The following is a 72,089-nucleotide window of genomic DNA, read 5'->3' on the forward strand; positions in this document are numbered from 1 at the left end:
CAAAAATTGGTTGGGGAAAAAACTTGAAAATCAACTTTTCATGGACCCACTGGAGAACTGGAGTCATTTGCATTTAGAAACATAAAATACTCAAGAATTGTTTACCTGTCACAGAAGCTGCACAATGACACACAACTAGTAGAAATACATAAACAGTTATTTTGATTAAATGTTAGAGGCTGAATGCAGACTAGTATAACAGTCATAGGGAGGCCCCCAAACATTCACCAATACTCCTTTTAGTAACCCAGTTAAGGGTTTTTTTTACTTTTTAAATTTTTATTATTTTTATTATTTTCTTTTTTAAGTGAGAAGAGGGGAGACAGAGAGACGCCAGCATATGCCCCAATCAGGATCCACCTGGCAACCTCTATCTGGGGCGGATGCTTGAATCAACCTAGCTATCCCCAGTGCCCAGGGCCGCCAACACTTGGACCAATTGAGGCACTGACTGTGAAAAAAGAAGAGAGAGAGTAGAGAAGAAAAGGAAGAGATGGTTGATACTCATGTGCACCCTAACCAGGGATAGAACCTGGCATGACGGCGAATGCTTTATGCACTGAACCAACCCGCCAGGGCAAGGTTTTCTGATACAAGGAAACTCCCCAATGCCCCTGGCTAGGAAGGGAAAAATAACCTTTGTAAAACTCTTCTCCCTAAAAAAGGTTTAGTCCTATGAGAGAAAGACTTCTTCAGAAGACAATTCTGTATGTAGAGGAACTTTGCCCCACTCCATCTTGATTCTATATCTGGGAAGGAGCTGTGCATCGTGGGGTGAGGTGGGGGGTATGATACCTGTAATGCTAGATGGAGTAGAAATAGAAATAATTCTGAAAACCACCCACCCACAGCACTGGTATGCTAAGAAACTGCTACTATTTAAACTACTAAAGAATATCTCCCTCCCCTATACACCAACAGTCTCCTGTAATAACAGTAAAATACAGCTGCAATGGTTGTGAGATTAAGACTTTCTCTTAGAAGTATTATAAAAGCAAGATACAAAGCCAAAAAAGAAGGACAAAATAAACCTATTGGATGAATTTGAATATTCTGGTATTGATAACTACAACAAACATTAAATATACTTATTTTATAGCTGAATTAACACAAACCTTAACACTAAAAGCTTATTACCTCAGTACCTATTACCTAATACATGTCCATCTTTCAAGAAAAAATTAGAGAAAACATGTCAAAAAATTACCCACATACTCTGAAGAGACAAAGCAATCATCACATCAAACTCAGATATAATGAAGATGTTGGAATTACTAAGCAAGTAATTTAAAATAACTATTTTTATTACTTTAAAATTTTAATGAAGAATGTAGAAAAAATGAATGGCCATATGAGTAACTTCAGCATATACAAAAACTAAATGAAAGATTTAAAAAAAAGGCATACTGATATAAGCAACAATTGTAGAAGAATCTCCTTCTTCCATTAAAGAAAATATAGCACTGTTAATTTTTAAGAACTTGCAGCAATTCATAAGAAGCGAAACAAATAGCAGAATGGAGACACATATGATACCTTTTGGTAATTACATTAAATGTAAATGGTTTAACATACTCTAAAACTCCTAAACTGATTAAATGCTAAAGATTATTTCCTTATGAAAGACCACACGCCAAATTCCAAATATGATTTACCACTTCTCATTGAAATCTACATTTGAGCAGAATAAAATTTAATTTTGTTTTGTTTAAATACTGTGGTCTAATTTCAAATTTTTTTAAAAAAAGACTAATGAATTGATCATGAAATATAAGAAGAAAGATTGTTTATAATATTCTGAAAATAAAGGGAATGATTTTCCAGATGTCAAATCTTTTATAATAAAGTGTGTTTATTCTACTTTTGGTGAGAGTGTCTGATAAGATTATTAAAGAGCCCCATGTCTCCAAAAGATTAAGACTCATTGATCTAAAGAATACTTGTAGATTTCCACACATTTTAAGCAAAAACATCTGCCATAGCTTCTTACCTCATAGCCTTTTATTATTTTTAACTATACATTTGAATGTTTATATGTTGCTCTATTTTCATTTATAAATACAGTTAACTTGTTTTAAATAAAGAATAGCTTCACAAGTCAAAAGAAAAGTTACTACCTAAATTAGACATTCAAAAGACAAATGAAAAAGTGACATTCAAAAGTTCAGATTGATCAAAAAAATCTTTTTTATGTCTTTTACTTAGTACAAGTTTGGGCATTTCTCATATGTCAGTTACATCGAATTTTTTCTAGATAATAGTCATTATGCATGTGATCACAACAAAATACTTTAGAACATTCAAGAATTTAATACAGATTTTATTATGTTAACCACAATTCTTATATACATAAATGAAAAGTTGGAGCTAAAATAAAATTTGGCTTGGCCTCCAGTTAACCAAAGTCCCAGGCAACAGTGATGCTGCAGCTGAATGCTTTGGAATGATATTCATGTGAACACATCTTCAATGACTGCTGCAGGGTCCATTCAACACCATTGCTAATGAGTACAATAAATTTAGAAAAGTGCTGGGCTTCAAAAGATAATGGGTTTGTATTTATGCTGAGTAAAGGTTGGGTAGATTTTTTGGTAATGGACTTTCTGCAGAATGTTTGCTAATCTTTAACCATTCTCAGCGGTATCCTCATTCAGAAATCTTATGAGGGTTATCTCTTCTTGGGTGATTCATTAAAGAAACATAGAAAAGCAGAACCTCCCACCCCCACCCACCACCACCCAGGCTGGGACACCCTTGAAATTCACCACCTTTGAATGCCTCTTTATTCTCAATCCATTGATATTCTTAGTCTATATCTTTCCATCATTCAGATACTGGAGAGTACTGTAACTGGAAGCACAGTGGAACTTTCTGACAAGACTTTGAATAAGCATTATATTTACTGTTCCACGGTACTGCTTACCGCACCAAAACAGAGAACGGTTTTATAGCTTCAAAAGTTCTATTCTCTTACATATGCACACTCATATCTTAGTGTATGATATGCAGTCTTGGATGTAGTAGAATAATAAACTGTGTTTTCTGTCAATTTTGATATAAAGAAACAAGAGGCCTCATGTAATTTGTAGTTTTTCAGGTGTCTAATTTCAATCTAATGTACTGTTGTGAAACTAAGCCAGTAAATCTATATGGCTGGTCCATTTGGGGGACTTGGTCTGCTATCTTTAGTCTGTGACAATTTCTGGTTTCCATTCCTTGTTCGGGGATGATAACAGTGTGATTTACAGGTATAACTAACAAATGAGATCAATTAAAATGTCTAAAAGTAGCACCTGTCTGAGTATAAGGTTGCACTCAATGATTCCCACAGCTCCGCTTCCTGTCACCCCTGCTATTTGTAAGCCCTCTCCACATGCAGAATAACAATGAAGGGTTGTTTGCTAATGGACATGAACCAAGAAAGCAGGCCTTATCCTATGGCCTGGCTATATGATTATTATCACTGACTGGAAACAGCAGGTGTAGTTTTCGACTCCATTTACACAAACGATCCCTGTGTTTCATAGCATTCATTAATATACCTTCTTGAATTGCCCAATTTGTTACAAATTTGTACTGTCAGCTGCCTTTGTAATTGAATTGAATTTGTAATGAAATAGAAGCCACCTTTCATGAGTATGCATTATTGAATACTTTGATTATTAGAAGACACACTTGATACTTTAAAAAAAAACATAGGTCATAGAGAAAGGACAAAAAGGTTACTTTTAAGGATAAGAGGAGCAATTGGCTAAAACACTCAGAATGTTTTCATTTCTTAATCATAGCTAGTTAGCCAAACTTTATGGTCATAAAGCTTTATATTTAGTGGCATGTAGAAATCACAAAGGCTCAAATATAGTTTTATTATGAGGTTTGATTATAATTGAAATGTTGAATTGAACTCTGTAACTATGCCTTTCACTAATGTCCCCTTTTGGGGACAACATGAGCTAGATTGTATAATGAAAGGTTAAAATTTCTGTTCCATGATACACCTCTGAAGTTAGAAATTGTATTTATGAAATAAATTGATGTTATTAGTATATTTGAAACTACAGTTTATGGAATTCCAAAAGCTACTCAGAGCCTCCAAACAAGAATATACTGAAGAGTGTGTAGTGAAAGAGATTTTGCCTACTAAAGCATTTCCAATTCTCTGTATCAAATATCCAATCTGTATCCTATATGCCAGTCTCTCTGGGATGGTCCATGGCTAATGTCTGATATCCATGAATATTTTTACAATTTATTTATTTTTTTACATTTTATTTATTCATCTTTTTAGAGAGAGGAGACACAGAGAAAGAGAGACAGAGAGAGGAAAGAGATAGAAAGAACAGAGGGAGGAGCAGGAAGCATCAACTCCCATATGTGCCTTGACCAGGCAAGCCTGGGGTTTCGAACCGGCGACCTCAGCATTCCAGGTCAACGCTTTTACCCACTGCACCACCACAGGTCAGTATCCATGAATATTTTTAAATAGAACCCATTCATCCTTATAAACAGGTCTGAATAACTAATCGTATGGACATCCACCTTATAAGTCAACAAAGTAACACTATAAAAATTAGCTACATGTTATTTAAGCAAACTATAGCAGTTATAAAAACGTAATTAAAGGAATTCATCGAAATACACTGCAGTTAGAGACAAGTTATTTCATTTTTCTATAAGATAACCAGAGTACCCTGAACTGTATATAGAGTGGCTTCAGACATACAAGGTATGATATAATTCTTATGTGTAAATGTTCAACTGGTTTAGTCCTTTAAAAATAGTTGCACAAATTACCATTTAATTATCACCAATCACCACATACAGACTACACTATATCATATTCTGCAACAAAGAATAAAATACATTGGGAAGAAACCTAACCATATCTTACCTCATACAACTTCTGTCTTACAGGTTACAGACAGCAGGATTCAAACTACAAAATCAAAACTACTCTAATCGTTTCTAGCATGAAGATTGGAATCAACAAAGTTTATATCACAAAGAAAGAAAATGCTTGCACATTTAAATTTTTTAAAACATAGGCCAGTGGCCCTGGCCGGCTGGTTCAGCGGTAGAGCGTCAGCCTAGCGTGCGGAGGACCAGGGTCCGATTCCCGGCCAGGGCACACAGGAGAGGCGCCCCTTTGCTTCTCCACCCCTCCGCCGCGCCTTCCTCTCTGTCTTTCTCTTCCCCTCCCGCAGCCAAGGCTCTATTGGAGCAAAGATGGCCCAGGCGCTGGGGATGGCTCTGTGGCCTCTGCCTCAGGCGCTAGAGTGGCTCTGATCGCAGCATGGCGATGCCCAGGATGGGCAGAGCATCGCCCCCTGGTGGGCAGAGCATCCCCCCATGGTGGGCGTGCTGGGTGGATCCCGGTCGGGCGCATGCGGGAGTCTGTCTGACTGTCTCTCCCTGTTTCCAGCTTCAGAAAAATAAAAAATAAATAAGTAAATAAAAATAAAAAAATAAAATAAAACATAGGCCAGTGCCTAACCAGGTGGTGGTGCAGTGGATAGAGTCATGACCTGGGATGCTGAGGACCCAGATTCGAGACCCGAAGATCACTGGCTTAAATGAGGGTTCATCTGGCTTGAGCACAGGCTCACCAGCTTGGGTGCAGTATTGCTGGCTTGAGCATGGGATCAGACATGATCCCCCGGTCACTGGCTTAAGCCCAAAGGTCATTGATTTGAAACCCAAGATTGCTGGCTTGAACAAAGGGTCACTGGCTCAGCTGCCTTCCGCAGCCAAGGAACATAGGAGAAGCAATCAATGAACAACTACAAGTTGATGTTTCTCAAACCTCTCCCTTCCTGTCTATCTGTCTCTCTGTCTCTCTTTCACTTGCTAAAAAAAAAAAAAAAAAAAAAGACATAGGCCACTGATGTTAGTCAGTAAGAAGAGAGTCATATACAGGTAAGAAAATAAACTCATTTGGGGGTTTTATTATCTATTTAAAATCATATTTTATAGATTAATTGATTGAGTGATAGAGTTATATAAGATATAGATATATATATCTACATATAAGACAGATATATTTTTAATTCTTCTTATAAGAACAGTATTGCTTAAATTACTGGAAGCTTTCAGAAACTTCCTAGCTAATAGTGTATTAGAATAGATAGAATATGAAAAATGATATAGCTCAATCTCTTTTAATCAATTCTTTCCTCCCTCCCTCCCTTCCTTCCTTCCTAATTTTTTTATTTAGTAATTTTGGTAGGCATGTTAAAACCACCACCCTGCTGCTGCTTTCAGAGAGTTGAAGGTGCACCGAACAGATCTGCTATTCACCCATGTGACCTGATCTAGTTTACATCAAAGTTGTTTATTCTACATTTGGTGAATTTAGAAACTTTTGAGGTACATTTATAGCTGGTAAGAGTTTGCTATAGGCGAAGGTCTGGATAGCACACATCGATTCATCCACATTCCTAACTTAAGGGGTCATGAACCCCTCAGAAAGAATTAAAATGGTGGTGTGAGGATAATTCTTTAATAAAGAGAGCAATGACCTAATTAAGTAACTGCAAGAAATACTGAATATGAGGCTAAGATAACTTCATATGTTAGCATTGTTCTGAACACAAAGTTTTACCACTGCACTTGTTAAAATGAGCTGATTGTGTTTCTTCTCTGCCCTGTCCTCTTCCACTACATCATGAGCACTTTGAGAATTGGATCAATACTTTATTCATGTCAATTTTCACCTACTACACCAGGCATGTACAGTTTAGTAAGTGATTGTCTAATGGATGGATAGATGCACAGAACATTCAATAGTACTAAAATAGGCAATTTCATAAAAAGCATTTTAAGAATAAGGATTTTAAAACTCAGGAAAATCTTAAAGAATAACAAGAAACTAGTATAATTTGGTGTGAGACTTTCACAACCAAGTAGAAAATAATTCTATGAAAGAAAATGATGAAGTCATATCACTGAGGACTTTGGATGCTGAACTAAGAAACTGTAATTTTGTTACTGTAACAGAGCAACCTGCTTAAAGTTCTTAATAAGGAGAGATTTGATCAACATGTTTTTGATGTAGTTGAACCAGAAAGTGGGGATAGAATAATTACCTCAATCTCAGAATCTAGTTAAATATGAGAGAAGTAAACTATAAATTACATTAATTATATTCTCTAGAGGTGTAAAATTATATGAGCAATTAGACATGTGCACGTGCACACACACGCATGCACAAAATTAATACAAGTCACCCAACCAGACGGTTCTTGTTTTGTCTCAATAAGTTATGTGCATGCCCATCAGGCCTAAAATCTAGCTTGCAGTGAGCTCAGATCTGGCATTCTGTTTAGGATTTTATACGATAGTTCTTCTCACTCATTCAGCCGAGCACAACAGCCCAACAATTGGAAAGTTTCCATCCCAGAAATGGACCTATGAGCTCATGTATGTTCTTTTCACCTTCTGCTTAGTAAAAGAGAAATCCAGACAGTTCCTTAATGCCTTTCTCCTCTTGAACTCCTAAAAACCCCAAACTTCACTTACAATAATAATAATAATAATAATAACAACAACAGAGTAGTCCTTTTAGCCTGTGATTTTGCTTTCTGTGGTTTCAGTTATCTGTGGTCGACCGTGGTCCAGAATCATTAAATAGATAGTTCCAGAAATAAACAACTTATAAGTTTTAGATTGTGGCCATCTGAGTAGCATGATATAATCGCATGTTGTCCTGCACCATCCCACCTGGGATGTAAATCATCCCCTTGTTCAGCATCCCCATATACTAAATGCTCCCCACCCATCAGCACTTGACTGTCATGGTATTGTTGTGCTTGTGCTCAAGTAACTTTTATTTTATTTGATAATGGCCCCAATGTGCATTGTGGGTGCCGACAATGAAAGAGAAATTATAAAGAGCTTCCTTGAAGTGAAAAGGTAAAAGTTCTCGATTTAAAAAACAATAAAATTATATGCTCACTTTGCTAAGATCTATATTAAGAAAGAGTCTTCTATCCATGAGGTTGTGAAGAAGGACATGTTTGCTGTCACACTTCAAACAGCAAAATTATGGCCACAGTGCATGACAAGAACTTAGTTAAGATGAAAAAATATTAAATTTGTGGGTGGAAAACATAAACAGAAAATATATTCTGATTGACTGTAATATAGTGTTCCAGAAAGTGTTAAGCCCATACAAAGACTTCAGAAAGGGATCCCCTGCAGTGAGTCACACAAGATTTTTTACTGCAAATAAGGGATAGTTATACAAATTAAGGAATAGGTTTGGTCTGGAAATATAAAAATTATTGAGAGGAGAGAGAGAGAGGAAAAAAAAGATTAGACTCATATAATAGACTGCATAGTATATTATTATAATTGTTCTATTTTATTCATTTTAACATTATTTTCTTACTGTACTTAATTTGTAAATTAAACTTGATCATAAATATGTATAGGAGTAAACATATATACAAGATTTGGTACTATCTGTGGTTTAAGTCATTCACAGTAGCTTTTGGAATGTATCTCCCACAGATATGGGGTCAGCTAGTATAATAATAACTCATCATTATCATGAACAAAACAAAATTTATCATTCTTTTCTCTTTCCTAGTGAAATAGCCATTAAGATTTGACATAAATTGCTGATGATGATTAAAGAATAAGAATAGTGTTCTAACAGGGATCCTTGTATGGGCCCTCCCTACAGGGGTTAATGAGACCAGCAGCACATAGGGAAATTACTCTTTCCTCCTGTGAGTCTTTCTGAATTCGGGTGATTAATGTTATGTGTTCTTCTATGCAGGCACTGCTTTTAAAAGCATTGTTTACCATCAGCTTGTAATCAGCTTGCCTCAGCAACCCCTTATTACCCTTGATAACAGTGTGGCTGAAATTTAGACCTGAAAGAAATAGGTCTTGAATGAATCTTCTGAAGCTTAAAGCTACTCTGTAACACTGTTATCTCCGTTTGTAATTCATTTTCAAGAACAGTGTTTTACTTTTCAGTTGAACTATACTGTTTAAAGTATCAATGAGGTAAAGTGGCCACAGCACAAACTCATACCTGTAGCTCACTTCACAGGCATCTAAGCCACTGCAGAGAAGGCTACAGTTACAATTAAAACTCAAAGTGATACAATTATTTCCATGATATGGCACTAACCAGTTGTGGGTAATAGGAAAGACACTTGTGCTGTCTACACTGCTGTTTTATTTTATTTATGTTTTTAAGACTTTATTTATTCATTTTTGGGGGGGAGAGAGAGAGAGAAGGGGGTTGAAGCAGGAAGCATCAACTCCCATATGTGACTGGGCAAGTCCAGGGTTTCTAACCAGTGACTTCAGCATTCCAGGTCAATGCTTTATCTACTGCACCAGCACAGGTCAAGATACACTGCTGTTTTAAAATGGTATGAAACAGCACTGTACCATAAGAGTTTCATTGACCCTAGCCATTAATGCATGTGTAAAAATGAGAGCTCCTGGCAATATTATCTCAAGGAGTTCAATAACGACAAGGTTTCCTATGGAGCTGCTAAGAAAGTACACCTTTATTGGTAAATGTACTCTACTAAAATACCAAATTAAGCCAAAGTAAAATTTCTGAGTAAAACTAATTCAAAATTATGACAAATTATTTTTTACAAGTATTTATTTTAAAGATCATTAATTGCATCCATTTTATTTCATTCTATTACTGAGATCAGTTCTTTGTTTTTATCTTTATTAAGATATAAATTACACATGATAAAATTCATCTACATTCTGTGTATAATTTCATAGATTTTAGAACTCCTTGAAGTCACACAAGTGCCATTATAATCAAGATATAAAACGGTTCAATTACCACTGAAACATTTCCTCGTGGCTTTCTAATCCAGGCCACCACTGATCTGCTTGTTGTCACTCTACCTTTGCTTTTTCTAGACTTTTGTATAAATGGAATTATATAGTATTATAATGGTCTGACCAACCCTACTCCCCAAAGATGAACTATGTTAGAAGTTGGGCTTTTCAGGTGTATATAAATCATGAAGTGGTGCATTCACAAATAGGATCAGTGTTCTTATACACTGAGCTTCCTAACCCTACTACCAGGTTAGGACACAGCAAGAAGTTGGCACTTTGCCACACTGAAGGAAGCCTTCACCATATCCCAAGCATGCTGGCACCCTAATCTTGAATTGCCAAACTCTAGAACAGTAAGAAATAAAGAACAGAAATAAAGAACAGTAAGAAATAAATTTCTGTTGTTTATAAGCTAGCAGACTGTTGTATTTTTGTTATAGCAGCCCTAACAGACTAAAACAAGAATGATGGCTTAGCCTGACCAGGTGGTGGTGCAGTAGATGCTCTCATCAGACTGGAACTCAAGAGGACCCAGGTTCAAAACCCTGAGGTAGCCAGCCTGCACATGGGCTCACCAGCTTGAGTCCAAGGTCATTGGCTTGAGCCCAAAGGTAGCTGGCTTGAGCTCAAGGTTGCTGGCTTGAGCAAGGGGTCACTCGCTCTGCTCTAGCCCCCAAGTCAAGGCAGATATGAGAAGGCAATCAATGAACAGTGTCACAACAAAGAACTGATGCTTCTCATCGCTCTCCTTTCCTGTCTTTCTGTCCCTATCTGTCCCTCTCTGTGTCTCTGTCACACACACACACATACATACACAACACACAAGAATGAAGGCCTAGCCCTGGCCAGTTGGCTCAGCGGTAGAGCGTCGGCCTGGCGTGTGGGGGACCCGGGTTTGATTCCCGGCCAGGGCACATAGGAGAGGCGCCCATTTGCTTCTCCACCCCCCACCCCCTCCTTCCTCTCTGTCTCTCTTTTCCCCTCCTGCAGCCAAGGCTCCATTGGAGCAAAGATGGCCCGGGCGCTGGGGATGGCTCCTTGGCCTCTGCCCAGGCGCTAGAGTGGCTCTGGTCGTGGCAGAGCGATGCCCTGGAGGGGCAGAGCATCGCCCCCTGGTGGGCAGAGCATCACCCCTGGTGGGCGTGCCAGGTGGATCCCAGTCGGGCGCATGCGGGAGTCTGTCTGACTGTCTCTCCCTGTTTCCAGCTTCAGAAAAATACAAAAAAAAAAAAAAAAAAAAAAAGAATGATGGCCTAGTTTGATAGATTTTACTTTGCACATTATTTGTTATATCCACCTATGTTTTTCCATTATTAACACTATTTTTTTAAAATTGTTGAGTAGTAAAGCACACATTGATGAACATTTTGAGTTATGAGGGACTAATAAGAATATTGCTACTACAGACATTTGTGTAAACATACCTGTGTTGATGTGTATTGGTTTAATTTGTTTTGGATAAATGCCTTGAAGTAGGGTTGCTGGATCATAGAGCAGATCTCTTAACTTTCTACCATAATGTTCAGCTCACTTCTAATATAATAGTACCATGTAGCATTTTTACTCACAATATATGTAGGTTTCTGTTGTTTCACATCTTTATTGATACATGGTCTTGTCAGTCTTTTAAACTATTCCTTCTTGTAGGTGTATAGTGGGGCCATATTCTGGTTTAATTTGTATTTCCCTGAAGACCAGAGATGGTGAATCCTTTCATGTGTTTACTGGCCTCCTTTTCATCTTCTTATATAAACTGTTCAAATCTTTGGCCCATTCATTAGGTTGTTTTACTTCTTATTATTGATGTACAAGCCACTTAGGTATTTTCAATATAAACCCTTTTATACAGATATGTTTTGCAATTATTTTTCAAAGACTAGGGTTTTTTTTGGCTTGATTTGGTTTGGATTGGGGTCAGAAAAAGAATTTACAATAATGTTTTTTGTTGTTTTTATTTTTAAAAAGTTATCCACTAATAGTTTAGGAAACTAAGATTTTGTATTAAATAATCCCTCCAAGTTCTGTCAACAGTGGAGGCCTTTATCTTGATAGCGTCCCAAATACTTTGGGACACAAAATTTATTTTAAAAAAAATTGTAAAATAAATGAAAAATCAATTAGTCATGTACACTTGAGTGTCCCTTGGGGATTTAAAAATAGTAGACCCAAAACTATACTCATTATTTTCCTTTGACTAACATAAGGCTTCTATGGCCCTGATTGTTAGCCATATAAGCTACAAATTTGGGAGTCATTTTATTCCCTCATTTTTATCTCCCATATCCAATTGGTCTTCAATTCATATGGATTAAACCTCTTAAATTAAGTGTAAAATCCACACCTTCTTTCTACCTCATATTATTTCCTTAGCTAAAATGTATCTTTTCTTGTGTTTAATGGTCTCTTGATTCTTTTATCTGTCTCTAGCCTGACAGTGTCCACGGTGTTCTCTTCTACATCTAGAGTTAGACAAAATAATTTTTTGGCAAAAAAATTGAGTCAAGTCATTAAACTTTGTGTGTATATGTACGTGTGTGTGTGTGTGTGTGTGTGTGTGTGTGTAAGAGACAGAGAGAGAAAGAGAGAGAGACAGGAAAGGAGAGAGATAAGAAGCATCAATTCTTCGTTGCAGCACCTTAGTTGTTTATTGATTGCTTTTTCATACGTGCCTTGACCAGGGGGCTACAGCAGACCAAGTGACCTCTTGCTCAAGCCAGCAACCTTGGGCTCAAGCTGTTGAGCCTTGCTCAAACCCAATGAGCGCATGCTTAAGCCAGCAACCTCGGGGTTTCAAACCCGGGTCATCCCTGCCTCAGTCCGATGCTTCATCCACTGTGCCACTGCCTGGTCAGACAAGTCATTAAACTTTTTCATATCTCTTCATAGTTATCCACTATTTTTAGAATAATATCTCTTAAGAACATACCAGCTCAGCAATCTATGGCTCTAAATCAATGTCATACTCTGCTTCACAAGTTCAACAGCTGGACCAAACGATGTGTCACACTCATTATTTCACATTTTTACAAATCTGCCCTATTTCCTCTGCCTAGAACTCTCTAAGCCCATTTTCCACTGCTTGTCCTGCAAGAATCAGTAATTGTTATATGTGCTTCAAAAGTCGTAATTGGCATATCATTACCTAACCAAATTGAGGCTTCTATAGCAACTGGCATGCCTCTGTCACAACACATTTATCACACTTTTACACCACAGAACAGTTTTATCTCCTTGAGAATAAAAAACTTGTGTGGTATCTGCAATATTGGTCCTATAGAGTAATATAAGAAAGAATACACTTAGGAGTGATGTCTTGGCCAATAATGGATTAAAGATCTCAAGACTCAGTCCATCTACTGAAACAATGTTTAAACTGACAGAATCAACTATTATTAGAACTCTTTAATCTATTAAAAACATTTACAGCAACCCAGGGAGTACTTCATGAAGAAAGAAACTGCTCAATTTCATTTTAGCATATCTTTCCAATGGCCTACCACACTCTAGTCCACAGCCTCGCAGTATCCATAGGGACATTAACTTGCATTCTTAATACAGTCTCCTGGGATAAAGGTGGAGATATTATGGACTTTTTTTTTAATTGTGATTGCATATTTTGACCTGTCTGTTGGTTTCTTGAAGGAACAATTCAGAGGTTTGCCTCTTCTCCCCACTCTGGTTTCTTAAGGTGTTTTCTGTTGAAAGCATTTAAGGACATAAACTACCCATAACATTTGGAGCAAGAGATGATGGAAAGGACAAGAAACAAATAGATCAAAAGCCTAGGAAAGAAGAATGTGAGAAGGAAGATACTCAGGGGAATAAGGGCTTTGAAGGACTACCACAAACACCTGGAAAACTGAAGTCCAACGCATGAACCTAGGTCTGGATATATGCCCACAAAAGACCAACAAGGAGCCTAAAGTTTGCACCGCTGGTTAATTTTTGGGATTTTTACCAAAAGGAAGTAAAAGCTAAGGCAGAGTTTTAATTGGCATGGATAAATAATCAAAAAGCATCCCAGCTCAGAAGCAATCTATAATAACTAGGATTGCATTTATAAATTTTTTTTGGCTATAGTCACTGAAGAAAATCTTTTAGGTCACTGGCTGATCACTGAGATGATCCCCAGTCAGGGCACATACAGAAACAGATCAATGTTTCTGTCTCTCTCTCACTCTTCTTCTCTTTAAAATCAATAAATAATTTTTAAAAAAGAGAGATTCACAAAACAAGGAATTCTGCCATTGAAAAATATAATTTAGAAAATTATTAATGATACTGTAGCCCTCAAAAAAGAATACCATGAAAACCTCATAAAGTGGGAAGAATCTGATTTCTTGATTACACTGTAATTTACACTGTAATTTATAAAATGTCCAATTGCCAACCAAAAAAATTACAAGATATACAAAGAATCATAAAACTATGGCCCATTTACACAGGAAGAAAACTGATGTAAACTGTGAAGAATCCCAGACACTGGATTTACTAGAAAACTACTTTTCATATCAACTCTCTTAGATGTAACAAAAGAGTTAGAAAACAATAAGAATAAAATCTAAAGATAACAAGGATAATGACATATAAACAAATAGAGAGTATCAGGAAAGAGAAAGAATTTAGAAAAAGAAAAACAAAAGAAAAGGCTGGAAAACAGTAGAGCAGAAAAGAAAATAGCTGAAACAAAAAACAACTGTATTGTGCTAGGTAAGTACTGGCAATATTGGGGAGAATAGCTTGTAAAGTATATGATTGTCCAACCACTATACTGTATACCTGAAACTAATACTAAATAACATTGAATGTAAAAGGCAACTGGATAATAAAATAAAAATAACTAGAGATCTTCAACAGAATATTTGAAAAGGCAGAGGAAGAATCAATAAACTTAACAATAGGAAATTACAGAACCTGAGAAACAGAACATGACCATGAATGAACAAAAATGAACAGAATCTAAAGGACCTATAAGACATCATCAAGTATACTGATATAACATTATGAGGTTTCCAGAAGTAGAAGAGAAAGAGAAAGGGTTAGAAGGAATATTGAAGAAATATGGTTGAAAATTTTAAAATTTTGATGAAAGATATAAATCTACACATTCAAATAACTGAAAGAACTCCAAATATGATAAACTCAAAAAAGGTTTAGACTGGTGGTTGGCAAACTAATTAGTCAACAGAGCCAAATATCAACAGTACAATGATTGAAATTTCTTTTGAGAGCCAAATTTTTAAAACTTAAACTATATAGGTAAGTACATAGTTATTAACTTAATTAGGGGACTCCTAAACTGGCCTTTGAGCCACACTCAAGGGACCAAAGAGCCACATGTGGCTCACGAGCTGCGGTTTGCCAACCACTGGTTTAGACTAACTATATTATAATCAAACTATTGAAAGACAAAGGAAAAGAGAGAATTTTGAAAGCAGCATATGAAAAGCAACTAGTCGATTACATGGGATTCTCAAGAAACTCACTTTATAATTAAAGATACAAATCTTTGAAAAGTAAAATAATGGAAAAAGATTTTTCATGAAAAAAGTAATGAAAAAAGAGCTAGGGTAACTATACTAATATCAGAAAAAAATGAACATTAAGTTAAATACCATTAAAAGTGATCTAGAAAACATAACATATTGATAAAAGACTTTATCCATGAAGAACATATAAAAACTAATACAAAGATGCACCAAACAACAGAGTCACAAAATATGCGAAGCAAACATTGACACAACTGAATGGAAAAATATTTCTACAATAATAATAAGGACCTCAATACCCTACTTTCAATATTGGGTTAAAGATCATCCAAGCAGAATATCATCAAGGAAATAGATAACTTTCTCAACCCATGAATATTACTAGACCTGACAGACAATCCATGCAACAGTAATGAAATATACATTCTTCTTGAGTGCACGTGGAACTCTCTTCAATACAGATCCTGAAAGGTTAAAACTGGGGGGCCAGTCCACTGGGGAGAAGGAAAAGCCTATTTTCAGTCTCCCTTGGCAACTGGCAAGTCAGTATAAACCCCCGAATAGGTCAGACTGGAGGGACTCCAGCTGGACTGCCTTATCCTATAAGAGAGAGCTGACAGGCTAAAATCCCCTTCTCAGGTCTATGGGTGGCCACTGGGGAGAGCCAAACTGAGAACACAAGGCTGGTGTGTTCCAAAAAGAAAGTTTATTTAAAAGCCTGGGTGCAGGCTGGCAAAGACAGATTAAGCCATGTTGCCCACCAGGAGGGAAGGAGCAGGGTTTATATAGGTTAATCAGGGGTCTTGGAAAAAGAGGCTGATGTCGCTGCCTCTGTAGGTTCAAGGTAATATTTCTTCATATGTAAATTAGAGTGGTGCCACAGCCCTTCAAATTGTTTATCTCCCAGCTCAACTGTTTATTATCTGCATCAGTTGTCAAGAAAAGATTGGACTGGTTCAAAAATCCTGGATCAGGGCTCTAATCAAGCCAGTCTCCTCTACTTCCTTGGATTTGCAATGACCTTGGGATAGTGGCTGACCTATCAGAAGACAGCGTTTCTAGGCCTGCGGTTAGGCTTTTACAAACTACTATTGTTATTTAAACTCCCCTAATTGCCAGGTCCCTCCCTAGTGTAAGCTTTCCCTGACAGTTCTGCAAAGGCAAACTTTTTGGTACATTTCAAAGTGAATGCCAGGAAGCCATTAAGAGAGAGAATAGCAAGTAAATTAACAACCTCACAGTGGGGAATGAGAATGTTTTGTTTCCAGTCCTAGTGGGAACTCTGGTGAGGGGGAATTTGAGTTTTTAAGGGTTCTGGATTTAAAGGAACCCAAACAAGTCTTAATAAATTTAAGAAATTTTAGTTATATAAAAAAATGTGTTAGAAATCAATAATAAGGAAAATTAAAAGATTCATAAATGTTAAATTTAGCAGCACTTTTTTTGTGACAGAGACTGAAAGAGACAGAGAGGGACAGATAGGGACAGACAGGAAGGGAGAAAGATGAGAAGCATCAATTCTGCAGTGTGGCACCTTAGTTGTTCATTGATTGCTTTCTCATGGTGCCTTTACTGGGGGCTACAGCAGACCAAGTGTTGGACAGATAAAATGTATTATGCTCACTTTGTTAAAGAGGCCGTTGCCCAGGTGATATTAATGTGTGTTGAGAATCCCTGTAGCCTGGGGCTTGGTTTTGGGATTAAGCCTTTCCCACCCTTTTTGATGTGGGGTGGTACAATCCAATCATGCCTCAGAGAAGTGACTTTGTATTGGGGACTTCCCTACTTTGTATATTGGATTAGAGGTTGTGAAGCTACAGTATAAAGTGGGGGCAAAACGGGATTTTGTGCTCTTGGTTCCTGAGATCATCATTAAAGGAGAGAGCAGAAAGGAGAGCAGAAAGAGGCCATGTGGCCAGGAGAAGCAGCCAAGATGGCGGAGTGCTGAGTGAGATGCCAGTTTGTGTAGAGTTTGTATCTGGGATAAGGAAGGAGATGGGGAACTGAGGAGAATAAGGCTGGTGAGCTAGAAACCTTTGATTCTAGGAAACTCGGATAAGTCAGTAGCTTTGTGAGCACTGAATGTGAGTGGGTTTTGGAGCCCAGTGTGTATTTTTACTTGCCCGCCGGGTGCAAGCTAGGATTAAAGACTATGGCTCACCAGTTTGTGGCTCCGTTGTTTCTTTACCGACTGTCCGAATCCAATGCGAACCTGCATGGGCCGGGCTGCTGTGATGGTAGCCCTGGCTGTGGTTCCTGGCTTTACACCAAGTGACCCCTTGTTCAAGCCAGCGACCTTGGGCTCAAGCTGGTGAGCCTTGCTCAAACCAGATTAGCCCACACTCAAGCTGGCGACCTTGGGGTCTCAAACCTGGGTCCTCTGCATCCCAGTTCAATGTTCTATCCACTGTGCCACCACCTGGTCAGGCTGTAAGGTCAGTGGATAATGGGGGATGGTCACTTGAAAAACTCAGACCCACAAACTTTGGCTAGGATTGCCCACAACCAAGCACGCCAAAAGAAACTTCGCAGGAACCCTTTGGAAAAAAGCAACCGTCTACCAGCCAGTAGGATTTCACCATGTCATGTTAGCTCCACTCCCCTAGAGGGACCCCTTTAAATATTTCCCATGCGGTTTAATCCTTGCAACTTCCCTGGCCTCCATCTTACCTCGGGGCCAGGGAACCTTGCTGGGCAGGATGTGCTGTACTCAATAAAACCTTTTGTTACTCCATACTTGGTGGCTCCGAGCCCCGTTCCTTCCTTCTTGGTGGGGAAAAATACCTTATACAGGCTAGCAACACATTCTTAATCAACTAATAGGTCAAAAAAATAACTACAAAGACAACTAGGAAATATGTTGAGATGAATAAAAATTTATGGTATGTGGTAATATTAAAGTTCAGGAGAAAATTTAATAGTTTTAAATGCCTACATTTAAAAAGAAGAAAAATCTCAAATCAGTTACCTAACAATACATGCTAAGGATCTAGAAAAACAAGAGCAAACTGAACTTAAAATCAAAAGAAAAAATAATAAAGTTTGCAGTAGAAAATGTAAATTAGACTATAGTAAAACAATACAGTGGACAAGTTAAATGAAAAAATCAGAAAGCTTTTATCTAGGCTGAGAAGGAGAGAAGATACAAATAATTAAATCAGAAAATAATAAACATCATTAAAATGTCTATATTACCCAAAGCAATTTATAAATTCAATGCAATACCGATTCAAATACCAATGACTTACTTCAAAGATATAGAATACATATTCCAAAAATTTATATGAAACCAAAAGAGAACAGGAATAGTCTCAGCAATATTGAAAAGGAAGAATCAAGTGTGAGGTATCACACTTCCGGATATCAAGTTATACTGTAAGGCCATTGTACTCAAAACAACCTGGTACTGGCATAAGAACAGGCACATAGATCAATGGAACAGAACTGATAACCCAGGAATAAACCCACACTTTTATGGACAACTGATATTTGACAAAGGAGGTAAGAGCATACATTGGAGTAAAGATAGCCTCTTCAACAAATGGTGCTGGGAAAATTGGACAGCTACCTGCAAATAAATGAAACTAAACCACCAACTTACACCATTCACAAAAATAAACTGAAAATGGATAAAAGACTTAAATGTAAGCCATAAAACCATAAAAATCTTACAAGAAAACATAGACAGTAAGCTCTCTGAAATCTCTCGCAGCAATATATTTGCCAATTTATCTCCACGGGCAAGTGAAATAAAAGACAGGATAAATAAATGGGAGTATATCAAACTAAAAAGCTTCTGCACAGCTAAAGACAATAAGAACAGAATAGCCTGACCTGTGGTGGTGCAGTGGATAAAGTGTCGACCTGAAAATGCTGAGGTCACCAATTCAAAACCCTGGGCTTGCCTGGTCAAGGCACATATGGGAGTTGATGTTTCCAGCTTTTCCACCCCTTCTCTCTCTCTCTCTCTCTCTCTCTCTACTCTCTAAAATGAATAAATTAAAAAAAAAATAAGAACAGACTAAAAAGACAAACTACACAATGGGAGAATATATTTGACAATACATCTGATAAGGGGTTAATAACCAAAATTTATAATGAACTTGTAAAACTCAATACCAGGAAGACAAACAATCCAATCAAAAAATGGGCAAAAGAAATGAATAGATACTTCTCCAAAGAGGACATACAGATGGCCAATAGGCATATGAAAAAATGCTCAACATCACTAATCATAGAGATATGCAAATTAAAACCACAATGAGATATCACCTCACACCAGTCAGAATGGCGCTCATCAACAAAACAACACAGAATAAGTGCTGGTGAGGATGTGTAGATAAGGGAACCCTCCTGCACTGCTGGTGGGAATGCAGACTGGTGCAGCCTCTGTGGAAAACAGTATGGAGATTCCTCAGGAAATCAAAAATCGAACTGCCTTTTGACCCAGCTATACCACTGTTAGGAATATACCCCAAGAACACCATAGCACTATTTGAAAAGAAGAAATGCACCCCCATGTTTATGGCAGCATTGTTCACAATAGTGAAGATCTGGAAACAGCCCAAATGTCCGTCAGTGGACGAGTGGATTCAAAACCTTTGGTACATATATACTATGGAATACTACTCAGCCATAAGAAATGATGACATCGGATCATTTACAATAACATGGATGAACCTTGATAACATTATACTGAGCGAAATAAGTAAATCAGAAAAAACTAAGAACTATAGAATTCCATATATAGGTGGGACATAAAAATGAGACTCAGAGACATGGACAAGAGAGTGGGGGTTACGGGGTGGGGGGCAGGAAAGAGAGGGGGTTGGGGGAGGGGAGGGGCACAAAGAAAACCAGTTAAAAGGTGATGGAAGACAATTTGACTTTGGGTGGTGAGAATGCAGCATAATCAAATGTCAAAATAACCTAGAGATATTTTCTCTGAACATATGTACCCTGATTTATCAATGTCACCCCATTAAAATTAATTAATAAAAGAAATGAAAGTGATTACATTTATATTAATCTTACAAAAGTAAGTAGAATTATAAAAGAATCCTAAGAACAATGGTACACCAAAAACAGATAACCTAGAAAAAATGAAATTATTTCTAGAAATTACTAAACCTGACTCAAGAAGAAGTATCAATAAAAAATCTAAACAGACATAATAAGTAAAGAGATTGAATCAGTAATCAAAAACTCCAGGATCAGGTAGTTTCACTGATGATTTCTACCAAACATTAAACAAAGAATTATTATTGATCCTTCTCAAAATCTTAAAAAATAAATAAGAGGAAGGAAATATTTTCTAATTTATTCTTTAAAGCCAGCATTACCTTGGTACCAAAGTATTGGGCAGATAAAATATATTATACTCACTTTGTTAAAGATGGCGCTGCCCACCTGGAAACCCATTGCCCAGGTGATATTAATGTGTGTTGGGGGTGGGCTGTGGGCAGGCAGGATCCTTGGAGCCTGGGGCTTGGTTTTAGGACTAAGCCTTTCCCACCCTTTTTGATGTGGGGTGGTACAATCCCATCATGCCTCATTTAAGTGACTTTGTATCAGAGACTTCCTTGTTTGTATATTGGATTAAAGGTTTTGATTTCTGTACTCTAGAATGAGGCAGACCAAGAGCTTGCTCTCTCTAGGTTCCTGTGATTAACATGAGGGAGGAGAGCAGAGAAAGGCCACATAGAGGAGGCCAGGAGAAGCAGCCAAGATGGCGGAGTGTTGAATGAGAAGCCAGTTTGTGCAGAGTTTGTGCAGGGAGAAGGAAGGAAATGGGGAACAGAGGTGAATAAGTCTGGTGAGCTAGAAACTGATTCTAGGAAACTCGGATAAATTAGTAGCTTTGTGAGCACTGAATGAGTGGGTTTTAGGGCCCAGTGTGTGTTTTTACTTGCCCGCTGGGTGCAAGCTAGGATTAAAGATGATGGCCCACCAGTTTTTGGCTTCGTTGTTTCATTACCATCTGTCCAAATCCAATGTGAATCTGCATGGGCCGGGCGGCTGTGATGGTGGCCGCGTATACTGGCTTCACACAAAGCTAGACAAACACACCTCAGGAAAAAGAAAGAAATCAATATTTCCTATTAATAGAGATGTAAGTTTCCTCAACAAAATACTAATAAAACAACAAGTAAAAAGGATTACATACTCTGACCAAATGTATTTTATCCCAGTAATTCAAGGACTGTTTGACATAAAAATATTAAAAATTGAGGTAACACACCATAATAATATAACAACAAAAAGCTAGATGATCATCTAAGTTTGACAAAATTTAACATATTTTCATAATAAACCACTCTAAAAACTAGGAATAAGGAAAACTTATTTAAAATGATAAAGAATATGTATAAAAAGGCTCAGACTAACATTATACTTAATAATGAAAGATTGAAAATGTTCCCTTAATATCAGGAACAAGGTATGCATGTCTACTTTTACCACAGCTACTGAACATTGTATCAAAATTATTAATAACAAAAGAAAAATAGACATTTGGACTTTATAAAAAATAAAATAAAATTATTTGTGCATCTGAATGTTTTCAAAAAAGCAGAATGGAAACCTACAGAAAGAAAAAATATAATCACGAACACATATCTAGCAAAAATCTTTAATTCGGAATGTATTTTAAAAGCTCTTACAAATCAGTAACAACAACAAAGATTTAAATATGGACAAAGGGTATCAATAGACATTTCTTCAAAGACATACAACTGTCCTAGAAGAGCATGAAAAGATGTTAAATATAATTAATCATTAAAAATGCAAATCAAAGGTATAATGAGATACTTATTTATACCATTAGGATGGCTTATACAAATAATTTTATTGGAATATAATGTGTCAGCAAAGATGTAGAGAAATTATAACATTTCTTTATTGCCAATAAGAATATAAAATGGTGCAGCCATTGCAGAAAATAGTTTTATGAGTCCTCATAATGTAAAATATAAAATTGCCAGATTATCCAGCAATTCCATTCCTAGAAAAATACCCAAAAGATGTGTCCAACAAAAACTAAACAGCATTATTCACCATAGCCGAAATGTTAAAACAACTTCAATGTCTATCAGTGGGTAGATGGATAAGGGAATTAATTACAGTACAATGGAATGTTATTCAGCCACAATCAAGTTGATAAATTGATATATGCTACAATGTGATGAATTTCAAAAGTATTATGTCAGGTAAAAGAAACAAGACACAAATTATATGTGTTTGATTCTGTTTATATGGAATATCCAGAATATGTAAATCAATAGAAACAGATAGCATGTTGGTGTTTTTCAGGGTCTGAGATTAAAGAGGAATTAGAAGAGATTGTTTAATGGGTATGAGTTGTTTTTTTTTTTGAAGTATACACTACAATAATTAATTTTATGTTATCTAAATTTCACCTCAATAAAAATGTCAGAGCTTATGATTGAATAATAAGCTGGGCGATTTAAATAAAATATAGTCTAAATTATGCATATGAATTTGTGTGTGTGTGTGTGTGTGTGTGTGTGTGTGTGTGTGTGGCAGAGACAGAGAGTCAGAGAGAGGGACAGAATAGGGACAGACAGACAGGAAGGGAGAGAGATGAGAAACATCAATTCTTTGTTGCAGCTCCTTAGTTGTTCATTGATTGATTTCTCATATGTGCCTTGACCAGGGGGCTACAGCAGACCGAGTGACCCTTTGCTCAAGCCAGTGACCTTGGGTCCAAGCTGGACATCCTTGCTCAAACCAGATGAGCCCACACTCAAGCTGGCGACCTCAAGGTCTAGAGCCTGGGTCCTCCACATCCCAGTCCCATGCTCTAGCCCCTGCTGCACCACCTGGTCAGGCTGTATATGAATCTTTAAATAGATTTAAAAAAAACCCAGAATATGCTTTTTAATACCATTTACTTCATTTCTGAAGAAAAAGTTAGGACAAAAAAATGACACTAATTATCTCATCTAATCTTGATCATCTTGACTTCTCAATAGCCCTGCTCAACTCCTGTACACTCATACCTATGGCTTATTTTATGGAGTCAATCCATCTCACATTTGGTCTTTTCCTTTTTCTCTTCCCTTCCATTTTCCCCAGTATTATTGTTTATCCAAAGAACCCTGCCTTTTCATGATGTGCCCCAAGTAGAACAGTTCTAGTTTTGTCTTTTTGCCTCCATCAATGTTTCAGACTTCATTTGCTCTCAGACCCAGTTGTTTATCTTTCTAGCAATCCAGGATGTCCATGGAGCTCTTGCAGCTACCTTTTCTTTTTTTTTTTTTTTTTTTTGGTCTTATGGATTGCAATGAATTTTTAACCTCTAAGCTCTAGTTGCTATATTTACATGAAATACCTCTTACATTGGATTCATTACTTTTTTTTTGTATGTATTTTTTTAAATTTTTTTTTAAATTTTATTTTTTTAATGGGGCGACATCAATAAATCAGGATACATATATTCAAAGATAACAAGACCAGGTTATCTTGTCATTCAATTATGTTGCATACCCATCACCCAAAGTCAGATTGTCCTCTGTCACCTTCTATATAGTTTTCTTTGTGCCCGTCCCCCTCCCCCTTTCCCTCTCCCTTTCCCCCCTTCCCCCCCCCCCGTAACCACCACACTCTTATCAATGTCTCTTAGTTTCACTATTATGTCCCACCTACGTATGGAATAATGCAGTTCCTGGTTTTTTCTGATTTACTGATTTCACTTCCTATAATGTTATCAAGATCCCACCATTTTCCTGTAAAGGTTCCGATGCCATAATTTCTTATGGCTGAGTAGTATTCCATAGTGTATATGTGCCACATCTTCTTTATCCAGTCATCTATTGATGGGCTTTTTGGTTGTTTCCATGTCCTGGCCACTGTGAACAATGCTGCAATAAACATGGGGCTGCATGTGTCTTTACGTATCAATGTTTCTGAGTTTTGGGGATATATACCCAGTAGAGGGATTGCTGGGTCATAAGGTAGTTCTATTTTCAGTTTTTTGAGGAACCACCATACTTTCTTCCATAATGGTTGTACTACTTTACATTCCCACCAACAGTGGATGAGGGTTCCTTTTCTCCACAGCCTCTCCAATATTTGCTATTAACTGTCTTGTTAATTATAGCTAATCTAACAGGTGTGAGGTGGTATCTCATTGCAGTTTTGATTTGCATTTCTCTAATAACTAAAGAAGATGAACATCTTTTCATATATCTGTTGGCCATTTGTACTTCCTCCTGGGAGAAGTGTCTGTTCATGTCCTCTTCCCATTTTTTTATTGGATTGTTTGTTTGTTGTTGAGTTTGATGAGTTCTTTGTATATTTTGGATATTAGGCCCTTATCTGAGCTGTTGTTTGAAAATATCATTTCCCATTTAGTTGGCTTTCTGTTTATTTTGTTATCAGTTTCTCTTGCTGAGCAAAAACTTCTTAGTCTGATGTAGTCCCATTCATTAATTTTTGCCTTCACTTCTCTTGCCATTGGAGTCAAATTCATAAAATGCTCTTTAAAATCCAGGTCCATGAGTTTAGTACCTATGTCTTCTTCTATGTACTTTATTGTTTCAGGTCTTATGTTTAGATCTTTGATCCATTTTGAGTTAATTTTAGTACAGGGGGACAAACTGTAGTCCAGCTTCATTCTTTTGCATGTGGCTTTCCAGTTTTCCCAGCACCATTTGTTGAAGAGGCTTTCTTTTCTCCATTGTGTGTTGTTGGCCCCTTTATCAAAAATTATTTGACAATATATATGTGGTTTTATTTCTGGGCTTTCTATTCTGTTCCATTGGTCTGAGTGTCTATTTTTCTGCCAATACCATGCTGTTTTGATTGTCATGGCCCTATAATATAGTTTGAAGTCAGGTATTGTAATGCCCCAGCTTCATTCCTTTTCTTTAGGATTGCTTTGGCTATTCGGGGCTATTTATAGTTCCATATAAATCTGATTATTTTTTGCTCCATTTCTTTAAAAAATGTCATTGGAATTTTGATGGGAATTGCATTAAATTTGTATATTGCTTTGGGTAATATGGCCATCTTGATTATATTTATTCTTCCTAACCAAGAACAAGGAATATTCTTCCATCTCATTATATTTTTTTCGATTTCTCTTAACAATGGTTTATAGTTTTCATCATATAAGTCCTTTACATTCTTTGTTATGTTTATTCCTAAGTATTTTATTTTTTTTGTTGCAATCGTGAAGGGGATTATTCTTTTGAGTTCGTTCTCAGTTGTTTCACTGTTGGCATATAGAAAGTCTATTGACTTCTGTATGTTAATTTTGTATCCTGCGACCTTACTGTATTGGCTTATTGTTTCTAGTAGTCTTTTTGTGGGTTCTTTGGGTTTTTCGATGTATAGGATCATATCATGTGCAAAAAGTGATACCTTTACTTCTTTTTTTCCAATATGGATGCCTTTTATTTCTTTGTCTTGTCTGATTGCTCTGGCTAGAACCTCTAGTACCACATTAAATAAGAGTGGAGAGAGTGGACAATCCTGTCTTGTTCCTGATTTAAGGGGGAAAGCCATCAGTTTAGTGCCATTTAATATGATGTTAGCTGATGGTTTATCATATATGGCCTTTATCATGTTGAGATATTTTCCTTCTATACCCATTTTGTTGAGAGTCTTAAACATAAAATTGTGTTGTATTTTATCAAAAGCCTTTTCTGCGTCTATTGATAAGATCATGTGGTTTTTGTTCTTTGTTGTGTTGATATGGTGTATTACGTTAACCGTTTTACGTATGTTGAACCATTCTTTAGATTCTGGGATGAATCCCACTTGATCATGATGTATTATTTTTTTAATATGTTGTTGTATTCGATTTGCTAGTATTTTGTTTAGTATTTTAGCATCTGTATTCATTAGAGATATTGGTCTGTAATTTTCTTTTTTTTGTGCCATCCTTGCCTGGTTTTGTTATAAGGGTTATGTTGGCCTCATAAAATGTGTTTGGAAGTATTGCTTCTTCAATTTTTTGGAAGACTTTCAGTAGAATAGGAACCAAGTCTTCTTTGAATGTTTGATAAAATTCACTGGTATAACCGTCAGGGCCTGTACTTTTATTTTTGGGGAGGTTTTTAATGGGTTTTTCTATTTCTTCTCTACTAATAGGTCTGTTTAGGCTTTCTGCTTCTTCTTGACTCAGTCTAGAAAGGATGTATTATTCTAGGAATTTATCCATTTCTTCTAAATTGTTGAATTTAGTAGCATAAAGTTTTTCATAGTATTCTACAATAATTCTTTGTATATCTACGGTGTCCGTGGTGATTTCTCATCTTTAATTTTGGATTTTGTTTATATGAGTTTTTTCTCTTTTTTCCTTGGTAAGTCTTGCCAAGGGTTTGTCAATTTTGTTGATCTTTTCAAAGAACCAGCTCCTTGTTCTATTAATTTTTTCTATAGTTTCACTGTTCTCTATTTCATTTATTTCTGCTCTGATTTTTATTATCTCCTTTCTTTGGCTGGTTTTGGGTTGTCTTTGTTCTTCTTTTTCTAGTTCCTTAAGGTGTGAAGTTAAGTGGTTCACTTGGGCTCTCTCTTGTTTGTTCATATATGCCTGAAGTGATATGAACTTCCCTCTTATCACTGCTTTGCTGCATCCCATAGATTCTGATATGTCATACTGTCATTTTCATTAGTCTGTATATAACTTTTGATCTCTGCACTTATTTCTTCTTTGACCCATTCTTTTTTTAAAAGTATGTTGTTTAGTTTCCACATTTTTGTGGGATTTTTTTCCTCTTTTTTGAAGTTGAATGCTAGTTTCAAGGCTTTGTGAACAGAAAAAATGTTCGGTACAACTTCAATTTTTCTGAATTTGCTAATGTTGTTTTTGTGGCCCAACATATGGTCAATTCTTGAGAATGATCCATGTACACTGGAGAAAAATGTATACTCAGTCACTTTGGGATGAAATGTCCTGTAGATGTCTATCATATCCAGGTGCTCTAGTGTTTTGTTTAAGGCCACTATATCTTTGTTGATTCTCTGTTTGGATGACCAATCTACAGCCGTCAGCAGTGTATTGAGGTCTCCAAGTATGATTGTATTTTCGTCAGTTTTTGTTTTAAGGTCAATAAATAGCTGTCTTATATATTTTGGAGCTTCTTGGTTTGGTGCATATATATTAAGAATTGTTATGTCTTCTTGATTCAGTGTCCCCTTAGCCATTATGAAATGGCCATTTTTGTCTCTGAGTACTTTTGTTATCTTGTAGTCAGCATTATCAGATATGAGTATTGCTATGCCTGCTTTGTTTTGGATGTTATATGCTTGGAGTACTTTTTTCCAGCATTTCACTTTGAATTTATTTTTATCCTTGTTACTTAGATGAGTTTCCTGTAGGCAGCATACAGTTGGATTTTCTTTTTTAATCCATTCTGCTAGTCTGTGTCTTTTTATTGGTGAGTTTAATCCATTTACATTTAGTGTAATTATTGACACTTGTGAGTTCCCTATTGTCATTTTATAGATTGCTTTCTGTTAGTTTTGTGTCTTGTTTGATCCTTCTCTTTTGTTTTGCTATCTTTTGTTTTTATTTGGTTGTATTCCATACATCTTTCCTCTGTTGCTATCTTTTTTATCTCATGTGCTTCTATTGTGGTTTTTTCAATGGTGGTTACCTTTAAGTAATGAAAAGGGTTCCTACCCTGTTCATTGTAGTGCACTATTTTGTGAGTACTTTTGCACTCCATCGTCCTTTGCTATTGTTAATCTCCATCCTCGCCCCCCCTTTTTTTTTGTTGTTGTCACAGTTTAAATTTGGTTTTATTGTGTTCTTCTTGGAGCTTTTACTTGTGGCTCTGTTTTTTTTTGTTCTTTGTATCTGATTGGAGAACCCCCTTTAGTAATTCCTGGAGTGGGGGTTTTCTGGTGATAAATTCCCTCATCTTTTCTGTATCTGTGAATGTTTTTATTTCTCCTTCATATTTGAAGGATAGCTTTGATGGGTATAGTATTTGTGGCTGAAAGTTCCTCTCTTTCAGGACTTTAATTACTGGGGTCCACTCTCTTCTAGCTTGTAGAGTTTCTGCTGAGAAATCTGATGATAATCTAATGGGCCTTCCTTTATATGTTGTACTCTTCTTTTCCCTGGCTGCCTTGAGAATTTTTTCTTTGCCATTAGTTTGTGCCAATTTCATTATGATGTGCCTTGGAGTAGGTTTGTTGGGGTTAAGAAAACTCAGAGTTCTGTTTGCTTCATGAATTTGAGGCTTTAGTTCTTTCCATAGGCTTGGGAAGTTCTCATCTATTATTTGTTTGAGTATGTTCTCCATTCCATTTTCTCTCTCTTCTCCCTCTGATATACCTATTATTCTTATGTTATTCTTTCTGATGGAGTCAAATAATTCTTGTAGGGCTATCTCATTTTTTTTTTTAATTTTTGAGTCTCTTTCTTCTTCTCTCTGTTGTGCCTCAAGTTGCTTTTCTTCTATTTCACTAATCCTACCTTCTATCTGGCCTGTTCTATTAGCTAAGCTTCTTACCTCGTTTTTCAGCTCGGGAATTGAGTTTTTCATCTCTGTTTGATTTTTTTTTATAGTTTCAATTTCCTTGGACATGTATTTTTGTGTTCATTGAGTTGTTTTCTGAGCTCCCTAAATTGCCTTTCTGTGTTTTCTTGTATATCTCTGAGTATTTTTAGGATTTCTATCTTGTATTCTCTGTCATTTAGCTCCAAGGTTTCCAATATATTAAATTTTTTCTCCATAGATTTTTCCTCATCTATCTGTGTTACCTCTCTTTCTTTTGTATCCATGATATTTGATTTTCTCTTCCTTAATGGCATCTGAGGGTGGTTTTGTTGATAGTATTAATGAGATTTAATAAAGAATAAAAAGTTAAAAAAATAAAAAATCGAAAAAAGTTTTTTTAAATTAATAATGAAATAAAGAAAAATAAAATAATATAAAATTTTTTTAAAAATTTAAAAAAAAAGGAAATTATTCCTCCCCTCCTTTTTTCCTCTCCTCTCCTTTCCCCTCTTTCTTGAGAAAATCTTGTGGTGAACTGTGAATTATATTGTATTTAATAGAACAAACACTGCCTGTAATGGAGGGCCTGAATTGGGGAAAAGTAATAAAGGGGCAAAAAATAAATAAATAAATAAAAAATAAAAAAGGGGGGGTATGGACCCACAAAAAGCAAATAATGAAAAAATTTGGATCAAGAATAAAATGATTTGTGTTTAGGTGTTGGTTGACCAAGAGTTATGATGAGAGGAATAAGAGGGAACCAGGAAAATGGGGGGACAAATTAAAAAATTACTATTGTATTTAGTGGAACAAGAGCTTGATAAGATGGAGAGCCAGGGATGGGAGCACTGCTAGTGAGTTAAATAGGTGAAGTAAAAACCCCCCAAAATGCCACAAACATAAGTTTGAGTCCCAGATAAGATAATTTGTTCATTATTGAGGTTTGAATGAGAGGAGATGTAAAGGAGAAAGAAAGAAACTATTATAGAGGGAGAAAAGAAAGAGAGAGAGAGAGAAAAAAGAAGGAACCACTAAAAGAAGAAAAAAGAAAAAAGTGGAGAGAATGAGTGAGAGAGTTAAGGGTTTTGGGGTGCAACCCTCATAGAGAGAAAGGAAGAGGAAAGAAAAAATAATGGGAGATGTAACACCTATGGGTAGTGTAGTTCAAGGAGAGGAGAGCGTAAGACAGGCAGAGAGTTAAACGACCAAATTGGAGGAGGAAAAAAAAATCAAGGATGAAGATAAGAGAAACAAACGAACAAATATAATAAAATGGGATAGGTTATAAAGTCTGCGGATTATTCTTGATTTTGAGAGGTTATCTTCTTGCTTTTTCTTTTCTCTCCCTCTTCCTGGTCGGTGACTCTGTACTCCGGATTCTGCTCTTTGGCACGCTCAGGTAGAGATTTGCAGTTGATAAGTCTCTATGGCGATGTCATGTATTGTGCTTTAATCACGTTAGCAGTTGAGGCTCATTAGCATTTATAGGCTCCAACAGTGAGAGAGTCCATGTTCCTGGAGCCTCTCTCCTAGTCTTTCCTTCCTCAATTAGTAGTCTGATAATCCAGCTATGGGGTTGCTGTTGCCTCTGCCTGAATAGTAAGAGGCTCAAAGAGCTGGCCACTCCCCACTTTATTCCCACTCAGCACAGGGCTCTGGGTAAGGCTCAGTCAGTCAGAGCTGCTAGCATAATCAGCCGGGGCTTCCGCCCACTCAAAGACCTCTGGCTCTGCCACTCTGTCTGGTAACACAGGCAGGCACCCACTCCTGGGGTGCTTGGAGGAAACTCTCGTTCACTATCTGTGCGCGCAGACCAGGATATCAGACCGGAAGTCTCGCCCTCTGAGTGAAACCCCCCATCCGCACTGAAAAGTTCCAGCGTTGGAATTGGCTCTCGCTCCCTTCCCGTGCGCGGTTCCATCAGGGCACTGGGGTGGCCCGAGATTCCGCTTTTTGGCCCACACAAAGGCCCCTGACTCTGCCCCTCTATGGGATAACACGGGCAGGCACTGCCGAGGCACTCGGAGGAATCTCTTGCTCACTATCTGCATGCGCAGACCAGGATATCAGACCAGTGGCCTCACCCTCTGAGTGAAAACCCCCTCCCGCATGGAGAAGTTCCAGTGTTGGAATTAGTTCTCACTCCCTCCCTGTGCACGGCTCCCCCAGGGTGCTGGGGCGGCTTGGAGATTCCACTTTCGGCCCACACAAAGGCCTCTGACTCTGCCTCTCTGTGGTACAACATGGGTGCACCCTCCCGGGGCTTTGGAAGGAATCTCTCGCCCACTATCTGCGCGCGCCGACCAGGAGATCAGGTAAAATGGCTGCCCACTTGTCTTTCTTTGTCTGGGTTTGGCACGAGTGTTAGCTGTATTGCCTGGGTTGTCACAGAAACAGTTTTTCCTTGGTTTGGATCTCCGTGCCACAGCCTGGTTCGGCCGTTTGTGCTGCAGCCTGGATCTATTCACCCCCTTTGCCCGCCTTAGTTTCTATATTCTCAGTTTCCAGTGAAAGCCACCCTCTTTAGGTTAGTGAGGAAGGAGGAGCATTTCTTACTCCCTATTTCCTTCGGGGTTTGGTTATATATTTAGCCAATTTTTCGCTCGATCATACCTTTGGATATATTGCAAAACATCTGGAGGCTCCAAAGATAGGTTTTTCTGTTTCTGGTTGAAGATCTTGTTGAGTTTTTGGGGAGATTTATTGGTATCGCTTCCTACCCCGCCATTACTCTGACGTCATCTGCCTTTTCTTCCATTTTTTTCCTTCCTTCCTTTCTTCCTTTCCTTCCTTCCTTTCTTCCTTTCTTTCCTTCCTTTCTTCCTTCCTTCCTTCCTTCTTTCATTTCTTCTTTCTTTTATCTCTCTCTCTCTCTCTTTCTTTCTTTCTTCCTTTATGTTTTTTCCACCTTGAAAAAACTTGTTGCTAGAAAGCTTTGTGGGCCTCCTGAACAGGGAGCCACTTTTCTTACTCACTCTGAGAGGCACAACCCCAAATCAGGATACAATAATGGAATGTGTCTGTGGTGTGGTATATTCCATATGAGCAGCTATTCTATATAAGCCAGGTATCTAGAAAGCATAATTTGCTTTCTATATCAATCACAATTTATATTGTTTCTAGGTAACCATAGCCAGGAGGAGTTAAAAACAATCTTTGAAGTAGGGTTGGGTAAGTAGATGGTACAGGAAAAAGTTAAAAAACAAAAACCTAAAATATTTTGATGGTGTTTAAGTTTGTTATTTCAAGTCTTGTTAGTCAAGATAACTGTTTTATATATGGGTGAAAGTCTAAATTGATGCCAGTTGAAATGTAAAATCATCAGTTTTCTACCCCATTTTTATTTTAATAAACCTTATTACACATTGTTTTTACCCATGACTAGGTTATTGTTGCATAAAGTCAATATCATTCACATGGTTTAGATTAAATTACAGCAGTGCATGTCTCTTTTCTTTCTTTTTTTCTTCCTCTTGAATGTAAACTATGATTTTCCTTTGGCTGGCATTGCTCCTTTGACTTTCTCCCATATTCAAGAGATGGTGTAAGCTCCAAGCACATAACATTATCAACGTAAGGACTGCAACTGATTGAATATTTTGACAAACACAGCTCTCTAATTCCTGAAGCCATATGGCTGTGCAGGATGCCATATGGAATAAGGTACTCTGCCTCATGAAATGATTCAAAAGCATTTTTTTATTAGCAGTTATTCCCTTGAACTGAAAACCGATTAGATTTTGAATGTTCCATCACTGAAGATAGTCATCTAGCTAGCCAACTGTATAGTCTTAGCAGCATCTTCAGTGATGGAAATATATTGCTGAAGTTTATATCCCTTAATAGAGGACACCACATTTTAAAATTTTTTCAGGTAAAAGGCTACTTCTATATTCTTTGTGCATCCAAAAAAGTCTTTTTGCAGAAAGCAACAGAAATCTCTCAATAATTGGCTTAAACAGTGAGGAATATGGTGTGATCTTGTATAACAAGAAACCTTGAGCATCACAGAGAAAGGGCTGGTTAAATCTGAGGCTCAGTGATGTCACTGAGACCCAGCATTCTTTCTGTCTGTGTATTTCATCTTTCCAGGCCTTTCAGCTCAATTGATCCTTCAGCTGGCTACTCTCACAGCTACAAAATGGTTGCATTGACCTGAACATGATATTCGCACATGACAGTGTCCACTGAAAGCTGGTACATAATTTCTTCTTGACTATCACTTTTGTGAGAAGAAATCTTTTCTCACAATTCATTCTGAGTGATGTCAAATGTAAGTTACCAAACTAAGCCCATGCAAGTGAATTAGAATTTCCATAACTAACTTAGTGAAACTCGTCAGTGTCAGAGAAAGACAGAGACCCTGGAACAGAGGTCGGGAACTTTTTTGGCTGATAGAGCCATGAACACCATATATTTTTAAATGTAATTCTGTGAAAGCCATACAACAACCTGTGTACATTAGGCATTATCCAATAAAAATTTGGTGTTGACTTGGAGAACAGCTGTGATTGGCTCCTGCCACCTGCAACCATGAAATGAGCGGTAGGAAATGAATGGATTGAAATACATGAGAATGTTTTATATTTTTATCATTATTTTTTTTATTAAAGATTTGTCTGCAAGCCAGATGCAGCCATCAAAAGAGCCACATCTGGCTCGCAAGCCATAGGTTCCCGCCCCCTGCCCTGGACCAAACTGCTGTGCTCTTAGAAGGGAAGAGACAGGAACTAAACAGGGAGGTTTGCACCCAATAAGATTTGCTTTGCTTTGCTTTGCTTTAAATTTAGAATTGACTTGGCCAGACCACCTCTACCAAACCTGCTAGTCAAATTCTTTTACATGGAGTGAATAAATGGAATTATGGTAAAGACCATCAGAAAAATATTTCATTGAAATCGGAAGCAGTTTAGTCATGAGTATTTGTTGAAATGGGCCTTTCCAGGATTATAATACCTTCTTAGAGAATATTTTACTGAAAATAAAAGATATATAAGATTAATTTTCTCCTTCATTACTAAATGACTATGAGAGTATTTTCAAATCTTTAATCTGTCATTCTTTTTCTATTTATAGAATGTGATACTTTTGGACATATATGAAATTTTAATGAAGGTGAGAAAGTGAGATGAAGGGCATTTAAACACTCAGAACCAGGGCCTCTTTTGATAGAACAAGATTGCCCACATGGCTAAAGACATGAACTTCCTAGTTTGTTTTGACTGTGGAGTCAGTATGTTGGGCCTTTAACAGAATTCTGAACTTTAAAAATTATTTGCAGAAAGTTTAGTCTGGCCTTTCTTGCTGAGGGTAAAAATAGGCCTGGAGTTTGGAAACCCTGTACCCACACAGGCTTTCTCTGACTCACTGGAAACTAATGACTCTGGCTATCAGAAAGGCTGAGAGTTCTTATTCACAAAGTAGGGTCAGGCATGGAAGAGCTGCTCAGTGATTTGTAAACTTCAATTCAGCTCTGTGATTCTATGATTCTCATTTAGGTGAAAATAAACTGAATCTCCAAAAGGGTTGAATGGAAGTAAGTCAGAGTGCCCAACCAAATCTCAAAACCATAGCTAATTTATGGTATTAATAGTTTGAGTATGATAAATATGAATCTTCAGAGTCTCAGGTTACACCCATCACATTCCTGGATACAGTTTCAAGGAAGCCCCCTGCTGAGATCAGTAAACAAGACTATCACTTGTTAAGAAAACAAACAAATCAAGACTTCAAAGCAGCTCAAAACCAAAAGTGGATTACAAATAATAGCTGATGCCAACCCAAGAAGACCTAGAAATAACACAATTGAAAACTGGAGGCAGACAACACCAAGCCTAGATTCAACGAGCTCTACAAGCAAAACACCCAAACACAGACATAATGAGAAGACAAAGAAGTGCAATCCAAATAAAACCACAAGAGAAATCTTCAGGAGTTGAACTGAGTGATATGGAAATAATCAAACTTCCGGATGTGGAGTTCAAAATAATGATTTTAAGGATGCTTAAAGATCTTAGAACAACAATGGATGGTCATTATGAACACCTAAATAAAGAAATAGCAAGTATAAAAAAGGATATTGAAATATTAAAAAAGAATCAGTCAGAGATGACAAACAATATCAGAAATGAAGACCACAATGGAAGGAATAAAAAACAAGATGAATAGAGCTAAGGATCAAATCAGTGAATTAGAGGATAACTTGAATGAAGACAAGAAAGCAGAGAAGAAAAAAGAAATGAGACTCAAAAAGTCTGAGGAAACTCTTAGAGAGCTCTGTGACAACATGAAGAGAAATAACATTCGCATCATAGGGGTTCCTGAAGAAAAAGAGAAAGAACAAGGGAAAGAGACTTTGTTCAATCATATCATAGCTGAAAACTTCCCTAAATTAATGCAGGAGAAACTCTCACAAGTTCAAGAACCACAGAGAACTCCATTAAAGAGAAACCCAAAGAAATCTACACCAAGACACATCGTAATTAAAATACCAAAGCTAAGTGATAAAGAGAAAATATTAAAAGCTGCAAGAGAAAAAAAAGCTATCACCTACAAAGGAGCTCCCATAAGGATGACATCTGACTTCTCAACAGAAACACTTGAGGCCAGAAGGGAATGGCAAGACATATTCAAAGTAATGCAGAACAAGACCCTACAACCAAGACTACTTTATCCAGCAAGGCTATCATTTAAAATTGAAGGAGAAATAAAAAGCTTCCCAGACAAAAAAAGTTCAAGGAATTCATTACAACCAAACTAATGCTGCAGAAAATGTTAAGGGGCATGGTGTAAACAGATCAAAGTGGGAAAAGAATATAGCAAAACAGGAATACAGCTTTAAAGAATAAAATGGCAATAAACAACTACATAATAATAATCTTAAATGTAAATGGATTAAATAACACAATCAAAAGACATAGGGTAGCTGCATGGATAAGAAAACAGGATCTGTACATATGCTGTCTACAAGAGATACACCTTAAAACAAAAGATGCACATAGATTGAAGATAAAAAGATGGAAAAAACCATTTCATACAAATGGAAATGGAAAAAAAAAGCTGGGGTAGCAATACTTATATCAGACAAAATGGACTTTAAAACAAAGGCTATAGTAGGAGATAAAGAAGGCCACTACATAATGATAAAGAGAGTAATCCAACAGGAAGATATAACTATTATAAATATCTATGCACCTAATATAGGAGCACCTAAATATATGAAGCAGACTTTGATGGATATAAAGGATGAGATCAACAGCAATACTATAATAGTAGGGGATTTCAGAACCCCACTAACATCACTAGATAGATCCTTAAGACAGAAAATTAACAAAGAAACAGCAGACTTAAAGGATATACTAGATCAGCTTGATTTAATAGATATCTTCAGAACCTTTCACCCTAAAGCAGTAGAATATACATTCTTTTCAAGTGCTCATGGTACATTCTTTAGGATGGACCACATATTAGGGCACAAAAGTCGTCTCAACAAATTTGAGAAGACTGAAATAATATCCAGCACTTTCTCTGATCACAATGGCATAAAACTAGAAATGAACCACAATAGAAAAGCTCAAAAATTCTAAAACACATGGAAACTAAATAGCAGGTTGTTAAATAACGAATGGATTAAGAATGAGATAAAAGAAGAAATAAAAAAATTCCTAAAAACGAATGACAATGAGTATATAACAACTCAAAGTTTATGGGACACAGCAAAAGCAGTACTGAGAGGGAAGTTCATCGCACTACAGGCATACTTTAAGAAACTAGAAAAAACTCAAATAAACAACTTAACCCTGCACCTAAAAGAACTAGAAAAAGAACAGCAGGTAAAGCCCAAATGTAGTAGAAGGAAGGAAATAATAAAGATCAGAGCAGAAATAAATGACATAGAGGCTAAAGAAATAATACAGAGGATCAATGAAACCAAGAGCTCATTCTTTGAAAAGATACACAAGATCAATGAACCTTTAACTAGACTCACCAAGAAAAAAAGAGAGAAGACTCAAGTAAATAAAATTAGAAATGAGAGTGGAGAAATAACAACTGACACAACAGAAATACAAAATATTGTAAGAAAATACTATGAAGAACTGTATGCCAAAAAACTAGACAACCTAGATGTAATGGACAAATTCCTTGAAACATACAATCTTCCAAAAATTAATCTGGAAGAATCAGAAAAACAAAACTAACTGATTACACCAAATGATTGAAACAGTTATCAAAAAAATCCCAACAAAGAAAAGTCCTGGGCTTGATGGCTTCACAAGGGAATTCTGCCAAATATTCAAAGAAGAACTAACTCTTAACCTTCTCAAGCTATTTCAAAAAATTCAAGAGGAATGAAGACATCCAAGCTCCTTTTATGAGGCAAACATAATACTGATTCCAAAACCAGGCAAAGACAACAAAAAGAAAATTATAGGCCAATATCCCTAATGAATATAGATGCTAAAATCCTCAACAAAATATTAGCAAACAGGATCCAACAATATATGGAAAAAACCATACTCTATGATCAAGTGGGATTTATTCTGGGGAGGCAAGGCTGGTACAATATCCGCAAATCAATCAATGTGATTCATCACATAATCAAAAGGAAGGAGAAAAACCACATGATAATTTCAATAGATGCAGAAAAAGCATTTGATAAAATACAGCACCCATTTATGATCAAAACTCTCAGCAAAGTGGGAATACAGGGAACATACCTCAACATGATAAAGTTCATCTGTGACAAACCCACAGCCGACATCATACACAGTGGACAAAAATTAAAAGCAATCCCCTTAAGATCAGGAACAAGGCAGCGGTGCGTCCCTTCACTACTCTTATTCAACATAGTTCTGGAAGTCCTAGCCACAGCAATTAGACAAGAAGAAGAAATAAAAGGCATGCAAGTTGGAAAAGAAGAAGTAAAACTATCATTATTTGCAGATGATATGATATTGTATATAGAAAACCCTAAAGTCTCAGTCAAAAGACTACTGGACCTGATAAATGAATTCAGCAAAGTGGCAGGATATAAAATTAATACTCAGAAATCAGAGGCATTTTTATACGCCAACAATGTACAGTCAGAAACAGAAATTAAGGAAACAATCCCCTTCACTATTTCAACCAAAAAAATAAAGTACCTAAGAGTAAATTTAACCAAGGAGACTAAGAACTTGTACTCAGAAAATTATAAAACATTGATAAAAGATATCAAGGAAGATACAAACAAGTGGAAGCACATACCCTGCTCATGGTTAGGAAGAATAAAAATCATTAAAATGTCTATATAACCCAAAGCAATCTATAAATTCAATGGAATACCAATTAAAATACCAATGACATACTTCAAAGATATAGAACCCATATTCCAAAACTTTATATGGAACCAAAGGAGAACACGAATAGCCTCAGCAATCTTAAAAAAGAAGAATAAAGTGGGAGGTATCACACTTCCTGATATCAAGTTATATACTACAAGGCCATTATACTCAAAACAGCATGGTACTGGCATAAGAACAGGCATATAGATCAATGGAACAGAACAGAGAACCCAGAAATAAACCCACAGCTCTATGGACAACTGATATTTGACAAAGGAGGTAAGAGCATACAATGGAGTAAAGACATCCTCTTCAAAAAATGGTGTTGGGAAAATTGGACAGCTACCTGCAAAAAAATGAAACTAGACCACCAACTTACACCATTCACAAAAATAAACTCAAAATGGAGAAAAGACTTAAATGTAAGCCGCGAAATCATAAGTATCTTAGAAGGAAACATAGGCAGTAAGCTCTCTGATATCTCTCGCAGCAATATATTTCTTTATATATCTCCATAGGCAAGTGAAATAAAAGACAAGATAAACAAATGGGACTATATCAAACTAAAAAGCTTTTGCACAGCTAAAGACAATAAGCACAGAATAAAAAGACAAACTACACAATGAGAGAACATATTTGACAATACATCTGATAAGGAGTTAAAAACCAAAATTTATAAAGAACTTGTAAATCTCAACACCAGGAAGACAAACAATCCAATCAAAAAATGGGAAAAAGAAATGAATAGACACTTCTCCAAAGAGGACATACAGGTGGCCAATAGGCAGATGAAAAAATGCTCAGCATTATTAATCATTAGAGAAATGCAAATTAAAACCAGAATGAGGTATCACCTTACACCAGCCAGAATGGCGCTTACCAACAAAACAACACAGACTAAGTGCTGGCGAGGATGTGGAGAAAAGGGAACCCTCCTGCTCTTCTGGTGGGAATACAGACTGGTTCAGCTTCTGTGGAAAACAGTGTGGAGATTCTTCAAAAAATTGAAAATTGAACTGCCTTTTGACCCAGCTATCCCACTGTTAGGAATATACCCCAAGAACACCATAGACCTGCTCCAAAAGGAGAAATGCACCCCCATGTTTGTGGCAGCATTGTTCACAATAACGAAGATCTTTAAACAGCCCAAGTGTCTGTCAGAAGATGAGTGGATTAAAAAGCTTTGGTACATATACACTATGGAATACTACTCAGCCATAAGAAATAATGACATTGGATCATTTACAATAACATGGATGGACCTTGATAACATTATACAGAGTGAAATAAGTAAATCAGAAAAAACTAAGAACTATATGAATATATACATAGATGGGACATAAAAATGAGACTCAGAGACATGGACAAGAATGTGATGGTATGGGGGGGGTTGAGGGGGGATGGGATGGGAAGGAAAGAGAGGGGTTTGGGGGAGGGGAGGGGCACAAAGAAAACCAGATAGAAGTTGACGGAAGATAATGTGACTTTGGGTGAGGGGTATACAGCATAATCGAATGTCAAAATAATCTGGAGATGTTTTCTCTCAACATATGTACACTGATTTATCAATGTCACTGCATTAAATTTAATAAAAAAAGAAAAAAATTAAAGTAACAAAGAGAACATTTTACATCAATGTGTATGGATGAGTAAAAGAGACTCTACTGTTTACAAACTATTTATATACATCATCTGCTCTTATTTTTATTATCACAATTAATTTTAATTTATTTTTATATTATGTATTGAAATTCTTTTATTTTATTAACACCTTTTTTTCAAAATTCTGTAAATGAACATAATTAAGAAATATTTTAAAGCATTTGTTTCTGAAATATTCATTATTAACCTGCTGGCTACAGTTGTCCTTTTTATATTCATATAATTAATTAAGTATCTCTCTTTTAATACACAATCTTTCAAATAATTTATTAACACTGTTCAGGTATACTTGCCAATTTCTTCTTTCTGAATTTAAAAGAGATGTTTTTGTTTATTAGAATCTTTCTCACCTTTTAATTTTCCCCTAGAGTTGAAGTAATTGAGGACAATGAAGACTGTGCTTTTCTATTTAGCTAGAAAAAAACATGACAATGCATTTAGAGGAATTCAAGTAGGGGAGAAATATTAAATATCTATGTTTAATAGTAGAAACTTTTAAGACACATGGTCCAGATGACAGTTTCAGAGTATTCATGAGGGCAAGTTAGTGCAAGACCCAAATAATCTAAGACTGCTGCTTTTATTTTATTTTATTATTTTGAGTATTTATTCATTTTTATTGGGGTGACATTGGTCAATAAAAAATAGGTTTCAGGTGTACAATTTCATAAAACATCATCTGTACTTTGCATTGTGTGTTCAACAGTCCTAAGATTGCTGAATTTATTTCTTTTTTAGGTGAGAGTAGGGGAGATAATGAGGTAGACTGCCGCATGTGCCCTAGCTGGGATCTACCCAACAACTCCATCTGACCAATGCTCAGGTACCAACCTATTTTTAGTGCCTGAGGCTGTCATGCTCCTTCAGAGCTATCCTCAGCGCCTGGGCCACACTTGAACCAATCAAGCCACTGGCAGTAGAGGAAGAGAGAGAGAAGGGGGAGTGAGAAGCAGATGGTCACTTCTCCTGTGTGCCTTGACTGGGAATCAAACCCAGGGCATCCACATACTGAGCCAACGCTCTATCCACTGGGTCATCAAACAGGCCCAAGACTGCTGATGTAAAAGTAACATTTGTATTCTAATTTTAGTTGATGAGACCCACCCTCTAGTTGTTCACATATAATTTAATATAAATAATTCTTGTATGATTTCCAAGTTCTAGTTTTTTTTAGTTAAAATGGTAGTATCTCATTGTAGTTTTGATTTTTGTTTTTATAATGCTAACAAAGATAGCATCTTTTCATATATCTATTTGTTTTTTGTATATCTTCATGAGAGAAGTGTCTGTTCAGGTCCTCTCCTCATTTTTTAATTGGATTGTTTGTTTGTTGTTGAGCTTTATGCTAAGAAAATGTTCAACTGAAAACTATGTATTCCTATGGACCAATATCATCTGAAAAAAGATAGATTGTACAGGGCTAAAGCTGGAGCTATGCCTGGCTCAGAGGATGAGCAAGGATCATTCCCTGAGCTGCAGCAATGTAGTATCAGGTTTCTGAGAACCTACACTCACACTGTAGACTAGCATTACCAACAAAGAACCAAGATGAAATATAATTGACTCTCGTAACAACTTAGATGCGTTTGGTACTTTCACCCAAATAAATCAAAATGAAAAAGAAAAGAGGAAGTCAAGAACTTGGGACCAATTCTCAAAGTATTCCTAAACTTTGAGTCTTCCTTAAATGGCTAAATTATGATGGATGTCCACTCTAGGCTTGTTTACTCTCCAAAATCCTTTAACTAAATGGCAAAGAGAAAATGAAATTGGGAATGATCATGGTGATGCCAAAAGCTGCTGCCAGTTTTTCCAAGTAGGAGTATCCATACATACACAAGGCAGTAAAGTTTTTCACAGACTTGGTGATTCTAGGGAATATGCTGCTATATTGGGCCTGAAATAGCCATCTGAAAACAATCTAAAGATAACTTCTAGAAATTAGCTATATTTCTTGTTTAAAATATCACAGAACTATACCTACGTTAAGAAAGAAGCCTTGGCCCTGGCCGATTGGCTCAGTGGTAGAGCGTCGGCCTGGCGTGCAGAGGTCCGGGGTTCGATTCCTGGCCAGGGCACACAGGAGAGGCACCCATCTGCTTCTCCACCCCTCCCCCTCTCCTTCCTCTCTGTCTCTCTCTTCCCCTCCCGCAGCGAGGCTCCATTGGAGCAAGGATGGCCCGGGTGCTGGGGATGGCTCCTTGGCCTCTGCCCCAGGCGCTGGAGTGGCTCTGGTCACAAAAGAGTGACGCCCCGGAGGGGCAAAGCATTGCCCCCTGGTGGGCAGAGCATCGCCCCCTGGTGGGCGTGCCAGGTGGATCCTGGTCGGGCGCATGCGGGAGTCTGTCTGACTGTCTCTCCCCGTTTCTAGATTCAGAGAAATACAAAAAAAAAAAAAAAAAGAAGAAGAAAGAAAGAAGCCTTGATACTGGGTATCTACTGTGTCTCAAAAATACTTTTATTTTTATTTTTTTTAATATATATACATAAAAAAGCCTGGATAAAACTTAAGACTCTTTTCTCTCATCCCAACCATGCATTTAACAAATATTCATTGAACACTCACCATGTGCCAGACACTAATGTTTCATTTGAAGAATACAAATAAGCAAAAAATAAAGAAAATAATATTAAATGTTAAAAAGTGTTAAAAAGAAAGCAGAATGATATAAGGTATATGTATATATTTGTTTTTCTGGTAGTGGTATATCATCTCCAGTTGTGTGGCTGACCTTTGGACAATGTGACAGAAGAGATGACATTTAATCTGAGTCTTGCATGACAAAAATTAAATAAAAACTGTCCACTAGAATGTTTGGACAAAGGTTTTCCAAAAGAAAGAGAAGAGTTGATGCAAAGGCCCAGAGACTTAAAAGGTATATTTAAAGGTAGCAAGGAAACTGTACAAAGTTCAAGTGATTCTTGGTGGGAAACACTGTAGAAGATTGAAAAAAAAGGAAAAAATAGAGTCACATTCTAGGTCAGTGAACTCGTGAACTCTGCAACAGAGTCTGGTCATAATTTCTACATGTGATGGTGACCTTTAAGAAATGCTAGGGAGGGAAATGAGTCTTGAATTTAAAAATAATTTTGTCTTTACTAGAGAAAATGAATTACAGAGGAGAAAACCCAGGAAGTGGTCAGTTGCAATTTGGGTCGAGTACATTATTTTTTTGGCTATTATTGAAACAAAGAATCTTGGGTGTGTGTGGTAGAAATGGGGTTGTTAAGACATGGATAAATTTGGGATCTATCCTGAAGGACTTTCAAAAGGACTTGCTAATGAGTAGACTGTTAAAAAATGATGGGGAGGGGAAGATCATGCATGATTTGGGGGTTTTGACTGGAGAACTTGCTTGAATGGTGCAGTTAATTGCTATGGAGCGGGCTGAGAGAACAGCATACTAGGGACTGAGGAAACAGGAGCTCTCCTTTGTACATAGAAAGTGTGAGGTGCAAATTAGACTTCAGGGTATATATTTCTAGTAGGTTGTGGATATATGGCTCTGGAGGGTTAAAAGAGAATTTAGGTATAGAATTTTAAATTTGGAATTTATCCATTTTAAAAGAAATGTACACTCATGGAACTGCTTAAAATTACCTAGGACAGCAAGTGTAACTGCTTAACAAATTGGGAATTATCAGAGAGGAAGAAGACTAGAGAATGCCATGTCACGATGGTGTGGCCATGGGCTCACTGAGAGCCATGCTGAGAGCAGTTTAGATGGAGTACAGAAAACAGAAATATGATTAAGATAGATTAAAGACAGAATTTGAAGTAAGGAAAATGGAGATAACAAATACAAATTTTTGTCCTTTTTTTTTTTTTAACTTGGAAGAGTATCAGAAAAATGAGGTCATACTTGAGGAGGGACATCTAGATTCAAGAAAGAGACTTTGTCTTCTCTTTTAAAGTGGAAACATTGTCGTAGATATGTTTATATGCTGATGGGAAATATTAATAATGCACCAAATTGTATAATTCTCCCAAGAGTGACTCTGACATGTCTTTGTTACTGAATCCATCTCCTAGTTGTGGCCACATGGCCCTTCTAAGATGTCACTGCAGATGATGAAATATCTGCAAGGTTGTTTAGGAAGAAGAAAGAATTTTAAGGCCAAGCTCCTAGAAACTCAAAGCTAGTTTCATTTATTCATTCAATAAATATTGAGCATCTAATATGTGCCACTTACTCTACAAAATACTGAGGATCAAATAATAAGTAAAACAAACATGATTCCTGTCTTTAGTATATTTCATTATATTTATGAAGTGAGGATTATGTCTTCTGATTTATACACAAACACACACACACACATGAACCCTTGTACATGAATTAAAACCATATATGGCATTTTTTTGGCAAAAATTCTGTAACACTCTATGTGTCCTAAAATTTGAAGAAAAGAAAAGGTAATTTACTTTAGATGCTTAGATCTAAGACTAATCATCATAGGTATTCATTGCCCAAATTACTATAGGAATCACTAATCTTTTCCATGAAGATTGAAGACATTGTCAAATTCTTGGGGGAAAAAAAACAGCAAATATGAATTGTACTATTTCTACTAAATTTTTGGGATTTATTGGTAAATCTACTTCAGGGTTGCATATCAGAAAAAGAAAAACCTTGTTTCTTATTGAAGGTTTAAGTGATTAATACATTTGACTTATAATGACCATTTGTCCACTATTTTTTCAATGAATTTGCTTTGAAATCAAAAGAAGAGCAGCAGTCCTCTCTTCCCTTAAGTGTTCTGGTGTGGCATGCCCAGCTGTTTCCACTGGATCCCAACTAAAGCAGTGTGATTCCTTCTGTTCCAGTGGTTATTTTTTTGTTTTGTTTTGTTTTTGTTTTTGTTTTGCCTTCTTGTATCTACCAAAGTGGACACAAACAAACAGCTATGTGATTACAAAGGCATACCTAGTTAATTCCAGCTTCTGGGAGATCAGAAAATTAGTAGTAGTTACCTCTTATCCACAAGAGATGTGTTTCAAGAGCCCCAGGGGATGCCTGAAACCACAGATAGTACTGAACCCTGCATAGTCTATGTTTTTTTCTTATGGATACAAACTTGATAAAGTTCAGCTTATAAACTAAGAAGTTTTATAAACAGAAGATTCATTCTTACTTTAGATATTAGCAAACCATTATTTTTCTTTCCTTATGAAGTTGATAACTTGCATGATTTTTTAAAATTGAAATTATAGGGCTGACACTGGTTAGCATAAATATATAGGTTTCAGGTGCCCAATTCTACAGCACATCTCTGTGCACCATATTGGAGAGCTTCCACCTTTTCACTTAAAGGAAGCCCTTTGACTTCTTAGTAGCATATCAAAAATCTTGAGCATAACTAGTCTTGTACTTTGGGGTCATTATTAAGTAAAATAACAGTGGCTTGAACACAAGCACTGTGATATCTCAGCAGTCAACCTGATAACCAAAATGGCTACCCAGTTACTAAGGGTAGGTAGCATACACAGTGTGGACACACTGGACAAAGGGCTGACTCCGTCCTGGGTGGAACACAACAGGAAGGCATGAGATTTTACCATGTTATTCAGAATGGGGCACAGTTTAAAACTTATAAATTGTTTACTACTGGAATTTTTCAGACTAAAGTTGAATACAGATGATTAAAACTGCAAAAAAAAAAAAAGGAAAAGAAAAAAAGCATGGCTAAAGTGGAACTATTGCAAATGGATGGTTTGGTATTACTGCAAATAAAGAAAAAGGCCTTTGGGAATAAAAGGGAGATAGCTACTGCATTGCTATATTATGTGCATTAAAAACCATCTACCCATATACAAAATAGAAAGAATTTTAAGCCTCAAGTATATGTATATGTAAATTATTGGTAACATTTTAGTTCTTGCCTTGGGTGAAGGATTCATGTATATACATGAATCATGTATGTTTCTTATAGCAATGGTGGGATTTAGCCGGTTCACACTGGTTTGGCAGAACTGATACTTCATTTTTTTTGTTGAGGTCGGTGAACCGGTTGTTATAATGACACTTGTAATCAATTTCTCAATTTTTTGGAGCCAGATTACTGGAATATTGAAGAAGTACTTGTTCCATGGAAAGCAGCTGAAGAACAATTGCTCATATTTAGTGACATTTTTAATTACAAAATTGATATTTAATGATTATCAAGATTTTGTGGAAAACATTTTTAAAAATTCCCAGAACTATGCACTTCCTTTTTAAAAGTGTTCAAAGCGGCCCTGTTCAGTTGGCTCAGTGGTAGAATGTCAGCCTGGTGTGCAGGAGTCCAGGATTCGATTCCTGGCCAGGGCACACAGGAGAAGCGCCCATCTGCTTTTCCACCCCTCCCCCTCTCTTCCTCTCTGTCTCTCTCTTCCCCTCTTGCAGCCAAGACTCCACTGGAGCAAAATTGGCCCTGGCGCTGAGGATGGCTCCATGTCCTTTTCCTCAGGCGCTAGAATGGCTCTGGTTGCAACAGAGCAATGCCCCAGATGGGCAGAGTATTGCCCCCTGGTGGACATGCCGGGTGGATCCCAGTCGGGCGCATGCAGGAGTCTGTCTGACTGCCTCCCCGTTTCCAACTTCAGAAAAATACAAAAAAAAAAACAACCCAAAAACAACACACACACACACACAAAATAAAAGTGTTGAAAGAGCTAAAAATATTGTCAGAACAATTGATGCAAGTTCAGCAGAAGCGGAAAGGGGTTTTCTTTCTTTTTCTTTTTTTCTTAAGTGAGAGGTGGGGAGGCAGAGACAGTTTCCTGTATGTGCCCCGACCGGGGTCCATCTGGCAAGCCCTCTTAGGGAGGTGTTCTGCCCATCTCGGGCTGTTGCTCTGTTGCTCTGCAATGGAGCTATTTTAGTGCTTGAGGCAAGGCTATGGAGCCATCCTCAGTGCCCAGGGCCAACTTCCAACTGAGCCATGACTGTGGGAGGAGAAGAGAAGAATAGAGAAAGAAAAGAAAGAGAGGGAGGGGTGGAGAAGCAGAAAGTCACTCCTCCTTTGTGCCCTGACTGGGAATCGAACTTGGGACATCCATACGCTGGACTGTCACTTTACCGCTAAACCAACTGGCCAGAGCCAGAAAGGGTTTTTTCAAAAATGGACATAATATGTTCAGAGAAGAGAAGTCACCTAACTCTTTCTAATATATCAAACACAATGGTTATTAGTCTAATCGACCTACCTCTAAAGGAATGGGATCTTACTCCTACAGTGAAAAGATGGTTAAGGATAAATCAATCACACAGTTGATGATGCTCAGATAAAAGTGAAGAACAATGCAAGTAAGGATGCCAATCAAGAAGCAATACAGAAATATCTTAAATAACAGTTTATTTTTGGCAGGTATTACTTAATATTTTAAAACCCTTCCTTATACCATAATCTAGTTTTGTGTACCTCTTTTATTGTTCTTATTTAAGTATTAAATGCATGATATAATAAATTACCTTTTGGTATATTATTTTCTTATACTTAAAATGGTCATTAGGGCAGAGATTCAGTTGTTAAATTATTTGAATCCCACCTTGCTTATAGTATATGACATAAAGTATAGTTTAAATAAAAAGGGACTTTGCATTGGCCAAGGTCAATGAGATGTAATGAACTAAAAAATAAAATTAACCCAGTTCTACATACTAGAGGGTCTAAAATTTAGATTTTTAAAATCTCAAGATAATTATGATAATATTAAACAAGATTTTTAAATATCTTCCTAATCATGATTGTGTCACTTGATATTATCTGTATGACAGTACACACTGCGCTCCACTTAGCCTCACTGATATTAGATGTATTCTCAATCATTTATTTATTTATTTATTTATTTATTTATTTATTTATTTTCAACCTCTTATCATTTAATATTTTTACATGTCACAATGTGATTGAAGAAGAGCTTGTGCTAGGAGTGACTATATCAGCTCCTCCTCTGACTGTTTAACATAGATTTGTCTTACCAGCTGTGTCTTAAATCTGTGGCTTCTGCTCCCCCACTTTTTCTTCTGCAATCTGCACACTGTTGTCTGTGTCCGTAAGTTTTCTTTTTTTTTTACTTAATCTTTTCCCTTTATTCACCCATTTCTCCAAGCCATATCCCCTCTGACAGTTGTCAGTCTGTTCTCTATATCTAGGAGTCTTTTTCTATTTTGTTATTTTGTGCCCATCAGTAAATGAGTGGATAAAAAAGCTGTGGTACATATACACAATGGAATACTACTCAGCCGTAAAAAAGAAAGAAGTCATACCTTTTGTGCTAGCATGGATGGACCTACAGATTTTTATGCTAAGTGAAATAAGCCAGACAAGGAAAGAAAAGTACCAGATGATTTCATTCATGTGGATTCTAATGAACAAAATCAGTGGTTTCTTTACAAGAATAATTTAAGTCATTTATCTATAATTTGTATATAACCCAGTACCTAACTCTGCTTAACTTGCTACTATGCAATTATAAACTGCACTATGCAATGATATATTGAGTAGCTCTGTGTTTGACACTTCCCTGTCTATAACTCCCTATGGAAGAACTGTTTTTCTCTTAAAATTGCACATACGAAACCAAACTTGGTGTCATTGGAAAAAAGTGTAAAGTTGTGGTTTTGTGGGGCCCTTCAGAAGTCAGAGCCCAGGGCACACACCTGGTGCACCCACCGTTAAATCTGCCTTTGACTGGTACTCAACAGAAATGCAATGGTATTGCCATACTGGTTATTAAAATACAGAATCCAATCGCTTTAATTCCAACTGTAAATAGCCACTGTCTTGAGCCTCCCAAAATACCTACCAATTTGACCCTTCTTCTAACAGGGGTCCCCAAACTTTTTACACAGGGGGCCCGTTCACTGTCCCTCAGACCATTGGAGGGCCACCATATATAGTGCTCCTCTCACTGACCACCAATGAAAGAGGTGCCCTTTCTGGAAGTGCGGTGGGGGCCGGAAAAATGGCCTCAGGGGCCCGCATGCAGCCTGCGGGCCGTAGTTTGGGGATGCCTGCGTCTAGACGTCCATATCCCTTCAAGATGCAGCAACTGAGAAGGTAACATCTGCGATTTTGTGGCTGGTGATCACCCTGACTGGTCTTTCTGGTCAATGCACATTCTTGGGACACATTCCTGGGCCTCTGACATTCAAGTTGGGTGAAAATGTGAGAGATAGTTTATATATTAAATATAAGTAAAGCTTAAATTACTTTTTATTTATTTAAGTAAAAGTAAATAGAAATTAATTATCATATTTTCTCCCCAAAAAGACTTGGACTTAAAAATATCTAAGGTTTTGCTAAGATTACAAAAAAGAAATCTTCTGTAATTTTATAATACAAAAATGGAACTCTTCAAATTAAAAAATATATTTATAGTGTTTCATATATAAAATTTCACTCTCTAGACAATTTTTTAGAAATATATTTGTTCTAAACATATTTACTGATATATACACATAGTTTTTTTCATATAAACAGAAATACGGGAACTAAAACATGATGTAGAAATTCAAATTCAATCTTTATTGCTTGCTCTTTTCAACTTGATAAAAGGAGATTTGAGGTCATGTAATTACAGGGGATTCTGAATATGTAACTGCTTTACATTTGATTATATATACTCATTTGGACTTTCTTTAGCTGGATATTTTGTGTGCAATTTTTCTACTTCTGCTGAATTAATTTAATAATGGCACTGCTTGAAATATTCCAGGATCTAGAAAAGTGACAATAATTTTCAAAAATTTCACCTTTCCTGGTCCTGACCTTATAGCTAAGTTTGTTAAGATCATTGTCCAGAAACAATAAGGTTGCAGGTTTGATCTCCAGTCGGGATACACATAGGAAGCAACCAAAAAATGCACGACTGAGTGTAACAACAAATGTTTCCCTTCCCCTCTCTTTCCCTTCCTCTTTCTGTCTTCCCAAAAATCAGTAAAAATTAAGTCCTGGCTGGATAGCTCAGTTGGTTGGAGCATGGTCCCAGAGCATAGAGGCTGCCAGTTCAATTCCTGGATCAGGGCACACACAGGAGCAGCTCAATGTTCCTGTCTCTATCCCTCCCTGTCTCTCTCACAAAAAAAAAATAAAAATAAATAAAATGATCTTACCTGTGTAGAAAATGGCACTTTTATTTTCTTAAAAACAAAGACACAAAAGTGAAACATTTGTATTAAAATTTTCTCTGTGAAGATACCGAGGAATCTGTGTGTTATCACACTGGTATAAACTAAGTGACTCATTTGGCCTTACCCAAAGGAGCAGAAATATGTTAGACCATCAAAAGCTCTGACAATTAGTTTTTGACTTGAATATTGCAGGATGAATAAAACACTCCCAGAATGATCTCATTATACTTACAACTTTCTCTTTTTAACTAAGGGACAAAAACTGGAGTTTATTGAAGGCCATAAAATCTGCTTTCTAAAAGGTAATTTTGAACCCAAAACCCAGACCATTTAGGCACATCCCCTTGAATTCTGTTGTTTTGAGGGAGAATTAGTAAAGAGCAAAACATTTGTCTCTCTTCAAACACATCTTAGATTCAAAAAAAGTAAAAGCTTCAGATCAAATGCAAACCCGCAATCAAACTAGCCCTTAAAAGCACCAAGAACATCAAAAGTATGTGTAGTCCACATATCAAAACAAGACAAAAAATCAAATGAAATCCTCAATACCTAGTGAGGTTGTTTCAGTGAAGTAAAATGGACACACCATTGCAGAATACACATTCTGGAGTAAGTTTGTGTTTTAACTTCCATTTTAATATTCATAAACTAATGGACAAAAAGGATCAGTCAAATGGTATTGTCCCTATTTGATAAATGGAGGCTGGAGGAAAAAAAATACTTTAAAACACAATACTAAATTGGCAGAAAAATAGACACTCAGACCAATGGAACAGAATAGAAAGTCCAGAAATAAAACCACATATATATAGTCAAATAATTTTTGATAAAGGGGCCAAGAACACACAATGGAGAAAAGAAAGCCTCTTCAATAAATGGTGCTGGGAAAACTGGAAAGCCACATGCAAAAGAATGAAACTGGACTACAGTCTCTCCCCCTGTACAAAAATTAACTCAAAATGGATCAAAGATCTAAACATAAGACCTGAAACAATTAAGTACATAGAAGAAGACATAGGTACTCAACTCATGGACCTGGGTTTTAAAGAGCATTTTATGAATTTGACTCCAATGGCAAGAGAAGTGAAGGCAAAAATTAATGAATGGGACTACATCAGACTAAGAAGTTTTTGCTCAGCAAGAGAAACTGATAACAAAATAAACAGAAAGCCAACTAAATGGGAAATGATATTTTCAAACAACAGCTCAGATAAGGGCCTAATATCCAAAATATACAAAGAACTCATAAAACTCAACAACAAACAAACAAACAATCCAATAAAAAAATGGGAAGAGGATATGAATAGACACTTCTCCCAGGAAGAAATACAAATGGCCAACAGATATATGAAAAGATGCTCATCTTCTTTAGCTATTAGAGAAATGCAAATCAAAACGGCAATGAGATACCACCTCACACCTGTTCGATTAGCTGTTATTAGCAAGTCAGGTAATAGCAAATGTTGGAGAGGCTGTGGAGAAAAGGAACCCTCATACACTGTTGGTGGGACTGTAAAGTAGTACAGCCATTATGGAAGAAAGTATGGTGGTTCCTCAAAAAACTGAAAATAGAACTACCTTATGACCCAGCAATCCCTCTACTGGGTATATATCCCCAAAACTCAGAAACATTGATACGTAAAGACACATGCAGCCCCATGTTTATTGCAGCATTGTTCACAGTGGCCAGGACATGGAAACAACCAAAAAGCCCATCAATAGATGACTGGATAAAGAAGATGTGGCACATATACACTATGGAATACTACTCAGCCATAAGAAATGATGACATCAGATCATTTACAGCAAAATGGTGGGATCTTGATAACATGATATGAAGCGAAATAAGTAAATCAGAAAAAAACAGGAACTGTATTATTCCATACGTAGGTGGGACATAATAGTGAAACTAAGAGACATTGATAAGAGTGTGGTGGTTACGGGGGGGAGGGGGGAATGGGAGAGGGATAGGGGGTGGGGAGGGGCACAAAGAAAACAAGATAGAAGGTGACAGAGGACAATCTGACTTTGGGTGGTGGGTATGCAACATAATTGAACGACAAGATAACCTGGACTTGTTATCTTTGAATTTTATTGATGTCACCCCATTAAAAAAATAAAATTATAAAAAAAAAACACACAAAAAAAACACAATACTAATAGAGAAATGGATTTGCCTGAGAATTTTTTTGCAATATCTCATTTTGTCCTTTCAACTGTCTTAAAGTGTTAGGCATTAATTACTATGGGCCCCATTTTATTAAGGTTCATGAAGACTAATTATACTGTCAGGGATCAAACAGGAGTGGAGCAGGATTGAAATCCAGGTCTATCAAACCAGACTTTATGCATAATCAGGATTCTATTATGAAAGCAAGATATTCACAGGCACACTTACACTAGGCCCTCTACATACAGTCTTTCATTTAATCTCCACAATATTAATCTTTCTCCACATGGTGGCAAGTTAAAAAGTACACGTTGAAAGAATAAATATAGTCACAGGAAAACAACTGCATTCTATGCCTGGGCCAATACTGGGAAGAGAAAAGGAAATAGCAAAAGGCAGAAGCCAGAGCTAACCCTGAGAGAACTGTGAAGAATGCAGTTAGTATCACCCACCACAGCCCAGGAGGACACTGCTTCTAACATATATGAGGTAAATGGGTGAGCAATTTTATTCAATGCTTAAAGGACAGGATTACTACAGCAGGCATGAAGACTTAAGAAACATCTAGACATCTTCATTAAAAATAAAAAGATACTGAGATAATAAAAATTGACAAAAGTTTGACACGGGCTCTCTGTCCTTCAAAGGCATTATAAAGATGGCAGTTCAGTTGTTTTTTTTAACATATCAATCATTTTATACTAATAAGTTTAATGGGTATTAACTCAGGAGGTATTACCCCACATTTCAGAGTAACACATATAAATTTAGAAAAAAAATGTTTAAAAAATGGCACCTTTTAAAGTAGCCACTTTATTGGAAACACAGTTTTAATATAACTGCATGAGTTACTTTTGGATCTTGGTCCACTGTGGTCTCCTTTCTGTATAGTATGATCTTTTAATAATTGTATCAGGTTGCATTTAGCTACAAGTAAAGAGAAATCTAAGTTGAGTGAGCTATACAGCTAGATCTCATTTCTCTCCATGACAAGCAGCACCGTGGAAGGCAGGTGCCAGCATAGGTTCAGGTGACCTCATGGTGCAATCAGTGGCCAAAGGCATAAAGACAGTTGCATCACCATTGCCACATCCATGTTCAAGGTCAAAAGGAGTAGAAAGACAGAAAGATAAGAAAGTTTTGTCTCAGGAGGTTTTTGTCTTTTTATTCAGGAAAAAAGCCTCTTCTCTTACTGATCTCAAAACTCACCCCCTCCATCCTAAATCCCTGCACCACCTAGTCCGTCTCCTCTTAGGCCTCACTGATTGTACTAAGTATATGTGGACACATGTTCACTCTTTAAATAGTCCCTGGCCAGTGGGAAGGAGAACAGGGTAACTGACTGACATCCATCAGCATTTATCTCTGGGAAGACTTAGAAGATAAACCTACATTGATTTCAGGAGATTTCAACCAGCTGCCTGACAAAACAAAGTTTCCTTTGCAAGGATGCCTGGGGGAGGGGTTATTAGACAGCTGCTAACTAACCACTAAACCTCTGTATATGACCACAAGATTTTCAAGCAAGGTATAGTGGTTTGATAAAAATTACAGTAAGTCCCTGGCCGGTTGGCTCAGCGGTAGAGCGTCGGCCTGGCGTGCGGGGGACCCGGGTTCGATTCCCGGCCAGGGCACATAGGAGAAGCGCCCATTTGCTTCTCCACCCTCCTCCCTCCTTCCTCTCTGTCTCTCTCTTCCCCTCCCGCAGCCAAGGCTCCGTTGGAGCAAAGATGGCCCGGGCGCTGGGGATGGCTCCTTGGCCTCTGCCCCAGGCGCTAGAGTGGCTCTGGTCGCGGCAGAGCGATGCCCTGGAGGGGCAGAGCATCGCCCCCTGGTGGGCAGAGCATCACCCCTGGTGGGCGTGCTGGGTGGATCCCAGTCCAGCGCATGCGGGAGTCTGTCTGACTGTCTCTCCCCGTTTCCAGCTTTTGAAGAAAAAAAAATTACAGTAAGTTTTGTTATCCAGGGAGAATAGAACAACAAAAATTCATTTAAAAATATCTATATTAGCTTTATAAATAGAACAAAGAACAGGACCATACATACAGAAAGCAATTGACATAAAAATTTAATATAGGACTAGTGATTCTATTTCTTTAAAAAAATTAAATTATGTATATTTCAGAACACATTTTAATCTGCAGTTTTGAAATGTGCAAAGTGCTCCTCATGTGAAGAAAATTGAATGATAATACACTATATGTGCTGCTTCTTATTTCTAGTAAAAATTACTTTTCTTCTTGTCGTCAGTTCAAAAGGCCATAAACTGTGACACTATAGTTCTGAAAACAAAATCTTAGATAACAATGACAATGTGTAAATGTACTCATTTTTATAGAATGAGGTGTTAAATTTTTAAATGGCAACTATAATTAAATGGAGGGAGGAACTCTGCTGTTACATTGCATGTATTTGTTACATACTTCAATAAGACACCATTTTTTATTTAATGTTTTAAAGCTTTAATTACTGTTGTATTATCATTATTATGAACAACACAAATAGTAAAAGAAGATACATGTTAGAAAAAAGGGGGGGCATCTCAAATAGCCTGAGTTAGAAAATGTTATTTACAACTTAATCATTTTGATTCTGTGACATTAATAATTCATCAGAAGCTGCAGCCTGGGGGCCAGTTCAATATGTGTAATTTATTTTCTGAAATCAATGCTGATGGTCAGTTAACCTAGTATTTCCTGAATGTCTTAGCTTGTTAGATGATAACTTAGTAACTGTCCAGCAGTAGGCTCTTTAAAAATTCCATCATCTGCCATCCTCCCCAGAAAGTTCCATGATAGTCGTGCTCGAAATACTGAGGCTTCAGATTAAAGACTCGATTGTGCTCGGGCTGCTCTTACATAAGCAGTCATAGGCAGCACCAGATGTTTCCTGACAAGTCTACCATGAATAAGCAGTGCAGAGCTTCATTAGGGTGATACGTTTTTATTCTGAAACTATGCAAAAACATCTCATTCTTTCAAGACCAAAGATGACTTGTTTTTATAACTCAAGAGCCCTCAGCTTCACTGCATTTCATGTGATATTTATTCTGGGCATCAATCAGAAAGCATCTCTTATAATTTAGAAGGTGGATGTCTATCAGAACCAAAGGGGTGGCCAGAAACTACACGTCACCAGTATCTTTGAGTCATGACAGAGCATCAGTATCTGTGAGAGAGCTGAGCAAGAAGGAAAAACAAAACAAAATAAAGCAGAGCAAACAAACAAACAGAAGAGTTTGAGATCCTTAAAAAAAATGCCCATTTGTATGATATTCATTTTCTACCTTGGTAATGAGTTAACCATTAAGTAATTTTACTAGTAAAGAAGCTGGCTTCTTGTGGAAACATGTTTCTTTCATTTTTTGGTAAAAGAAATTTTAGTGAGCCATTATCAGAAAGGACATCTTTTCTAGACTAAGCTAATGATCAGGCTAATCTGCCATCAAATCACAGCTTTTTATTACATTTTTTAGCCTTAACTAAACATCAGCTGCAAATAACAGGACACCATGTCCTGTGGTGAGTTATTTGGGATGGGTTTTACTTAATAGTTTGAAGAAAGTATTAATCTTCCCTTTCAGTCCTGAATGAAGGGTCTGTGCTTGGGCTAAGTGCCTTTCCTCTGGCTTGTATACAGGAAGAGGCAACGCATTTTTCTCACCCAACACTAACTACCCAGTAAAGGGAACTGTGTACTCTGATGGCTAGATTGGTCAGGAGCTTAAACCAACTGGAAGGATTCTGAGTGGATTTTTTTTTCTTTAACCCTTAAACTAGATTATAAGAACAAAACTGCTAAGTTTTGTTCTTATAAATCATGAATAGTTACCAAGTCATAAAACTTGACATTCCCTTGAACATATTCATCATTTTTCTTCCTATCACAGACCTGCTTTGCTTTACTTTTAAAGTAGAAATATTAATCTGTGTATTTTGTTGAGGCTTAAGGAGAAAAGGTGAACTCTCAATTTATGTCTCTCGTAATTCAATTGTTCATGATTTGAAACCTACATATAAAATAACCTGTTTGTCAAAAAAAGAGTTTTAAATGTATTGTGATATTTATAACTGATATTTTGTTTATGATGTAGAAAATCCCTTGAAATCATTTTGTATGTTTCAAAAAATGCATGCCATATTTGATTTGTTCAGGAAAAATAAATAGTAGAAGAAGAATCTAGGAATGTAAGGAAGGAGCTGCAGAAATAGGGGACAAATGTGTAAACTACAAACAAGAAAGAGCAGAGCTGAGTAGGTGAAGGAGATATTGAACTAAAGAATCATCAAGGGCCACAGAGCAGGCAGCTCTTCGTGCATGAGAGTCTTGCCTGGGAACACTACAGGAGTTTCCAAAGTGAGAACAGATATATAAATGGCCACTAGGAACCAAATAAAAGAAAAACACTTTTTTTTTTTTTTTTTTACATCTAGAAAAAAGAAAGAAATGATATGTTTAACTTGCACTGACTGTACCGTGCCGAAAAGCTCATCTCTCAAATCAAAGCCATACTTGCTTGGACTCTACAGAACAAACAAAGCTGTCTGAAGATAATTATGCTCTAATCCATCTGTAGTTTCCCTGTAGGTGTTTGAGGACATGAACTCATGATTCACTGGGAGAATCTTTCCTAGTACTGTGGGTGAATAGGGTTGCAGCTAGAGGTACCAATTTCAAAGCCTTAGGCAACCAAGTGAGGTCCTAGCTTGTCTCTGGATTTTTATGACAACTGAGTTCTCACTTCATTTCTACTTTTTCTCAAAACTGAGAGTAAAAAGAGATCTCGTTTCTTACTTGTCACTGTACTTCTGTTGTGGGTACTTTGCACTGAAACACTCAAGTCTTATTTATAACCACGAAGGTTATGGTTTTCCTTTCTTGGCTTCCTCTCTTCTTTGTTGCCATATTGAGCGAGAGAGGGTGGTGAGGGCTCTACTTTCCAAAGTACTTCCTTTGCACCTCTTTGTTAATAAACAGGTGGTAATTAGTTCCTGATAATCAATATATTTTTGTTGTATCAGCATGTGATTTCAAAGCCTGTGCTATTTAAAGACTATACTCAATAATGCCACATATTATTAACTTTGGGCAAATAAAGCTTTTAGAATAGTGTTTTGAAAAGCAGCCCCCTATAAATATAAGGTGGTGGCACCATATGGAGACTGGTTTTGTGACATATGGCTTGAATTAACAAGTTTAAAACTGTTAGGATCAGTTTTTCTTTCACTGAAGGCAAAACCACAAGATTCAGAAGTGAAATATGCTCCAGCCACCAATACAAAGGCTTGCCCAAGGCTGGGCCTCTTGGGCTAGAATTTTTTGTTGGCAGCAAGTGCAAGTTATCAATAGTAAGACAAGTTGTAACATGACGGAAGAATCAGAAGGCTGCCAAGGCTTAAGATTTCACTTCAAATAGTGCTTACATGGGCCTACACCATACTTACTTGCAAAGGACCTTACTTCTTTGAAAGTGGCTTTTGAATTATGATTACTAAAATGCTCAAAATAAACTGTTCTTCCTGAGTTGATATAAAAGATATTTGAAAAGACAAACTTGAGTGACAGATTGGAAATGGTTTAGGGCACCATGTCTTCTGATCTCTCCTAAATGAACTTTTGTAGGATGAATGGAACAGGAAAAGTTTAAAGATCCTGGGCCTATTACCTAAATATTGTTTCATTTAATCAAAACTGTCTTTGAAGTGTGATAGTTGTGGGCCACCTGTAGCTCTGAGATTTTAAGTCACATAAAAGCCTCCGGGATGCTGGAGAAGACAGTGTGCAGCTACAATAAGCTGCAGGACCATAAAAAAAAAATGAAGACGGAATAAAGGCAGTTACATATGCATGTTTCTTTTGATTCCCCTTTCATTGTTTCTGTGAACAACACTCTCCAACACTGTAGAGAAAAGCATCACTGCATCCAGACATCCACAGGGCTTATTTTTGTCATTGGAAATGTGTTTGTTTGTGGTTCACCATCCAAACTATAATTACTGCAAGCTCTGAAATAGCCCATCAGTGTTCAGCCTGACTAATCTGATTTCACTTCCTCTCTCGGCAAGTCCCTATATGAAGACCATTATAAAAGATCTTTCTCACAGAAAACTGACAGTACAGTTTCCTTTTAGAGTTTGCTTTAGTAGCCAGAATGAGAAACTCCTATAAAGAAAGAATAGTCAATTAATTGGGGGTAGCTGCATGTCATTTAATAAATCTTTACAATAATTGCACAGTTTGTAAAGCACTATTGTAAACACCATCACTATTGAATTTATAGAGCAGCTGTGGGAGAGAAGTGGTGTTTTTCCCATTTTATGAATTAAAAAAAAAACAGGCTCAAAAAATTTTAAATGATTTGCATAGCAGGGCACAGCTAGTCAGTGGCAGAAGGAGGATTTGAACTTGTAACTTAAAGCTTAAGTTCTAAGCTCGCTTTGCTCCCTTCCTGCAGGCTGATCATTCTAGGGTGGGAGCAACCACCTTCTTTGCCCTGTGCCACTCACCTGGAACAGGAGGTAGATGCATTTCAGGTGCTGTGGAAGTTGGTGGTTAGTACAGAGGAAATGTTTGTTACTGTCACCTCCCATCTGACTGGTGCGGGTGGCAGGGAAGCCAGTAGGAAGAAAGAAAGAAGGGTACAGTTAGCATAATATTTAAATCACATGAAAATTCTAGAGCCTCCTGGGGTCTTGCTTTACTTGTCACCACTAAGTCATTAATTATGCTAAAAATATATTTCAAGTAAATTCATTTTTCTGCTATAAACCTTTCTTCTGTAAAAGCATTCTATGTAACATTCCCACTGTGTTTGTCTCATTTTTCTCTATAATTTTCTGGGTTCAATACCAAATCCACATGATTCCTCTTGATCCTGTGACCCCCTATTTTTTCATAAATACCTTTATAGATTTTTTCAGAACCCTGAAGTAAATCTGGTAATGATTATTATTCTTTTTCCTACACATTTGTTTCTGCCCCTCTATATCTTTTTGGAACTAGCTAAAGAAATTCCACATAATTTTTTAGTTTAAAAAACCAGGAAAGAATCACAAAGTGGAGAGTGGTCTTAGGGAGCATCTGATTCAATCCAGTTATGTCATCAATGAAAAAGCCAAGGTTCAGAAAGCTGTCACTTGCACAAAACCACACAACTATTGGGGGTAGCACCCAGGCCCCTGTCTTCCAGCCCCAGGACCTTGGCAGTCAAACCATAGCGACCTCACTGTTATATACTGAAACAAAAGTCCAAGCAAAAAGTGCAATGCTTCAGGAGTTTCAGTCTCTACCACGCTATCTATCTCTGCCATGTTTCATCCATCTTCACAGTATAATAACCACCTGACCTATCCCCACATTTATTGTTTGTTATTTGCCTCACCTCTTTCCTCCAGGAGAATGCAAATAGCTGTGTGTTGATACATGCTTACCAACTAGCTCTCTAAATGGAAGGAGAAGCACCTGACTTGTAACAGTTGCTGGTTTCAGTGATGTAAATCTACCACTGTGGTTGATTTCAGTTGCCAGCGTGACTGGAGACAGAGTGAGAGGGAGGCTCACCATGGGCTCATGAAACCTGGGCAAACCAGCCCCAGCACACTCCTGAGCCCAGCGACTCCATGCATCACACACACTCTGGCTAAATTCCCAGGGTAGAGCAAGACTGACACTGGCTGCTCAACCAGTATCTGTGGAACTGCCTCACAAGGTCATAAGGACCAGTCTCCTGAAAAAATTGTTGAAATTTTGCTGCCTCTGCTTTCCCACTAACATGCAAGGTGACAGCACCTCTTTCTTGGGGAAAATGTTCATTTTCCCAGTTTGCTTCTTTCTGGTTGATGGACTTCGGGCAGATTCTGTTTCAATTTAAACTTGAAATGGAAGGGAGCATCAAAGGTTTTTCAGGTGAAATTTTAAATGCAGATTGAGGAAAACTGCATTATTATGATGAGACTCTGCTGTTTGGAAACACTGCAATAATAATGTGATTCTTCTGTTTTTCTTTCTTTTTTTTTCTTTAAACACTTGAAATGACTTCATTCTTTCTCTCGTTTTGGGAAGCAGGTCAAGCCCTCTGCCAAGCATTTCCACAACCTCTCCCTCTCTGCAGCCTCCACCCAGGAGCCAGTGGCAAGCTAATAAACTCTGTCTTTGTGGGAAAAGAATGTAGCCCATTACAGCTGAAATTGTTTGTTTTAATAATAATAATAATAATAATTAATAATAATAATAAAAGAAAATTCCAGTTCTGCTTTAGTAATTAGTATAACTGGAACTTAAATCAAACCAAATATGAGGAAAGCTTTGCTCAACTAATATGTTTTAGAAATTTTTATCTGCAAAATACTTTCTAGAAAACATGGCAAATGATTTGGGTGAATGTATAGTCAAAATGTCCATAAACATGTGAAGAAAGAAAAGGGACATAAAGTGAAAAAAATAAAATTGCACTTTTCTCTGCTGGAGAAAAGAGCTGTATGTTCCAATATTGAAAAACTTTATCAAAGAGCAATGATTATTTAAACACAAATGATGGTATTTCATGTAGAGAATTCCAACAAATGATCAAAGAAAACTAATAGAAATAAATGTAAATTTATATGTCTCACATGCAAATACGTACACTTTGTATGTGTGTTTTATAGAAAATTATTAAGAATGATCAGAGCCTGTTTGGACCTCACTGTAGCATTTAGTGTAATGAATAGTAAAAGTCAATTAAGACATTTAGCCTAAGGAGCTTCAATACAAGAAATAAGCAAATCATCTGCTGGAAATGTACACTTTCATGAATTTTAGGAAATTCATCTCTCTTAGAAATTTATACATTCAGAAATTTTATTCCATGTGATAACATTTCATTTCAAGGGGATGATTTGAGGAGAGATCATTTTAACCATGGAAAAGTCTTGAGAAATAAAAAATCCTCCAAGGAGTGGCTCACTGATCCTGTTCATGTTCAATTACTGAGTGCCAATGTTTCTCTTAGACTACTGCTCAGATGCAAACATCTTTCTCTGCCTACTGTTCCCTGCCCCAGAACACACATGCAGTAAGTTCTGAACATATTTACACAGGATGAGAGGAAATAATTTCACTGGAGTTACACAACTAATTGAAAACTTACCCCTATGATTCATAGCTGTAATGACAAGGGAAGACTTCATTTTGGGATTATTTAAGGGAAACATCTATTTTTCTTCACGAACACTCTGACTCTATTTGTGTTAGTACAATGTTGACCCAAAGCATAAGAGAAAATTTTAGGCAGTTGTGGTTCAAAGTCAGTCTAATTAAGTTGTCTAATTTTGCTTCCAAAGGAAAATAGGATTTTCTTTTCTCTTTATTAAATATCTTGGATAAAATCTAGAGTATGTTGGACAATTAAATGAGTAAAGTGATGGAAATACTGCCACATAGGAGTGCATTTGTTTTTCTTATCTACACAGAACTGACTAAGCTAGTCTGGTGTTTCACATAAATTACAGAGTCATTTACTGCATAGAGCATAAGTCAACTACCTAACCTAAGAGTTCTTGCTTCTTTCCAGAGCTGTTCTAAGGAAGTTTACTTTGAGGCAATTTGTAATCAAGCCATCACAAGGTCATTAATAGCATTATATAAGTCAAGGAACAGCCCAATGTTTAATTACTGGTCCATCAAAATGCAATTAGTAATTCCCACCTAAAAAAAGCAATGATTTGTTTAATGTGCTCAATGAAAAAGGTAAGAGCAGTAAAATTATTTTACAAGTGATTCTCAAAGTATAGATTATTATAAAACCAGCACTTTAAATGTATGTAGATACTGATGCAAATCAAAACAAAAAAAAATACTTTTCTTTTGAAATAATTGTATTTTTATTTTTTAAAAAAACCCTTAAGATTTCCGTATGAAAGGTAGTAAGACTAAATTCCATATCAAAATTTTTATTGTCTTTCTCTCAATAACTTGAAGAAATTTTATTTAAAAATTATGACGTGATGAGTGAAGAAAATAAATATTCAACATTTGAAGAGTTTGTGCAACTTAAGAAGATCTTTTATGAGAGACAGGTTTGTTAGTAAAAGAGGTAAACCTGGGCACCAAGTTCCATCCTCTGTGCTGTTTGGAATTTTGAGAAATTACAAAAACTTTGAAAGCTTTAATTTAAGAAGTTGCAAAGCAAAAAGTGAATGTTAGTCCTAAAAGGGACATACTTAGCCAAAATATAGATGAGCTTTCATAACTCAGGTGAAGGTTTCTCTTTCTCTCTCCCTCTCTCTCTCTTTCTCTTCCTATGCCTTTTCTGTCTGTCTTAGGCAAACAGTTATGTTAATAGCTCGTAGCCACATCATTTTGCTAACTGTCACTGAGCTATATTTAAATTCAGGGTGCTGCTACCATGAATTCTATATATCTTAATAATCTTATGTTTTAAATCCCTGCTTTTGCCAGCATCTTTGCTCCCGAGTCATCAGAGTTCTTGCTCCTTCTTCCCACCTGGTGCTACCTTGAGGGAGCCAAATCCACTGTGTGTAGACCTCCCCTCCTTTCCTTCTTCACCCTCCAGGACAGACTAGGTGGAAGTGGTGACTGCAGGCTAACCTTTGCCCTTGACAGAATAAGAAGTATACCCAAGGGCCTGGGGCCCAAACTTATCTCTTTAGCTTACAAGTGAGTTGATATAGAGCAGTTTTGCTTTTGTTAACCTGACACTGAAATGCAGAGTTTGCATGAAATAATTAGAGGTACTGACCCAGGGCTGCTCCACTCCTTCCTGGCTTTCAGTGACCACAGGCAACCTCCACCATTCTGCCAGTCACACATCCATTCACTGCAAGATAATTATGCAAATATATTACTAACCAGGCTTGTTCTCTACTTAGACTTCCTTCCCACTCCTTGCATCCTACCATAGGTGCTGACAGTGTTTTGGAAGAGGTACTAAATAGCTGGAAGGCTTTCTGAATATATCTATCCTGGCCTGTCAAAGCTAGAAGAGTGTAGTCCATCTGGGCCTGGAAGACAATTTCCATGATGTAAAATACTGTTTCAATTATTTCCTACTAGAGACAGCCAGCTGGTGGTACAGGGAGACAGCCAACTCCACAGTGTGTAGACCTCCGCTCCAAGCTAAGGAGTGGCCTGGGATGACCCTGAAGCTGCATCTTCAGAACAGCGAGCTAAAACACCCTGGAGAGGAGAAGGTGGTTTATGTATTTGTGTCACTGTTTCAGGCTGAGGCTGTGCAAGGCGACTACAGCAGGATAGCCAACATTCTTGAGAAATTGATAAAAATAATTTTTTCTCTCAACTTTCTGGATATTAAGCATAAGAAAGAATTTAGGGCGAAAGAGACTAGAGCTTTTTGAATAAATGCCTCAATTTTGGGATGTCTTTTTTAGTCAGAAGCCCTTCCTGGCACTTTTCTGCTTTGTGATTGTACGTACCATTATAAAATCATAAAGAGCGTTTGAACTTAGAAATATGGGAACAGCAGAGAAAGTTGTCTCTTCTCCTGGAAGTCTGGGGATTCTATGCACCCTTTGAAAAACAGAGGTTGTGACTGTGTATCAGTATTTTTTTATACAGAGTATTAATAAACCATATAGACCTGTAAACAATTTAAACCCTCGGTAAGAACTTTTGGACATCTTTCTTCATCTATATTTTATCATCTGAGAAGGTAGAGAGGCAGGATATTTTATTTTTGAACCACCAGGACAGGGTTCATCTTTTGGTAAGGGGTCACAAAGAACAAATCAAATTATCAAACAATGGGAGTTATTAAAGCTTTAGACTTCTTTGTCAATCCAGAATCAAGGTGAAGGTTGGAAAAAAACAGACATGGCTAAGTGGAAGACTGAGATATTGTTAGTTGAGCAACTCAGTCATAAAGGGTAAAACCAAGATAGTCTCCTCAAATAAAATAAGTAAAAATAAAATAAATGATAGAAAATTCTATTCTATCACAGAAAGTCAACACAGCACCACATGCCACATGGCCCAAGAATTCTCATAGACCTTAAATGGGCAGTTTGTTTTTTTTGTTTTTGTTTTGTTCTGTTCTGTTTGTTTGCTTTTTTTTTTTTTTTTTTTTTACAGAGTCAGAGAGAGGGATAGATAGGAACAGACAGACGGGAACAAAGAGATGAGAAGCATCAATCATTAGTTTTTTGTTGCGACACCTTAGTTGTTCATTGATTGCTTTCTCATATGTGCCTTGACAGTGGGCCTTCAGCAGATCGAGTAACCCCTTGCTCAAGTCAGGGACCTTGGGTCCAAGCTGGTGAGCTTTACTCAAACCAGATGAGCCTGAATTTAAACTGGTGACTCGGAGTCTTGAACCTGGGTCCTTCGCATCCCAGTCCAACGCTGTTGGGCAGATAAAATATATTATGCTCACTTTGTTAAAGATAGTGCTGCCCATGTGGAAGCCCGTCGCCCAGGTGAATTAGTTGCCCTTATGCTTGGAATAGGTGTAATTATATTAATATGTGTTGGGGGTGGGCTGTGGGCAGGCAGGATCCTTGTAGCCTGGGGCTTGGTTTTGGGACTAAGCCTTTCCCACCCTTTTTGATGTGGGGTGGTGCACTCTCATGAGGAATCCCATTATGCCTCAGATAAGTGACTTTGTGTCAGAGACTTCTTTGTTTGTATATTGGATTAAAGGTTTTGATTTCTACACTATAAAGTGGGGCAGACCAGGAGCTTGCTCTCTCTAGGTTCCTGAGATTAGCATGAGAGAGGAGAGCAGAGAAAGGCCACATGGAGGAGGCCAGGAGAAGCAGCCAAGATGGTGGAGTGCTGAGTGAGAAGCCAGTTTGTGCAGAGTTTGTGCAAAGAGAAGGAAGGAGATGGGGAACAGAGGTGAATAAGTCTGGTGAGCTAGAAACCTTTGATTCTAGGAAACTTGGATAAGTCAGAAGCTTTGTGAGCACTGAATGAGTGGGTTTTGGACCCAGTGTGTGTTTTTACTTGCCCGCCGGGTGCAAGCTAGGATTAAAGATGATGGCCCACCAGTTCTTGGCTCTGTTGTTTCATTACCGTCTGTCCGAATCCAATGCGAACCTGCATGGGCCGGGCAGCTGTGATGGTGGCCATGCGTACTGACCTTACAGACTCTCTATCCACTGCGCTGACTAGGCAGCAGCTTTGTTTTTGTTTTGTTTCTTTGTTTGTTTGTTTTGCAAAAAAGAGAGACAGACAGACAGACAGGTGTAGGGAATCACCCATCTAACCTTGAACCCTCTATGACTTAGATTGGGGTACTTTAGGTAAAAGCCCTGAGTGAATGTCTCTTGGATGCAAACACCAAGAAACTGTGTGAGTGAGTGACCTTTGCATAGACACAAAGGAATGCATATAAATGGGCTTTAGAAATTAGCCTAGAGGTTCTAGATTGCCCCTTCCTTTGTGCTTGTTAATTAGCAAAAGAAAAAGAATGTACTTACCCAAATTAGCCCTTTCTCAATGTCAGCAAAAAGGCCATTAGTCATTCTTTTCCCTTATTACCTGACCTCTCTCCCTTGTAATCCTGTTACCTCTGTTCTGCCTCTGATGAATAAAAGGAAATCCAGGTCTTCTTTGGCTCCTTTGGCAGGGTTCCCCCTCTTCCTCTTGACATCAGTTTGTATCTTGAGTAGGTTTTTTTCCATGTAACACTGGTTGTTCCCTGTGGGCCAGAGTACTACAGACAGGGATGGATAGCCAGGAAAAAAGAGATATGACAAACATCAACTCATAGTTGAGTCACTTTAGTTGTTCATTGATTGCTTTTTCATACAGACTTTGATTAGGAGCTCCAGCCAAGCCAGTGACCCCAGAGCCAAGGTCTCTCAAGGTAGAGAGACCTTGAGGTCAAACTAGCAACCTTGGGCTTTAAGCCAGTGACCTTTGGACTCAAGCCAGTGACCATGGGGTCATGTCTATGACCCCACACTCAAGCCAGTAATCCCACACTCAAGCCAAATGAGCCCATGCTCAAAGGTTGACCTTGGGGTTTTGAGCTTGGGTCCTCAGCAACCCAGGCTTATACTCTATCCACTGCACCACTGCCTGACCAGGTTTGAATGGGCAGTTTTGACAGCAACTGTTTTTACAACATCTTTCTAAACTTTAAAGCTCTGTTTTCATCAGGGCCTCCATGGTAGATGCCATACCAGAAGAGATCAGAGAGTGAATGCCTTCTCAAGAACCTGTCTTCACAGGTCTTGGTGTCTAGGAGACCTCTTCTTGGTGTCCCAGGAAAAGAGTCCATGGTATCTTAGTGTGTATAGGTATGAGAGGTAAAACCGTAGGGGGACCTAGTCATAACAGGGTTCCTACATTTCCATGACTTTTATTTCTAGAATCTCTGTAAGATTCTTATAGTGAATATAGAAGAAAAATCCCCTTGTGCTTACTTTAGAGGTAAGGAAAAAGGAACCTGGCCTGGCATCAGGAGAAACTTTACCTGCTGGAGCTTTTAATTTAGTCCGAGCTAAAATGCCCTGGAGAAGGGGAATATTCAATGCTAGCCTCTTCTATCAATCCTGTCCCAAATAATGGTGTGTGTGTTTTGGGTGGAGATGAGACCCTCTTGTGAATATCACAATTCACAGGTACATTCTCATTAAAAGACTGAGCCCTGGCCCTGGCCAATTTGCTCAGTGGTAGAGCATCAGCCTGGGGCATGAATATATGTTAGGAAGATAAAATATATTATGCTCACTTTGTTAAATATGGCACTGCCCACATGGAAGCCCGTCACCCAGGTGATGATATTAGCTGTCCTTCTTGCCTTGGGATAGGCATGATTATGTTAATGTGTGTTGGGGGAGGGCTTTCACACCAAAAGGTTTTAAAAGAAAGACAGATTACGTTGTTCCAGGAGAAGAGTGATTACGTTCTAGGAGAAGCCCATGCTGTAGGAGAGCAGAGAGAGGCCACATGGAAGAGAGGAGAGGCAGCCAAGATGGCAGAGTGCCGAAGGAGAAGCCAGTTTGTGCAGTTTGTGTAGAGAGAAGGAGATGGAGAACAGAGGTGAATAAGGCTGCTGAGGTAGAAACCTTAGATTCTAGGAAACTCGGATAAGTCAGAAGCTTTGTGAGCACTGAATGAGTGGGTTTTGGAGCCCAGTGTGTGTTTTTATTTGCCCACCGGGTGCAAGCTAGAATTAAAGCTAATGGCCCACCAGTTCTTGGCTCCTTTGTTTCTTTACCGTCTGTCCAAATCTAATGTGAACCTGCATTGGCCAGGAGACTGTGATGGTGGCCGTGGCTACTGGCTTTACAATATCCCAGGTTTGATTCCCAGTCAGGGCACCCAGGAGAAATATTCATCTGCTTCTCCACTTCTTCCCCTCTCGATTCTTTCTCTCTCTCTCTCTCTCTCTCTCTCTTTCTCTTGCTGCCCCATCCTTTCCAGCAGCCATGGCTGCTCAAATAGTTTGAGCAATTTGGCCCCAGGCACTGAGAATGTCTCCATTGCCTTGTCTCAGGTGCTGGAGTAGATCAGTTGCCGAGCAATGGGGCAGAGGCCCCAGATGGGCAGAGAATCATCGGGCTTACTGGTTGGATTCCAGTTGAGGCACAAGCAGGAGTCTATCTAGGCCTCCCTGCCTCCTACCTCTCACTTATAATTTTTTAAAATTATTTTTAATTAAAATGAAAAATACAACTATCAAAATATGCAGGATGCAATAAATGCAGTGTTTGGGAAAAAGTTTATAAAATTGAGAAGAAAGATCTAAAATAATTGATTTAAACTTTTACTTTAGGAAACTAGAAAAAGAAATACCAATTAACTTCAAAGTAGCAGAAAAAAGAAATTGTAAAAATTAAGATAGAAATCATTAAAATTAAAAATAGTATATTAATAGAGAATGTCAAGAAAACCAAAATCTGGTTCTTTGAAAATATCATAAAATCTGTGTCTCTGGCCAGGCTAACTAGTAAAAAAGAAAGAAGATACACATGATTAATATTAGAAACAAAAGAGGGGACATCAGTACATATTCCATAGATGTTTAAAAAAAAAAGAATATTCTAAACAACTCTATGGTCACAAATTTGACAACTTAATGAAATGCACCAATTCTTTGAAAGAGACAATCTTTCAAAACTCACACAAGAAGAAATAATCTAAATAGGCCTATATTATTATAGAAATTAAATGAATAATTAATAACCTTCTGAAACAGAAAGTACCCAATTTAGATGTCTTCACAGGTGAATTCTAACAAACATTTATGGAAGAAATTATACCAATTCTCAACAATTTTTTGCAAAAGATGGAGGTTTCCCCTTCTGTTTCCCAAATCACTCTATGAGACCAACATCATCTGAATATCAAAGCTGAACAAAGACAACACAAGAAGACTACAGACCAATTTTTCTCATGAACGTCGATATCAAAGTCCTCAATAAAATATTAGTAAATCAAATCAAGCAAAGGATAAAAAATATATACACCATGACAAAGTGGGATTTGTTCCAGTTATGGAAGGCTGGTTCGACAACCAAAATTTAATTCATGTAATCTATCACATTAACTATCTAAAGAAGAAAAATCACATGATTATATCCAAAGATACAAAAAAAAAAAAAAAAAAGAACTTGACCAAAGTCAATTCCAATTTATGATAGAAACTCTCAGCAAATTAAAAACAAAGAGGAACTTTCTCCACTTGGTAAAAATACACCTACAAAAATATACAATGGACCACTACTCAGACATAAAGAAAAATGACACACTACCATTTGTGACATGGATGGACTTTGTGAATATCATGCTAAGCAAGAATTCAGTCAGAAAAAGTCAAGAACTGTATAATTTCAGTCATATGTGGGATATAAAACTGAGACACATAGCCATGGACAACACTATGGTGGTGACCAAAAAGAAGGGTGGTGGTGGGAGACTAGTAAAGGGTAAAAGGAAACAAATATACAGTGATGCCACATGATTTGACACTGTTTGATGGGCCCACAATGCAATATACAGGTCATTCTATAGAATTTATATTATAGAATTTTATACTTTTAACCTATATAATCTTATTAAGCAATGTCACCATAATAACTTTAATTTAAAAAACCTACAGCTAACATCCTACTTAATGGTAAGAGACTAGAAGCTTTTCCACTAAGATCAAGAAAAACTCTACTTCATGTCAAGAAGGCAGTGGAGGTAAACATGGCACTTGAATCCTTCCACAACCACATCACAGTCATCATTCAGAACCATCTGAAATCTAACTGAACAGGAGTCCTACAACAAGAAGGACTATAAAGAAGAAGCTACATCTAGACTGATAGGAGGGGTGGAGACAGACAACAAGCTGGTCTTACACCCATGTATGGTAAATAAATAATTGGGCCATATCTTAGCTGCTGAAGTCCCCCTCTAAGGAGCAAAAGGTTCTAGCCCCACACTAGGCCCCCAAGCCCAAGGTTTAGTGCCATGAAAAGAAGTCCTTATAACTTCTGGCTGTGAAAATCAGCAGAGACTGTGGTTGAGTAAGACAGAGGATGCTGGAATCCCAGGCAGTTCCTCTTAAAGGAACAGTCACAGAAGTACTTGGACTCACTCCCTTTGAGTTCCAGCTCTGAGCAACAGCTTAAAAGAAACCAGGTACATATGGAGAGAAACTGAATTATAGACATAAGAACAAGAGCCAGTGGGAAAGCTTTCTGCCAGACATAAGTGCTAGCAGAAGTCATAGTTCTTTTACTGAGATACCCTTTTCAACAGAGCAGGCAGGCAAGTGCCATATCTGAGTTTCTATTAGCCTGGTTCATACTGTTCACCCCACCCATGTGATTTACTGGGACCCTGCGCAACACAACTTGCAGACCCCCACGCCATATCCAGTGGCTTTTTCATACAAATGTCTTGTCTTAGCTCATGGTTTAGACTTTCCTAAAATCTCTCAAACAAGTAGCATCTGGCCTTTGTATGTCCCATTCCTCTTGCCAAGTGGCCCCAGGCCTGGCTCTAGTGGCAGCTAGCTTGGATTCACAGCTTGGCCTCTCCTGGGCACCTCCAAGCCCAGCACAAGTATCAGTTATCTGCAAATTGCTCTGAAGATCATGCCAGTTGACCCCAGACAGGGTATAAGTGGTGGTTGACCATACTTATAACCTTACCACCTCTATGAGTGACAATTCAAGGGGTGGACTCAGTGAGCACCCAAACCCCATTGAAGCAAGTTCTGCTCCATAGGGTCAACTCTTGCCAAGAAGTTCCTTCATTTTAATCACAAATGGTCCCCCTAGCTGAACAGACTGAAGGCAGAAGGGGGGGTCAATCCCTCCCAATGATGCCAACATCAATCAATCAGCAATCAAAGCTCAACTACAACAAGACAGTACACACAACCCACATAGAGTGCCCCTGAAAATTCCTGCTTAGCTGACTGAGAAGGCTGCACCACTGGGCCCTACTGACCACTCAACTCAGTTTGGGAGATACAGCAGCTCTGCCTCATACATGGAAGCAAATATAGGAAAGCAACCAAAATGCAGAGACAAAGAAACAGGTCCTAAATGAAAGAATAGAAGGGATCTCCAGGAAAAACCCTATAAATAAAATGAAGACAAGAAAACTACCAGATACAGAATTCAAAAAAAGTGGTTATAAGGATACTCAGGGATCTTAGTGATAACTTTAACAGCATGAAAAATAACATGGAACTGTAAAATAGAACCAGTCAGAAATGAAACTCCCTTTGATACCACAATGGTGGATACATGTTATTGAAATGTACAACACAAATTATGAGCTTTAATGTAAATCATGGATTTGGGGTGATAATGATGTGTCAATGTAGGATCATCAATTGTAACATACAGAGTAGGGCAAAGGTAGCTTTACAGGTGCTTTTATGGAAAATAATATAATAATTAATAAATAACAATATAAGAATAAACTCTATTTCATGTATCACAACTGTAAACCTACTTTTGTCCATCTTGTATGGAACAATCATGGTGCAAGATAGTGATAGGGGAGGTTGTGTGTGTGTGTGTGTGTGTGTGTGCATGCCTGTAAATTAAAGTATATGAGAACTATCTGTACTCTCTACCCAATTTTTCTGTGAACCTAAAACTTCTCTAAAAAGGTAGTTCATTAAATAAAATATAAAAAGGGAATTCTGGGAAAAGTAGGATAATTTTCACCTGACAGTAATGAAATAGAGTGAATGAATGCAACAGCATGGATGACTCTTAAAAGCATATTGTAGACTAGAAGAAATGAGGCACAAAATAGTCTTATCAGCCAGCACTCATTACTTGTACGTGTGAATCTAGAGAAGGGCACCAAAAGCTAAACACCATGTTCACCAGGAAGGGAGAACCCCAAATACTTAACTAGAATAGGCAAGATATGAATGTAACAGTAAAAAATAGATAACACTATCCCCATTGTTTGGAAAGGGACTGCTCCATTACACAGCATCAAGAAGACCATGACAGTCTTGTACTGAGATCTAATGGTAAATGAAGTATGGTCTTTGCCTCAAAGGAACTTGATTCATAGCGGAGTCATGTATAAGGTAAACAGGAAAATGTCTGAGCCCCTGGCAAGGCAAGAAAGAGAGTTGGCCTTGCACTTGATTACATGGTATGAATTTGACCAGTTTTGAACACCCTGAAAGGAGTAAAACCCGGTTTAAACACCAATGAAACAGCCACTCTAGGGTAGATACTTTGCTGTGCTGTAGCTGTATTAATTAATTCATGTGGTCTTCACTTTGCTCCTATTTTAAGAGTGAAGAGACTGAAGCTCAGAAAAAATTGTCTGTGTTGTTAATGGAATGAAGTACTAGAACCAGTTTATACAGCCGACATTAAGGTAAAGTTCATTTTCTTTCCATTTTAACTGGAGAGCTTCTTAAGCCTTCCCCATAAGATTTTATAGGTCAACATTTGCATAATATACCAGTGTCCCACAACATTTTAAGATGAAAGAATCTCATTTAGTAAAAAAAAAATTATCTAAATTATTTTCCCCCTTTAGGATTTCTTACCACTTTAAACATTTCAATACCAATT

The sequence above is a fragment of the Saccopteryx bilineata genome, chromosome 3, assembly GCF_036850765.1.
Source record: "Saccopteryx bilineata isolate mSacBil1 chromosome 3, mSacBil1_pri_phased_curated, whole genome shotgun sequence".
In the NCBI taxonomy this organism is placed as follows: Eukaryota; Metazoa; Chordata; class Mammalia; order Chiroptera; family Emballonuridae; genus Saccopteryx; species Saccopteryx bilineata.